At 41.7% G+C, this 72089-nt stretch overlaps 1 pseudogene; it reads left to right on the top strand.

The window, feature by feature from the left end:
- Window positions 1–60257: 60257 nt before the first annotated feature.
- Window positions 60258–70428, top strand: LOC147437219 (7-deoxyloganetin glucosyltransferase-like; annotated as a pseudogene).
- The last annotated feature ends 1661 nt before the right edge of the window (window positions 70429–72089 follow it).

Here is a 72089-nt window from a genome sequence, read left to right as displayed (position 1 = left end):
GATCCACGCGGATTCCATCTGCAGTGACCAAGAAGCCCAAGAATTCCACTTCCTGTACTGCGAAGACGCACTTTTCCAATTTTGCATACCACTTGCATTCTCTGAGTCTGCGGAGCACCTGGCGCACATGCTCTACGTGCTCTTCATAAGTTTTGCTGTAGATTAGTAGGTCATCCAGATACACAATGAGGAATTCATCCAACATGTCACCGAAATCTGTATCCATTCCAGCTGAGAAAGTAGCCACTCCATTGGTGAGGCCAAAAGGGAGCAGTAGCCATTCGTGAGCTCCATATCGTGACCTGAAAGCTGTTTTGTGCACATCCTCGTCCACGATCCGGATCTGGTGGTATCCTGATCGCAGATCGACCTTAGTGAAGTATTTTGCCCCTGCCAACCTGTCTGTTAGATCGTCCATGTGCGGCAGAGGGTACCTGTTCCGGATAGTTATTTTATTCAGGGCTCTGTAGTCGACGCAGAGCCTGGATGAGCCGTCCTTCTTTGTGACAAAAAGCACCGGGGCCCCATAAGGGGACTTGCTGGGCCTGATAAAACCTGCTTCAAGTAGTTCTCCTAGTTGCTTCTTCAGTTCTTGTAGCTGTGTGGCATCCATTCGGTAGGGTGGACGGGCTGGCGGCGAATGGTCAGGCACTAGTTCGATTTTGTGGTCCACTGCTCGCTTAGGTGGGAGCCTAGCTGGAAGCTGCGGCGGTACCACGTCCTTGAATTCTTCAATCACCTTGATGATGCGACTATCCCCGATAGTGCACTCTTCGTCTGAATCTGCTAGTGTTACTTTCATCACACAGCAGTGAACCTGGGCCCCTTGTTTGAGAGCCTTCTCTGCTTGCTTCGGTGAGATCCACATTGAGTCTGGGACTAGGTCATCCCAGCTAACTCGAGTCTTCCCTTTTTCTGTTTTTGTCAGCGTCGGTGTCTTAGTTTGAGCTGCGTTCACCTGCCCCCGGGCTTGAGGTGGTACGTAAGGTTGTGGCTGAGGCGGAGCTTTTTCTTGAGTGGTCTTGTGGGCAGGAGGCGTGTCCATAGGTCGGATGATCGGGACAATCACCCCCTTACCATTCATGTCCAGCATCAGTTCATTCATGCCCTTGGCGTACAACCCCATCACATAGGAGTCATACCAGGCTAGGCCAAACATCATGTCGTAGGAATCCATGGGTACACGATGAAGTCCACTTTGGCTCGCCATTCACCTACTTGGACCGCCACGTCGTATGCCATCGCGGTGTTCGAGTCTTCGCCTTGTACGAAGCCTACTGAGATGCTTCGTCCTCCTCCGGGCTTGCAGGTCTTTACTCCCAAGCGTTTGGCACATGATGGTGAGATGAAGTTGTGACTCGCTCCCGAGTCGAGCATCGCCAATTGTGATTGCCCGTTGATCACCGTCTTGACATACATATTTGGGATTGGTTTGATACGAGCTGCCAGGCAGTGTAGGGAAGCTTTGATGGCTCCTACACGGACCGTCCCTTCGGTAGACTCTTTGTTTCCGCTTTCAGGCTCTTGCTCCGTGATTTCAATGATCTGCACTTGTGACGTTCCTGTCCTGTCAGCGTTGGTCTCATTGGCCCAAGCGGAGTGAGCTCGAGACTGAGAGCTAGCTTTATGACAATCATTATCCCAGTGAGGACCCCCACAGTTACGGCATGGGCGGGGCGGGTTCGCCCTCCAAGGCAGCGTCCGTTGAGGAGCCCCTCCAGGCTGGTTCACTGAGAAGTTCCTACTACTCGACGAGACGCTGTAGCTGCTTGGCGCATTATTGCGAAAGTTCCCGTACATTCGGGGCTGGTTTGACAAGCTGCCTGCAGGCTCACTTCTTTGAGGCCCGGCTGAAGACAGACTTCCACTGGCCATTGTTTCGGATCGCGATGGGCGATTCTTAAGCGACATGTGGCGGGAGTTATTCAAGCTCCTAGGTACGCAGCTCAGGTTCTCTTCGGCCTATCACCCCCAAACAGATGGGCAGACTGAGCGAATCAATCAAGGCATCGAAGATTACATCCGTTGCTATGTCCAAGCAGATCAAAAAGATTGGGCAGATTTTCTGGAAGTCCTTGAGTTTCAGTACAATAGCAGTGTGCACTCGGGGACAAGTTACACACCATTTGAACTAGCGACAGGAAAAGAGGTGATTACGCCCATGGCACTTGCTTCGGGCACTATGCATGCAGAAGATCAGGATGCTGAGCAGTTTCTGATGGCTTGGCACAAACGTTTGGATGTAGCCAGAAAGCACTTGATGAAGTACAAAGATAAGTATGTAGCCCGACATAACGAAAAAGCACGAACAGAGTTCTTTCAGAAGGGTGACTTGGTACTGGTGAGTGCCCAGAACATCAACCTTCCCGAGAACTTGACACCCAAATTCAACCACCGCTTCTACGGTCCATACCGGGTACTACAAGACTTCAACAACGTCTCCTACAAACTGGAGCTACCTTCCAACGTCAAGATCCACAATGTTTTTCACATCAGCTTACTCAAACGATTTCAGGTTGATGGGAAATACGGCCGCCATGTGCCTCTTCTAGACAAAGGAGTAAACCCTTTTGAGCCAGAAATTATCATCAAACACCGCTTCAGGCGCAACAACCTAGAGTTCTATGTAAAGTGGAGAGGGCGGCCAATGTCAGATTGCACTTGGGTGCCAGAAGATAGAGTCATTGCAATGGATAAGCAGTTGTTGCTTCGGTACTACAGGCTTCCGGACCTCAAACACATGCCTAGGGCATAGAAGACCACAACCATGTACAGCAGTAGTATAGGATGCATTAGTTTCAGCACAGCTATGCTCAGTTTTTTCAGCAGAATAAAGATGCGTTATGCGACAATTATGCGATGTATGCACTATGTGGTCAGATGCTTTACAGTCTTGACGAGGACGTCAAGTTCCTTGAGGGGGGGGAGAATGTTGGGATCCTCGTGAGAGGGAACTTTTTCGCGCACGCCGGCGGTCCCTCCTTGCCCCTAGCGCCCCCACACGGGCTGTCCCTCATGCGGCCCGGCGGTCCACATTCCCATTTCTAACCTAACTCCCGCTAACCTAACTTCCCACCGTGGACGGCACTTGAGGGGGACCGAGGCCCCGTTTGGTGAATTGCCCCTCTCCGCGGCCATGCTCCCCGCGGGCCAACATGACGACTCGTGGACCCGTCGCTCCCGTGGACAAAACACGACTCCGGGAGCCCCCGAAAGACTTTATGCAAGTGAGAGCCCCGCTTGGGCCGTGGCCGGGTCCCCGGGGGTCCCGTGGTCCAAAACGGCCCGGGACGCACCCGCGGGGCCGTTTCGGCATTTTGATCAGTTTTTGGAACCGCGGCTCCTTGACGGGACCGATGGTGATTACTTGAGAGGGATTTCTACCTCAAGGCCATGGGGCTTGGGTGGTATGCCTGAGCGCCCCGAATTAAAGAACTTATATGGGAGTAGTACTCCACTCTTGGTGAACCGTGCGCATCCTGCCGGGTAGCTAAGAGGGGGCCGGTTGTTCAACCGGAGCCGGGGTGGCAGTCCTCACGTCCATAAAACCATCTACCCTTTCTAGGTTGGAGTTAGGTTAACCCAGTCTTCAGAGGCGCCGGAGGGGCCTCCGTCCCTTTTTGTAATCAACTTTTTGAATCAATACAAAGCGCCCGTCACGGGCTTGTTTCTACAAATCTTGTCTCACGCGTCCCTTTGAAATACTTGCTCAACTTGTTGTGAAGTCGACTAACTTGTGTTCAGGTGAAGGATCGGCGAACGCGCGCGGCCCCTAAGTCCCATTTACGGGCCGCTCTCCAGGGTCCCGTAACAGCCATCTGCTCCAAGGAAATAGGCAGGTTGATTATCGTATTGGTGCATTGCATCTATGTTTGTCCAGCTTGTGAGAGGCCATCTGCAATGAAATTGTGAATGCCTTTACAATAATGCAGTGAGAAGTGGTATTCCTATAGAGCCAGTGCCCATCATAGTAGCCTCCTAGGTGGATGGTTCTTTTGCAGAAAAGGGATGAGATGTTGGTGGTTAGTTTCAGCTAAAATTTGTGTGCCATGAAGGTATGGGTGGAATTTGCCGAATGCCCAAACGATGGCAAGGAGTTCCTTTTTAATCCCTCCTAACACTACAGGACTTCTATCTCCTATCTTGGTCCATTAACCATTCGGGCTGATAGGATGGGATTTGTTGGGACCATTCCCACATTATGTCACAGGCAACAGGTATATCTTGATAATCACAAAATACTTAACACGCTAATATGAGGCAGCAACCATACCAAATAACATGGCTTCTACAGTTTCCCGCACTCTTTTATGTAAAGCTAATCTTCAGTCATGGTTGTCCACAACAGGTGATTGTCTGAACATGGCACACAATTCAAAGCTCAAGTCATGGCTATTATCACCAAATCACTTCTGGTTTTTCAATTCAGAGGCAAAGACATCTTAAGGTTGTCACGCCAGAGAGCAAACACTCACTAGAATGTTCATTCTATTCATCACTGTGCTGATGATAATGGGGATGCAATCTGAATGTGTAACAATGCCGTTGCAAACAGGCTTCTTGTGTAGTTCCGCCTGAATCATGTCAGGCATACTTCTTTCTTTAAGAAATTTAGAAACTGAAGTATTCCGTCAGAGGCTTTTTATGGGTTTTTTGAGAGACCCTTATCTTTACACTGTCTTCTTCACAGACTGCTAATTTGAGATTTTAGGTTGCTGCTTAGACACAGATTTTGGTAAAGTATCCAATGACTAAGATGTGCTCCACATGTGCTCGAGAGGATCCTCATAAACATCCATGTAGAGTGTTTGATTCAAAGGTTCCTGAGCTTTTTGTGAGACCCCTCTATTCTCCCCAAACCCCAGGTGTGGAATCTGAGGTTCTTTGGACACTGATTTTTGTGTACCTTCAAACGATCGAGGTGTCTTTATAGGATATGAGTGAACGGATCCTTGTGTGAAGATAAATGGCCCATTGAAACATCAGTGCGCATATCCTCAAGAGTATCTTCCTGTACAACCTAAAGAAGTCCTTTCCTGTGCAACTACACATGCGAACACCTGCATCCTCTCGGTGAATCTTGGGTACCCACCTATCTTTTGAAGGGGGGAATTCCTCCTCCAGCTCAAAAGCATCAAATTCCTCAAAATAACTCCTCTCTTCACGTACAAAATTTGCAGGTGCCTCGACTCTTTTCTTCCGATACACCTTCAACAAAGAGAGTTGATTTAGCACTATCAAGGCTATGGTGTGTTTCAAAGAAGCCTAACTGTTTCAGCTGATGCAAGACAGGGCAAAGCAAGGAAGCTTTGGGTTGTTTTTCAGCTCATTCAAAACAAGAGCAAAGCGAGGTTTGGGCTGCTTTTCAGCTGATGTGAAAAGAGGGCATTGCAAGGAAGCTTTGGGTTGTTTTCAGCTGATGCAAAAAGAGGGAATTCCTCCAACATGTCGTCTCTTGGAATGCATTGATTGTAGGATATGCCTTGCATTTTGAAGGCATGTGGTTCTACACAAGATGCTAGTTTCACCATGCTTGGCATTAACTTGATCGACACGTATGTCAACTGTGGGGTACTTCAGAAATCACAAAAAGTGCTTGAGGAGCTTATTGTTTGGAATCATCTCTTGTAGTGCATTGATTACAAGATATCTCTAGCAGTGCCATGGCCACACTTGCAACATGAGGTTCTCGCTCATTTCCAACAAATGCAATCTTTGGGTTGTTTGCTATTTGCTACAAATGCAACAAGAGCACGTCTCTAGGGCCAAGAAGCTATGAGCTGTTTTAAAGTAACGGTCATCTACGCTTTCATTTGAAATTTCCAGAGACAAACAGCTTTAAATTTTTTTTAGGACGTGCAAAGTGAGGGTGTCTCTCCATATGCCATCAGTTATGCTTCCATTTTGATGGCATGTGGTGCTACAAGAGATGCTAATATGGGTGCAATCATTAACAATAATATTGTTAGTCAGGGGTGGTTCAAAAGAAACATGGTGCTTGGCACTACCTTGGTCAACATGCATGTCAACTGTGCAATACTTGAGAAAGCACAAAAGGTGCTTCAGGAGCTTATTGTCCAGAATGACATCTCTTGGAGTGCATTGATTGCAAGATATCTCTACTGCTCCATGGACAAATACCTACACATGGCATTAAATGAAACTAGCTGATGGGACCGATGCCATCAAAGTGCGGCACACATCGCAAGACAATCATCGTCATCCATGCGACGCATGTGGATAGGTGGCTGGGCTTACAAAATTGTAAACTCGTGCAAAAGGCAAGGCCTTGATGGTTGCCAATGTGGCATCATGAAGGTTTGATGATGATGCATACACGTGGGGCATGTGGATTAAAGTACATTGCTCCACTAACGAGGCAAACTAAGGTGGAAGAAGAGAAAAATAGGAATTTCATTTTTGAATTCACTTGCACCCTCCCTCAGCTTTGTCATGCCAAGGGTAGGACCGGGCAAGGCCAAGGGCCAGGACGGACATGCAATCAAGGGGGTCTCTATGTTTAGCAGGCCAAGGGCCTATATAAAGCATGGTTGGGTGGAGATTAGCATGTTCCAATCCCCTCTGTTTTTCATTGATATCAGAGCTTAGAGGAGGGGAGAGCTATGGAGGAGGGGGAAGGACTCTCTCTCTCTCTCTCTCACTCACTCACTCACACACACACACACACATAGCACGAGGCATGGTCTCCATCACTTTAGAGTATTCTCTCTTTCCCTCGTTTTGAGGAGCAGGAAGTGCATGGTCTTGCATGTGCATGCAAGTCGTGGTGTGCAAGGCGGCTGAGTCGAGGCACACCGCGTGCGCAGAGGCTCTTGGCAAGGGGTTGGATCTCAGGCGTGTGCAGCAAACCCTATGTCGGGAACATGGGGGAAGTTGACATGCACAAAAAGGCACTCAGATGGGCTCGTTAAGTTCACGAGGGTAGGGTGAGCATTTTTCGTCACTATGGCGTGGGGAGAAGCCGTTTCGACTGCTCATCTCGACTGTACCCTGCCTTCATCGACGCGATGGGTTTTCTTGGCGTATTCAAATTTGTCCTTGGGTAAAATGGGCATCCCCTTTCAAGGGGGCCTTTCCCACCCGCTTACAGCATGCGAGGCCACCCACAAGCGTCACAAACACATTGCAAGGAGGTGTCATGACCTGGTTAAATTTGGCATGGTGCCATACATAGCCAAAATCGGCATAGCATTAGATTTGGCAAAGGATGGACTGTCGGGGACTACGCAACATTGGGATCTCAATTTAGTGATGAAAAGTAGTTTTTGGATAATGGAATTGTTTTACAAATCTATGATACGACAACTTGCATGCATTACTCCCCATTCAACATGGGTTTGTAAAGTTATGGATGTCCATGGCCCTTTGGTGGGATTCTAAGGATTGCAACAATAGAGGTGACAGTTTTGCATGCAAGGCATGGTGCAGACAGACAATCATGGGGTATGAAGCTTTTCTATGTAAGCCATGGGAATTGCAAGGGCAACGATGAGAGTTTGCCACCAACACACAGTTCAAACAGTGACCAAGGCAACTCGGAAGGAGTACTTCACAAGGTACGTAGTGCCTTTTGTTTTGTTTGACATATTATTCAACTATATGCACAAAATCTTGCTCCAAAGTGGTCACGAATCAAGGTAATATTTTGTAAGTTATCTGGTCGCAGTAAAGCAAGTACATGCCAGCTTTGTGGCTTGTAAAGTAACACTATAGCAGTACTGGCAAGGCCTATTGCTGTTAATGCAACAGTATTTGGCAAGGTAGACTATGCAAGTTGTTTGCCATTGATGCGGTCAGGCAAGGACAAAACCTTGTGTTACCTAGAAAAGAGGGAAAACAAGCCTTTCAGGATCATGACTCTACACATTGGATATATAATCACTTCAAAGGTGTTGTAGCTTGCCAAGGAGCAAGCAACATAAGTATACGAAGCAGTTGTAAACATATTGACATCCACAGCTATGAGTTGAATCCAATTCTAATCTATAGATTCTATCTCTTTCAGTATTGGGCAATCACATGATTCTCAATACGCTACACGATTTGGCAAAGCCGATTCCCTATGCAATTTTGACAAGTTCCATTCTTCTCTACTTGGACACATGTGTGTCAACAACTGTATGTGTTTGCTGTGAGCATTTTGTATCAATATTGTCTCATCTTATTGATAGACTTCTAGGAAGCAAGGCTTCACTCTAAGACATACGGCCTAGTAGTTTTCGACGTTCGAAATATGCTATCAGCATACAAAGTTGGGAGTCTTTGCAACATATCTGCATATTTTCTCACTAAAGATCAGATTAAACCAAGCTCAGAAGGCATGTGCAGGACATCCGACAGCTCTCAAGTTATCACATATGTGGCTATGAGCCGAATTCGGGCGCCAGTACTAGAAACCTACCCACAAGTGGGCGCCAGTGTTAGTCAATTTCAAGTTATGTTTGTTTTTGTCTATGTTCTACTTTTCATTTTGGAAAAGGTCTTTCTGCTGTGCAAAGCAACGTGCCTAGGCGGACTCCATAAGAAGCCACTGCACAAAGTAAAGTGTTTGGCCTGTCTGCATGTGAAGCACGGCTTCTCTTATGTGCGAAGGTACCATCACTTGACTTCAGATCAATGATAATGACACACATATTTGGCACTATGTGGATATAAGCTCACAATCTACGCAACGGCACATTGTGATGTATGCATGCTATTGTAATCGTGTAAGGCAAGTATATATGTGGCTCACATGGTTGAGCCTCTCATTGAAGCCAAGGGCTTATCATTCCAAATTTTTGATATATATGCATGGCATAATAGTATGATGGACGTACAACACCCATCATTGCATACGCTTCCGCTATAGCACTAGCTACTGATGGCCAGTTTTTGGAAATCAAGAAAAAACAAAAGGTTTCTCTTTCCTCTGTCGGAAACACGGCAACACCACCGGAGGGCTCTGCAATTCCCAAGTCAATCGATGGGCCACAGATGACACATTTTTAGCCCTTCATCCGCAGATCTCGAGTAGTCCTGCTTACACTTTGACAAGGCGGACCCGCCATGCCAGGCTTGTGGCCCTTCCCTCTCTCTCTCTCTCTCTCTCTCTCTCTCTCTCTCTCTCTCTCTCTCTCTCTCTCTCTCTCTCTCTCTCTCTCTCTCTCTCTCTCTCTCTCTCTCGCCACGGCCCATGCAGCCTAGCTCTAGCGGCACTCCTGGCCATGGCCCGTCACTGTCCATCACTAGCTCGGGCTTTTGAATCCACGACCGAGGGAACTGACCTTATTTGGGGAAGCATGAAAATTTATTAAAAAAATTGTTTGTTTCTAACTCCATTACTCCCGCCCCGCTTTCCCCTTGACCTGGCGGCCACAGGGGCCGCCGCGCCTCTCAGCTTGGCACACTCGCTCCATCCCTCCTCCATTATCACCAAAGGACAGCTTCTCTCTCTCTTGCTTGGCTCCGCCAACCCGCTCTCTCTCTCTCTCTCTCTCTCTCTCTCTCTCTCTCTCTCTCTCTCTCTCTCTCTCTCTCTCTCTCTCTCTCTCTCTCTCTCTCATTTTTGTGTCACCAAGTCCAATGGGCGCATAAAACATGTTTTCTCGCTCTCAAGGGCCGCCATACAAAGGGACAAGAGTCTCCCTCTCTCTCTTTCATTATTCACACACACTCGACTCCCTCACCCTCTTCCTCCCTCATCTCTCCCCTCTTGTCCACACTCTCTCGTCCTCACCAAGCTACTCTCTCTCTCTCTCTCTCTCTCTCTCTCTCTCTCTCTCTCTCTCTCTCTCTCTCTCTCTCTCTCTCCCTCTTGTTTGTCAAACACGGCGGGCCACCTACTTCCCCTCTCTTCCCATTAACCACTCTCCCTGGCCCACTATAGCCTCTTTCTCCCCTCTCTCTCCCCTTTCTCTCCCTGCCCTCCCTTTTTTGCTCCATAGTTGACTCTCTCTCTCTCTCTCTCTCTCTCTCTCTCTCTCTCTCTCTCTCTCTCTCTCTCTCTAAATCTCTCTCTCGTTCTCTGCCCTCGGTAGCTACGGGCCAACAAGAGTATATATATCTCTCTCTAAGCACCCAACTTCCTCTCCCCCCTCATCTCTCTCCCCAACTCCCTCACCCTCTCCCTCACCCTCTCCCTCCCTCTCTTCCCCTCTCCCTCGCTCACGCTCACTCCCTCTCTCTCCTTTCTGTGTCGCTGGCCAACGAGGGCGCCCCTCTCTCTCATAACCCCCACCACACAGACCACTCACAGCCCTCACCCCCTCCCTCTCCCTCTCTCTCTCTCTCTCTCCCCCCCCCCTCGATCACTCTCTCACACTCTCTCCCTCGTTCTCAGTGTCGGCACACGTAGCCCATGCGGGTGCAAATAGTTCTCGCTCTATCTCTCACCTACACACACACACACACACACACACACACACACACACACACACACACACATCTACCCCAACACGCACACATGTGCATACCCCACACACTCACCTCAACTCCCTCAGCCTCTCGCCATCACCCTCTCGCTCCTCACTCACGCCCTCTCTCCCTCGTTCTCTGGTCGGCCAAGCTAACGTGAAAAACGTTAAAAAATATATAAATAAATTAATATCCCTCTTATACCCCCATTCCCACACACACACACACACACATTCCCCCCCTCATTCCATCTTTCACTCATGTCTATCTCACCCATCTCCTGCTCTCTTTCCATACACACATGCACACACATACTCACATAACACACACACGCACATGCATACAATCAAACACACAGTACACGCACGCCATACAAACACACAAAAAGTTTTAAAAAAGGAACTCGACGTCGACGCCCAACACAAAAGAAGGATGGCCGAATCACGCGATAGAGATGCCAAATCAAGAAGTGACGCTAAAGGCATGCCCCGGCCGGTTGGTCCCGAAACTGGTGAACGTGCTACACTGACGCACCAACGAGGCTCGCCATTCATTGACATCTCGTCGATGACGCATCTCCACAGTAACATCCATAGGGTATTATTATTTTCTGGTTTCAAGCCAAAAATCTTGTATAAAAACCACTTGTATATTGCCACCTCTCTCTAGGTGATGGTCACAAAGACCCACATAGGAGATATCATTTTAAAAATTCTCCGAAGACAAATCAAGGGTCAACCATCTGGGACCCAATTCCATGCTTTGTCTCTCCTGATTAGGACCCTAACCTAATCAGATTATCCTAAACTAATGCAGTTTGTACCTATAAAAGGGCACTGAGAGGTCACTATTAAAGGGGAAGCAATTTTGGGAAGAACACTCTGAGAGAGTGGTGTAGCATGTTGGGGTGGCACTTAAGCACTGGAGCTTGGGAAGTTAGCACTACGAGAAGGAAGCTATGCACACACCCTCACTCCAAGGGTCACCACACAAAAGAGTAGAATCTCCATGTATATGAAATTTTCTCTAGAGAACACACTATAGGCCCTCTTATCTCTCATTATCTCTCATTATTTCTCTCTATCACCAGAGTCGCCATCTCGTCGTAGCTAAGGTTTTTATAAATATCGCTTTTAATCAAGTTTCCCTCACATCCCGAGGGGTTTTCATCACCTATGTCTCTCTCTCTCTCTCTCTCTCTCTCTCTCTCTCTCTCTCTCTCTCTCTCGGTGTGCAATATTTGTGCTATTTTAAATTATCATTGTCCATGTCCTAGTCGCTCAAAGCTAGGTGGTGCCTCCTTTTCATTTCCCATGACAAGATCGGTGTGCACGGTCTTGGTGTTGAGGCCGTCAGGGTCCGTGTTGCGCTTTGCGCTCGTCATTTGGTGCCCCCACTAAGGAAGGTTTCTCGAAAACCTTGAGTTTACAATGCTGAAAACAATACAGGTCGTCGACCATGGATGAATGGCTGCAAGAATTCTCCAATTGGAGAACGGAGGAGGAGGAGACTGAAGAAGCACTGACCGCTCTCATCGAAGTGTTACTGTTAGGTTGTAGCGTCATCAATATCCAAGAGGTAAGCTCCGCATCTTGCATTGCTTGTGCTAATCGCAAATTAAGAGCATCAAGTGGGAGGGCTATAAAATGTCATCACTTTTGTCAACCAAAGCATTCTGTCAATGAGTGCCGATAGAGGAAGTGAAGAAAGAATGGCGAGCTTTGCTTTTGAAAACCGCAACACTCTCACATCAATCAGATTTTGTGTAGCACCAAGTGTTTTCTCTCCAACGGTCAAAGAAGACTCGTCAGCTACATCAACCACAAAGTCCAAGCCACAAAGCCTAAAGCATTTGGTGGACACAAGTGGGCTTGTGCTCTCTCTAGGCCTAGAGAGTTCAAGTGAAGTGCGACCACCCAAGCGCCGCTGCCACATGTAGAATGGAAAGCAGATTGAGGTAGACTCTTCTCGCCCAGTCTATTTTGAACCTAATGTGGAGGATCGTGCGAACTTCAACAGGAAGTAGAGGCATGTGGTGAAGGTGTCACCTTGTCAACACTTAAGGTATGCAATTCTAGTAATCAGTTCCCTACACTCGACATGGATAATAGCAATAGGTCAGAAGTGTTTCCTTTCCGTTTCTTGAAACACATGCATGTGAACATATATATTGATAGGAAGATATTCTACCAACAAAGATTGTTTTCCTATTCGGAGCAAAAATGCTTGATGAAATCCTGAGATCTCCATGTCCCATCATCTTACCCCTTCTTGATCATTACCACTCTTTTTATGTAAGCATATTGAAGGAGTACGAGCGGAAGTGCGAAGCGAGAGAGAGTGCGAGAAGAAGAGCACGACGATATGGTGAACTCGCTCTACTGTAATGTGTAGAGCATAGTGAGTTCTTATTAGGTTTTTACAAAAGAATATGTGTACATACCTGGCGGCCCGCCCACTTACCTGGGCGACCACATTGGGCTTTATACCCCAACAACCTCCCACTTAAAGTCCAATGTGGTACTTTAAGTGTGAGAGAAGCTACTATACAAGCTAATATACAAGAGATGTAGAGAAGTGATGTACTACCCTACACCTAACTGCTTGCGAAAATGCGCAAAGCTCTCTGAGCGAAGTCCTTTTGTAAGTAGATCAGCAGGATTTTCTGTGGTGTGAACTTTGACAAGCTGAAGTTGCTTATCCTCGAGCATTTCCCTGATGAAATGATACTTCACATCCACATGCTTTGTCTTTGAGTGATAAACTGGATTGCGAGCCAATTGTATAGCACTTTGACTATCACAATATAACACAGGCATCTCTTCTTTGATTCCCAAATCTGTTTCTAGTCGATTAAGCCAAATTGATTCTTTGCATGCCTCTGATGCTGCAACATATTCAGCCTCTGTAGTAGACTGAGTAACACAATCTTGTAATCTAGAACGCCATGATACTGCTCCACCAGCCAATGTAAAGACATACCCTGACGTAGACCTTCGGTTGTCTAAGTCCCCTGCATAATTTGAGTCTATAAAACCCTTTACACTTAGCTCCTGACTCCCATAGCATATACGCATACTCTTTGTAGCTTTCAGGTATCTCAATATTCCTTTCACTGCCTCCCAATGTTTCTTGCCTGGGTTTGACATGTATCGACTTACTACTCCCACTGCAAATGCAATGTCTGGGCGAGAAGCAATCATTGCATACATCAAACTACCCACTGCAGACGCATATGAAATCTTATCCATTTCAGCCTGTTCTTCCTCAGACACAGGACAATCTTGTTTGCTAAGTTTCACATATGATGGCAATGGAACACTCAGTGCCTTTCCCTTCTCCATATTGAAATGTTGCAAAACCTTGTCAATATACTCTGTTTGAGATAACCAAATCAACTTCTTTGATCTGTCTCTCTCAATGCGCATACCAAGTATATGACTTGCCTCACCCATGTCTTTCATGTCAAACGATTTTGCCATCTTTGACTTCAACGCTGAAATTTCTTCCAAGTGCTTGCCAGCAATCAACATGTCATCCACATACAAAATAAGGATCAACCAACTACCATCCTTAGCCTTCTTTGTATATAGACAGTGATCGAACTCACTACGTTTGTAGCCTTGAGAAAGCATAAAATTGTGGAATTTATGGTACCATGCCCTCGGTGATTTTTTAAAGCCATAAAGACTCTTTAACAACTGGCACACCCAATCTTCCTTGCCTTTCTCAACAAACCCTTCTGGCTGCTGCATGTAAATTTCCACATCTAAATCACCATGCAAGAACGCTGTCTTGACATCCATTTGGTGCAACACCAAATCTAATATGGCATCCAATGCAAGAAAGCATCTCAATGTAGTAATCTTGACCACCGGAGAGAAGACTTCCTCAAAGTCAATGCCTTGTTCTTGCTTAAAGCCCTTGGCACCCTTGCTTTGTACTTTGGCTGACTATCATGAGCGGTGATCTTATACCTGTAAATCCATTTACAAGGTAGAGCCTTTTTGCCCTGTGGTAATTTAACTAGCTTCCATGTCTTGTTTTTATGTAGAGCTATCATCTCTGACTGCATGGACAATTGCCAATTCTCGGAGTCCTTCATTTGCACCACTTTCTTGTAACATGAAGGTTCATTGCAATCAGTCAACATGACATAGTTCATAGATGGAACAAACCTATCAGGAGGTCGCGTGACACGTCCAGATCTACGCACAATAGGTGGCTCAGGCTCAGCCACAACCTGTGGTTCCACTCTATCCTGTCCTTGCTCCTCTTGAGCCCTGACATTTTGTCTTGCACGTGCAGGTCCATCTTCTTGGAAGACAACTCTTCTAATCTCCTCAACCCTCTCTGGTTTAGAATGATATTTGGATTCATTAAAGTGAACATCATTGCTGCGGACAACCTTTCTAAATTCGGGATCCCAAAGTCTGTACCCCATCTCACCAGAATTACCATAGCCTAGAAAGATGCACTTTCTACTCTTTGGCTCAAGTTTGTTCCTAAATTCCTTTGGAACGTGAGTATATGCCTCATAGCCAAAGACTCTGAGATGCTTGTATGAGGGCATTTTGCCTGACCATACCATCTCTGGCACTGAATCCTTCTGCAAAACCGTGCTAGGAGATCTATTTACAAGATGAACAGCTATTGATACAGCTTCAGCCCAAAACCCATTTGGCAGCTGTGCATTAGACAACATACTTTTGACCTTCTCTTGTATGGTCCTATTCATCCTCTCAACAACACCATTTTGAGGAGGATTGTAAGGAGCAGTAAGTTCATGTTTTATACCTTTTGACTCACAAAAGTCCTAAAAGGCCTTTGAAACATACTCTCCACCATTGTCAGTGCGTAAGCATTTAAGCTTCTTGCCACTCTGATTCTCCACAAGTGTCACAAACGTTTTGAAAACACTCAACGCGTCATCCTTGTGCTTGAGAAAGTAAACCCATATTTTCCTCGAGTAATCATCTATAAATGTCATAAAGTAAGAAGTCCCCCCTAGAGATAGGTTAGGCATAGGTCCACACAAATCACTATGAACAAGTGCCAACTGTGTATCTCTTCTACTGCTTCTATGCTTATGTGGATGCTGTGTTTGCTTACCATACAGACAATGTTCACAGAATTCAAAATCATTAAATGAAAAGCCAAGAAAATAACTAGAACGAGACAAGATTTCCATTCCCTTCTTGGACATATGTCCTAACTGGCTATGCCACAAAGAAACATTCGGCTGCTCGGTTACATTGATTACATTTTTAGAGACATTTGATACATAAATCATGTAATGTCCTCCAGACTTTACTCCATGTGCTACTGTCATAGAACCCTTGGATATCTTCCACATGTTCTGTCCAAAAGTGGTGATGTAGCCAGCATCATCAAGTAAACCTGTGCTGATCAAGCTCTTTGTAATTGCAAGAACATGTCTCACATTCTTCAGCGTGAAAGAAGAGCCATTCTGAAACTTCAATTGTACATCTCCAACACCTAAGATCTCACATGTCTGCCCATTGCCTAGCCGAACATGATCTTTAGTGGTCACATAAGAGGTAAACCACTCTTTGTTTGGAGTCACATGAAGTGATGCCCCTGAGTCTATAATCCAGTCACTCAGTGCATTTCCATCAGATGCTGTAAGAAGAGCTGAGTCCATTGTATTCTTCAAGAAGTAGATGTCTCCTGACACTAGACTGTCATCCTCTGCAACAGTGTTTGTCACATTTATTTCTTGAATCTTCAATGAGGACTTGTTCTTCTCACCCTAGTCTTCAGCTTTCTCTTTGCCTTTTTCTGCTTTCCATTCTCTGCAGTCTCTTTTCATGTGACCCTTCTTGCCACAATGGTAGCATTCTATGTCACTCTTTCCTTTAGCACTGCGGGACTTGCTACGAGACTGATTCCTCTTTCCACCTTTGTACTTTTCTTTGGTCCTTCCCCTGACAACTAAGGCTGTTCCTTTGCCTTTGTCCATTGTCTTTCTATTGGTTTCTTCAGTAAGCAGACTTCCTTCTACACCTGCTATGTTCAAATCATCTGGAGGTGCAGAATTACTCAAATTTGTGCGAAAAGTGTCCCAACTTTCCGGAAATGTGATCAACAGGAACATAGCTCTAACAGGTTCATCAAACTTGACACCTTGAGCTGACAACAGACTATAGATTGTGTTGAATTCATTCAGATGATTGGACATAGGTGTCTCTTCTTTCATCTTCAAGTCAACAAGCTTCTTAAGCCAGTATACCTGTGAAGCTGCACTCTGCTTTTCATAAAGATCACTCAGCTTTAACCATGCTTGATAAGCCGACATCTCGTCTGCTACATTGAAGTAAACGCTTTCTGCCAAAGTCAGCATAATGGTAGAAAGTGCCAATTCATCCATTTCGCTCCATTCATCTTCGTCCATATCTTCTGGTTTTATCCCCTTGAGCTTTATAGGTTTTATCTGCTTCTTTTGTACCAACACGTGCCAAATCTACTTCTTCCACAATGGGAAATTGGTTCCATCCAGCTTCTTGATATTGTAAAGAGCAGTGTCCTGTGATCCAGCCATAGCTACGCTTCACAGTAGTTTACTTTCCTGGGAAAAATTCGGCAGAGTTTCCCCTGTAAACTGACCTCCGAACCAATATCAACCTGTCAAATGAACCAAGAAAGCTTCAGATTCTGCATAAATTTTGGCAGAATCTCCTTTGTAAAATGGCTCTGGTGTACTCAAAAAACCGACCAAAAAACAGCTCAAAAAACACTGTCTCTCTGACACTGTAAGCTGTGGGTAAACCTGTCTTGCACCTGTCCTGTCTCTGACTGTCCTGTCACTGTCCTGTAAGCATAGACTACGACAATGCCTCAACGGCAGTAAAGCAAAGATGCAATCCCAACTGTCTAACTCACAGTCAATACATCCTAGCTGCCTATTTAAGGGTGCTTGAGGGATCGCTCCAAGACTTGTATTACCGAAAGGATCTCAACATTCGAGGATCCCCCAGCTCAATAAAACCTCACTCGACCCTCAACAAAGGCTGCAGTAAATCTGACAGTACATAGACTCAACTAAGATTGAAGAGTATCTAGGTCCATAATACTAAAAACGAGGTTAAAAACTTCAATTTGTTGCAATTATGACAACAATTTTTAGCACGATATCACTCTATTCAAAAAGTTGATATCCTTTTTCAAAGTCAGCAAAGACTTTCATGGTAGATAGTGCATGATACACGATGAGCAAAACATTAGGCGAACAATATTAGAGCTACAATCTAGATTTCAAATTTTTTCAGCCTTAGGAAGACAAAATCTCAGCATAGTAGAAACTACTTTCAAGATCAATGGAGCAGATCCAAGTTAGCATATTAGAAAGGCTGGATCATACCACACAAGCCAGGTGGAACAAGTCAATAATATCGTAAACCAGAGAGTCCGAGCATCAACCACATTAGGTCATCATTTATAGCAAAAAAAATCAAAAAAACCAACTTTGAAGAGGCCGCCTTCCCTATTTAATCACTCATGCAAGTGATACAATCAATCAACAATTTGAAGCCCACAAAGTCATACATCCACAAATTTCCCACTGTATGCTGTAACCGCTACGGCGGTTGTTTGCTACGTGACTCACAGCCAACAAACCCTCAACAAACATACATCATCTCTGACACTACATCCCATGTGGAAGTACCTGCAATGTCAGGATGAAATCTGGAATATCAAGCAACAAACACAAGCTACCTGATGAACTAGTGGATGTCGCCTACAGTCTGTGTGTAGATGCGCCCGTGTCGTATGTGACACGCCTCCAAGAACTGTGAGCCATCCTTCGATGTGTAGACAGCCACAAATCAACACTCTGGGAGTGTCGATATCCTCAGCACCTGCAGTCGTAGGCCGAAAACCCCAAATTTGTAGAGTCGGATCTGCACCCGTCGAGACCACGTAGTCGAAAATGGCCTGCGCAGATTTATGTCGAAGCAGAACGGTGACCGAGATGACCTCAGAATGAAATTCTGAGCACACCAAGCCCTACGGGCTTACCCACAAGATTTGGGGACATGTCTTTGCGTGTCGAATTTCACTCCAATCTGAGCTGGTGACTCTAGCCTCCTGCAGTGCTGCCCCGAACCTCGATCTGAGCTCTGATACCAGTTGAAGGAGTACGAGCGGAAGTGCAACGCGAGAGAGAGTGCGAGAAGAAGAGCACGACGATATGGTGAACTCGCTCTACTGTAATGTGTAGAGCATAGTGAGTTCTTATTAGGTTTTTACAAAAGAATATGTGTACATACCTGGCGGCCCGCCCACTTACCTGGGCGACCACATTGGGCTTTATACCCCAACACATATTTAATTTGTTCTAGATTTGCGATCCTCTTAGCTCTTGTTTAAATCTATCCACCCACCAACTCTGCAAGAAAGTCACTATAAGCCACTGAGTCATTTGTGTTATAAGAAAAAAAGGGGTTTGTAATTTCCTGCTCACTGATTTACCACCATGGCAAGTGTCTCTTTTCCCACATTCAATGGAAAAAAGGGAGAAGACATCACCACTGACTTTCTAGATAACTTTGACATTGACTTTCCAAAAGAGTCTGCCCTCAAACTTGTGAGTAAATAGCTACAAAGATACATGCAATAACTAACATTTCTCTGTATCAATTTCTTGTTTTGTGATTATAGTTCATTTGTTGAGGGATGAAAGCTATGAAGAGTTTGTATAGATGCAAATTTTCACAGAGAACCTAACACAACTTTATAACCATGTTTTTTGAGTAATTTAGATGGGTCAAAATTGGACGAGTAGCTATTGTGTAGACTAAATGGGCACATAGTTTGAAAGTCAAATTAAGACACATCGAGGGTATATCTAGTTATCAACCAAAGTGGTTCCTTAGTATATTTCCAGTCACTATCCTACATGCTCTTTGACTATTTTTACTCAATTAGATCATGTGAGACCTAAATTTTATATATAAGATAGGGGTATGATATTTTTCTGCATTGATTGTCATATAAGCGTAGAAAGGGGGGTCATATTCCCTAATATGAGTCGTATACAGGGGTTTTATCAAAGTTGTTTGCTCGCAGGTGGCGTCCCATTTTGTATATAGAGTGAATCCCCCGGGGTGGAGGCACAACCTCAAAAAAGTTATGGCAATTACTGACAAAGTTAAAATAGGGAGGTCTTCTAGAGTATGCCACTTACGAATCCAAGTTCATGTATTTGTGGGATCGATAGGTTGCCTCACTGGAGGAAGGTGAAGGAGCGCCTAATTTCTTGAAGAAGGACCGTTTCATTACTAGCCTATGTTTGCCGCTTAGAGAGAAGGTGAAGGTGAGATTCCTTGCAATGTATGAGCTGGCAGTGAAAGTAGCCTACCTTAAAGACAAGAAGCTGCACATGCAAGCAAAATTCAATGAGTCAGAGGAATCAAGCTCAGTCCAACTAACCCAAGTGATTGCATCAGTCGCTCAGAGAACCCAACCACAAGAGGCATCAGAAGAGCAACAAGACCTATTGAGTCACATAACTACTTAGCTTGAAAGTTTATCTGTGCATCTGGTGCAGCAAGGGCATGCACCTGTCAAAAATCTAGATCAAGGGAGAGGACAACAAAGGCAAAATCAAGAATACCACTTCTACAATTGGGGGGAGGACGGCCATGGCATGTACTCTTGTCCTCATCCTAGAAGGAAAAACTTCAATAGAAGAGGAAGGCAGAACCAAATTTCGCCACCAAGGGCGAGACCACCGCCGTCCAGGCAACCAATCCCACCTGTTCAAATCCTACCAGTAGCCGTGCAACCATAGACAGCCTCGCCAGTTCAAGTACTACAGCCACCAATGCAACCACCACCACAATCACCACTTACGCTCATCCTACGCCCGCCACCAATTGGAAGCCACACACCGAGCTTCATTGGTCTTGCAAAAGATGTCAAGCTGAAGATAACAGAAGAAGAGTCAAGCAAGAGTTTTCTCAAAGGACTGAAGTAGTGGAACAAGAGTTAAAGAATCAAAAGATGCTACCCCAGTGAAGGAGGTAAGTCAAGGAAATCGTGTTACAAATGTTAGTACATCTCTAACCTTGGATGAAATAGACACCAAATCGATCAATCAACAACATTGTGCAATAAGTTTAAGAAGGTTTAAATTGTTGATCAAGCCTCGTCACAGTAAGAGGAATCCAAAGAGCATGGAAGATACAAGAGAAGAGGAAGACAAGCCTACTAGCAAGACTTTGCAGAAGAAGGACAATGTATCAAGCGAAGGGGAGGGATTTGAAAATAAAAGCTTTTGCACCAGAATGGACCAAGAACAGTGTAGCAAGATGAAGGCATCATGTATCAAGGAAGTTTCACCAAAGAACCATAACAAAGAGGTAAGTATGAATAAAGTTCTCGAGCTGGATATTGTTCCAAAGGCTTGGCAGTCGAGTACTACTTTATTGTGTAGTATCATAGACTTGGAGATGGGTAATGCCTCTAGTCTACTAAAAGGTGTTATAAACTTGGAGATGGGTAATGCCTCCAGTTTATGTGAGGGTGTTCATAGTAATTTAGATGATCAACATGTTGCCGACCTTATAAGGATGTTCCAAACTCCTCCACAATGCAGCATTGTGTTTGCATGGGAGGCATCAGACCTATGGCTATGGCTAACCACTCAAACATATAGAGGTAAGATCAGCATGGAGATTAAAGTTAAGGAGCTATGGATAGACAAAAGACTGATAGAATGTAAAAATGAAGGCCTCACTCCCAATTTGGTGAAAAATTTTACAAATAGTGTATCCTCTCTTTGGAGAGAGGTGAGTGGATTACGCTTGTATTTAAGCTGCAAGGTATGTGGCTTACTATCAACATTAGAAAAGACAACTATCATGTTTGAGCACACCCAAGAGGATTATGATATGCTTGTTGGCTTTTCCAGTCGTGGCAGTAAACAAAATTTTGAAGACAACTGGAGCTCACCACACCAACAAGGCGGCCATATATGGTGGATTCTTGGCACACTCTTGGGAATCATAATATTCATATCTATCTTTGTAGGAGCCAAAATACTCATTTTTCCTCTCGCTACTAGTGGTTACAAATTTAGTCCTATTTGGCATGCTGATTTTATTGTTCAAAAATTGCAGATAATGATCCTATTATTTACTTGGGATCCAGGAGGACATTGGCATAAAGTTCTGGAGGCCATGGGCTTCTCATTTAGTTAGCCCGCACTATTCCAAGGAACAAGCTATCATCCGGACTTGTTACAATTTCATGGATATCCCAGAAATCTCACCAATGGCCAAACGGAATGGCTAGTTTAGAAGGCAACTCAATATCGGCTCCTACACATCTGCTCAAGAAGAATCAAAGGTAGGGCTCGAGACATGAATGCCTCTAGCCAAAAGGGGAGGGCTAATGATAGCCGGTTTTTGGAAATCAAGCAAAAAAAAAAAAAGGTTTCTCTTTCCTCTTCCTGAAGCACGGTAATACCATCGGAGGGATCGGCAATTTCCCGGTCAATCGATGGGCCACGAATGGTGCATTTTAAGCCCTTCATTCGTAGATCTCTAGTAGTCTTGCTTACACTTTAACAAGGTGAACCCGCCATGCCAAGCTTGTGGCCCTTCCCTCTCTCTCTCTCTCTCTCTCTCTCTCTCTCTCTCTCTCTCTCTCTCTCTCTCTCTCTCTCTCTCTCTCTCTCTCTCTCTCTCTCTCTCTTCCACCCACCACGACCCGTGCTGCCTAGCTTTGGCAAAACCATTGGCTATGGCCTACCACTCTCCATCATTAGCCTTGGATTTCGGAGCCGCGGCTGCAAGAACTGACCTTATTTGGGGAAGATTTAAAAAAAAATTCTTTCTGGCTCCATTGCTGTCGCCTTGCTTTCCCCTTGACCTAGCGGCCACAGGGGCCGCCCCACCTCTCATCTTGGCCACACTCGCTCCATCCCTCGTCCATTATCACCAAAGGACAGCCTCTCTCTCTCTCTCTTGGCTCCGCAGACCCACTATCTCTCTCTCTCTCTCTCTCTCTCTCTCTCTCTCTCTCTCTCTCTCTCTCTCTCTCTCTCTCCCCCCCCCCTTGTTCCTATGTCACCAAGCCCAATGGGCACATAAAACAAGTTTTCTCCCTCTCAAAGGCTGCCATACAATGGGACAAGAGTCTCCCTCTCTCTCTTTCATTATTCACACAGACTCAACTCCCTCACCCTCTTCCTCACTTATCTCTCCCCTCTCGTCCACATTCTCTCTCTCTCTCTCTCTCTCTCTCTCTCTCTCTCTCTCTCTCTCTCTCTCTCTCTCTCTCTCTCTCTCTCTCTCCCTCTTGTTTTTCAAACACGGTGGGCCACCCACTTCCCCTCTCTTCCCATTAACCAGTCTCCATGGCAGGCTACAGCCTCTCTCTCCCCTCTTGTCCACACTCTCCCTCTCTCTCCCCTCGTTCAACCCCCCCTTTTTTCGCTCCATAGTTGACTCTCTCTCACTCTAAATCTCTCCCTCTCCCCCCCCTCGCTCACTCTCTCACACTCTCTCCCTCGTTATCGGTGTCAGCACATGTAGACCATGTAGGCGCAGACAGTTCTTGCTCTCTCTCTCACCTACACACACACACATACATCTACCCCTACACACACACAAGAGCACAAACACACACATACTCACCTAGAATTCCTCAGCCTCTCGCCATCATCCTCTCGCTCGTCACTCACACGCTCTCTCCCTTGTTCTCTAGTCGGCCAAGCTGACACACAAAAAGTAAAAAACAAAAGAACTCGACGTCGACGCCCAACACAAAAGGAGGAGGATGTATGAATCATGCAATAGCGATGCCAAATCAAGAAGTGACAATGAAGGAATGCCCCGGCCGACCCCGTAACTGGTGAACGTGCTACATTGACGCATCAACGAGGCCCGCCATTCACTGACTTCTCGTCCACGACGCATCTCCGCAGTAGCATCTGTAGGGTATTAAGTTTTTCGGATTTCAAGCCAAAAATATTGTATAAAAACAACTTGTATATGGCCACATCTCTCTACGTGATGGTCACAAAGGCCCACCTAGGACATATCATTTTAAAAATTCTTCTAAGACAAAGCAAGGGTCAACCATCTGGGACCCAACTCCATGATTTGTCTCTCTTGATTAGGCCGCTAACCTAATCAGATTATTCTAAACTAATGAAGCCTGCACCTATAAAAGGGCACTAAGAGGTCATTATCAAAGGAGGAGCAATTTTGGGAAGAACACTTTGGGAGAGTGGTGTGGCATTTTGGGGTAGCACTTGAGAATTGGGCTTGGGAAGTTATCACTCTGATAAGGAAGCTATGCACACAACCTCACTCTAAGGGTCACCACACAAAAGAGTAGAATCTCCGTGTACATGGAATTTTCTCTAGAGAACACACTATAGGCCCTCTATCACCACGATCGCCATCTTGCCGTAGCTAAGGTTTCTATAGATATCGCTTTGAATCAAGTTCCCTCAAATCTCAAGGGGTTTTCAACACCTCTGTGTGTGTGTGTGTGTACACGCGTGCACGTGTGTGCAGTATTTGTGCTATTTTAAATTACCGTTGTCCACACCCTAGTCGCTCAAAGATAGGTGGTGTCCCCTTTTCATTTCTCGTGACAGGCTCGACATGCACGGTCTTGGCGTTGAGGCCATCAGCGTCCGTGCTGCGCTTTGAGCTCGTCACTACTTTATCAAGGACGAGCTCAATTGTTGATGTTTCAAACATTTTGTTTTTATGTTTATTCACAGGAAAAGTACCATACATATGCACCCTAATATAGTCACGATCACATACACGATAACTGGGTCAAGAAGTGACTTGTGTTCCCTCTCTCGAGAGTTGTACTAGCACATTGTTGTACGCTTATAGAACAAGCTATGACATAGACATGGTCTTCATCTTCAAGGGGCATACAACACATTAGAATAAGGGTTTTTCCTCAACCCAACACTTTTTCTCTCTCCCATTCCAAATTCTCTACGAGAACGGAGAAACTCGGCATGATTCTACTAACGTCTTTTGTAAGAGGAAGGGCTAAGAGCCATCTATTGCCACCTATTTTGAAGTGGCTAAGAGCCATCTGTTTGTAGTCCATCAATGATGGATCTCTAGATCGAACAATTCTATCTAGTTGAGTTCCCATGGATTATAATGGACAAGCAAGAGTCTTGCCATTAGTAATTTTTTAGGGAATATTTTAGCACTACACACTTTAAGTGTGAAAGTCTAGTTCAGTTTTTGAACGTCCTAAACTCATAAGGGATTATCTATACCAAGGTGTATAGATGAAAACATTTCAGACAACAGGACTGTCCACAAAAACCCAAGATTATGGATTTTTGGGTGTGAAAAAGATCTAGTTGTGAATACGACTCCAACTTGAGTGGAGCTCCTATTAGCACTAAGAGTGCCTATTTGAGTATAGTTTTTGGGTAGGACCCAGCTCGTGATTATGAAATCACTTAGTAAGGGTTGGTGGTCAATTCTTGGAACCTTCACACTTGCATTTTCAAGGAAATAAGTCCACAAAGTACCAAATGGTAGTGGTAAAATTTCCACTTCAAAAGTAATGTAATGCCATGGGCAAACCCAAGGGGAATCACGGACATAGGCAAAGGGCCGACTGCTAGTTGACCAGTTTTCCTACAAAGTTTACCCAAGGCATTTGACAATGTTGATTTTAACCGAGGGGTCTGGATTGCAAAGGCAACACCTAAGGTTACATGTGCAATACTACTTGCATTTCACTAATTTTCAATTAGTGGTCCTAGGCTTTGCAGACGGGAAATTTGGGCTGGTGTCTTTCACTACTACAAATAAGTGAACACAATATCCAACATCCAGCAAGATGACAAGGTCAGGTAAGATTTGGGCTGTAGTGTCCAAAATAAATTTATGCATTATGCAGTTACAGACCCACTTGTAGGGTTTATTTGGCACAAGTTGTCACATAGGATACAACATGGTCTAGGAACTAAGAAGTTTCATTTAGCCAGTGTGAAGCAAGTCTAATGAGGTTCCATCATAGAGTGTTTGGAGTTACCTCCACACATAAGTACATCTTATACTTGAAGGATGTTCTTTTTTCAGACATCCTTACATGGGACATATTCCACATGTGGAGAATATGAGTCTCTGGAACTGACACTGGCATCCACTGTTTCAAGTAAGTGTCAGGACAAAGTCCCTAGGTGCTGCTCAAATCCATTTTATAGACCATTTTCAGCTTGACGCGTCAGGAACAATTTCAGTGGCCATAAATTATCGGATACTCAGAGTGACTTTTTCAGGTACAAGTGTTGCTAAACAACATTAACGGATGGTTGTTTATGCATATAGCAAGTATATATGCATAGTAAGTCTATGAGTTGTTAATAAAAAGGGTTCATTGTTTGTACCTAGAAGTGATTAATGCTTCACCTTCTATTATGGTTCAAACATTTCAGGAAGGCTTGCGAACGATAGCCACAAAAAGTCTTTAGTTTCTTTCAAAACTATTTACATTCCTTTTTAATGTGTGCTAGGAGCATCACATTCTCCAGCATTATTGGCAAGGATGATCCTGGATATACAGGTTTGGATTTTTTCTTGCTAAATGCATTCACAATAGGTGGTATGGGCCCTAGTATTTAGCAAACGCTGATTTGGAGTGCCATGCATATTTATCACATTAGTGCTATGAAGCAATTTACACTCTATGTGCAATATCTCTATGAGATTATGTTTGGATCTACCAATCACCAATAGAGGTGATGGCTCTGTTTGGGTTCTTGTAGATCTTTCAGGTTAACCAAGATGGTTATGAATGTCATTGTTGAATCCTCACTAATATTGTACAACATTGTGATCCCTGTTTACTTGTCATCTGGGAAGACTCTGTGTAAACTATAGGGAAACACATCTCAATATTGTTTGTATCCAAGGGGATAGACACATTACAAAGTGTAATCGCGTGCTAAAGGATATGTGAAGTGCGTACATTGGTACCAAGCAATCCAATTAGAAAGCCTTTATGACTCTACTTGAAGTTTTCTTATCATAAATTAAAGCATGTTTGTAACTAGGTTTAGTCTCTTCATATTTAAGTCAAGCTCTCAAACTTGAACATTAGCTATGGTGGGGTCGTTTACTGATTGAAATTTGAGAACAAGTCAAGGACTTCAACATGGATGATGAGCTATGTAAGCAAGTTACTTTCATGGAAAGTGAAAAGAGGTGCTCTTTCTGGTATATCTTTGTTGTGATAACTCGTTTAGCATTCTCGTGTGCATTGTAAATGGAGTCTACACAATATGATTGGATAAGAAATCGGTAACACAAGATGGTTGCAAATGGAAAACAATGTGGAAAATCAAGATGTTACTCTTGGTTTCATTGAACCTCCTACTGAATCATATTCCGGTCAAGCCACCGTAGAAAACATTGGTGTATCACCACTCTTGTTTTTGAGGACAAAAATGCTTCTCCAAGGAGGGAGTAATGTCATGCCAAGGGTAGGACCGGGCGGGGCCAAGGGACAAAACGGACATGCAGTCAAGGGGGTCTCTATGTTTAGTAGGCTAAGGGCCAATATAGAGCATGGCTGGGTGGATATTAGCATGTTCCAGTCCCCTCTACCTTTCAAGCTCCCTCATGGCTATGGCTTCACAAGTAAACCCGGGTTCTCTACGCAAGTGTGTGGGCTACCCCTTGAGTTCCCTTATTGCTTCTTCTTCAGAGCCCCTTTTCCCTCTTGGTTTCCACCTACAAGATTATTCTTCCTTCATCCCCTGCTTATTTGTAGGCGTCTCTTGGTGGTATTTTGTGTGCCTAGCTAACCCTAAGCGTAGTTGTTCTCCTCCTCTCTTCATTGTAGATTTAACTCCACCTTTGGCCTGCTCCGATTCATCCCTTGTGGCTTCTCACACAATTCTAGTGTATCCACTTCCTTTTCACCTATGATTTGGGCACCCTAGCACAATACATTCGGTTATCATTGTGTGAAACCACCTCAACTCTCCATACATGCATGGTAATTGCAAGAACCTAGATGTGATGATTTGTGAGTGTGTATGCATGTGCGTAGGCCATGGGGCTCAAACTATGAGGTTTGCACATTCACAAAAAATAATATGCCCAGGTTTACATGTGTGGCCACTCGTGTGTGTGCGTGTGTGAAGGCCACGGGAGCAACATTCTCAAAAAAGCATTTTCCCAAACATATAAAATTCCTTTCCTTCAACTTGCCAAGATGAAATTTTTGAAATTTGATTATATTTTTAGATCTCTACGCTATTTTTCTTTGTTTTGAAGTGGAATTTCTCCTTTTCCTCTTGCTCTCTATTGGTATTTTTGGAATTCAGAACAACATCATATTAAGCTGAGAAAGATTTTTCTTGAACACTACATGGGAGTTCATATCCACACAAAAAACAGTATAAACTGGTTTACATGTGTGGCTACTAGTGAAAAACCTCAATTTGTCTCTCTCTTTCTCTCTCTCTCTCTCTCTCTCTCTCTCTCTCTCTCTCTCTCTCTCTCTCCATTAGAAAGAGAATGGGGTCTAGGAGGGCCCCTTTATTTGGCAGTTTAAGGAAGTCAAAGCTTTAGTATTAAGAAAGCAACCAAAGGACAACTTTTGAATTTAAATAGGCAAAACGGCTAGTTTATTTGAATTCAAATTTCCCCCCCAAAATGAAAACTAAAATATAGCAAGCAAAACCATATCATGTAACATATCTATGGAAAGAGATTGGCATCTAGATTACAGATCTACAACCTCCGCTCAAATCAAAGATCATATGTAGAAGTTATGGAGGGCCAAAAATCATTAAGTTGTCTACCGCCTTTTTGGGACGGAAAAGTGCATCCTTTGACCACTCTTACACCTCTCTTACCCACCCACTATTCTTGCACACATGGAATGCACCTATTTGTCAAAATGTTAATCACCTCCATAATCCCATGGAAAATAAAGAGGCCCTTCTAGACCCCATCCTCTTCCTAATGTCTTGGGGTGGGAAGATCATTTATACACATATTTCATGAGATCCTCCAGTGTGTGTCACACTAGCACGTTCCTCATAATAAAAATAGCTTTGTCTCTAAAGTCCTTGCTAGCTAAGGAGAGGGAATCTTCCATTAATTTATCCCTTATGAGAGTCATGGGAACTATATGATGTGTCATTTGAGCCTTGTCAAAGGTAATGTAGTATCTCATAGACTAAATAAACCACAAGAACAAGTTGAGCAGTATATGCTATCACTGCATATGCCGAATGAGGATAGCAAGATGCAAAATTTTCCTTTCGTGATGTGAGGTAAAGCTAAAGTCTGGTATGAATCTTTAGACGGTGACCCGAGGCATGTTTCGTCGGTTCTATGGGCACAATGTTTGCAATGAGGCATCCCCAATCAAGATTGATGCAAAGCTAAAGGTTCTCAAACAAGATGTAAGTGAAGATTTCAATCTATTTCTGGATTTTTTCAATGCATGTTGGGTAGAGTTCGCAGTAGCCATGCAGTTGGCTAATGAGGACTATTTCCAAGCTAGATAAACTCATGGCATGTCTGCATCCTAAAGTGAGGGAAAAGTTTGATTTTTAAACTGCAGAGAATTACAACCAGATAGTAGCAATTAGTGTTGACTTTGAAGACTAAGGAGAGCAATTTTCACCCTATGGCAATAAAAGATGAAGACAACACGAAGACAAGCTAGGAGTACAAGACCAAGATGGCCCGTGTGATGAAGTCTACACTGATATAGAGGAGGAGGAGATCAAGGATGACATGTTGAAGATAGATGTTGATGTGTTTGGGGTCACCGTAGAGGAATCTCATGAGAAAGAAGGTAGGCAGCCTCAAGTTCATGGTTTAGGTGTAGAAGAGGTAGCTAGCACGTATGGTGTAGATATGACCAAGCAAGAGAGGGAGAGTTATGTTCAATTGTGTGCCTCTTATCCAAATGTGACGGAGAACAAAGATTTTTGAGAAGCAAAAAGAGTAGAGCAAAAGATTGTACTCAAGGAGGGATACAAACCAACAGCGCAGAAGATGCGAAGGCTAGGGGAGATTCAAAAGGAAGCCCTTTGGTAGAAGCTCAACAAGCTATTGGTGGATGCAAGAATTATATACTTGATGAAAGAGTTAAGAGTATATTTCATCAATGGCTATAACCCTAAAGAATAATGGGAAATGGAGAGTGTAAGGTAACTACAATCCATGAAATACGGTGACCAAGAGAAACCACTATCCTTTGCCATTTCAGGATGAGATCTTAAACCAAGTAGCCGGCTATGAAAGGTACTCAATTATAGATGGGTTTCTAGGGTACTTTCAAATAGGAATCACGCTTGAAGACCAGCTAAAAACTACATTTATTTGTCCATGGGGTTGTTTTGCCTACCATAGTATGCCATTCAGGTTGATAAATGCCTATGGTACCTTTTAGGGTTGGATGAACAGGGTGTTTCGTTGCTACTTGGTCAGGTTTATGAGGGTGTTCATGGATGATATTGGGTGCTATAGCTCTAGGTCAGAGCACCTATCAAAGTTGCAATTATATTTCTAGAGGCTTGATGAGGAAGGTTGTTAGTTGAATCCTAAAAGGTGTAACTTTAGCACAACCTCGAGCGCAGTTGTTGGGTCATGTGGTGTCAAAAAATGGAATAGAAGAGGATCTAAAGAAGGTGAAAGCTCTGATGTTGATGAAGCTACCATCAAATACTCAAGGTTTGGCTTCATTTGTGCATAAGTTGAAGTACTTGTCACATTTTTTTGGGATGCTATCACAATATGTATATCCTCTTCAAAAGAGGGATCAACAAGTTCATGGTTTTGAATGGATGAAGAAGAATAAGAAGCTTTTGACAGGGTGGAAATTTTGTGTTATTTGCCAATGGTGTGTCCTCCCAGTTGAGAGAAAAATTTCTACATTGCTATGGCAATGGGTATTGTTGCTATTGGAGCGGTGTTGCTGCAAAAGGTAGGGAGGAGCTACAAGCCTATCTACTTTGAGAGTAGGGCGATAAGTCTAGGAGAGATGACCTATACCACAACAGAGCAGTGGGTGATGGATTTAGTTTTTGCTTGCAGGAAGTTCCAAATACATCTCATTGTGTGTAAGTTCTATGTGTTGACATGTAACATTCTATTTCCAAAAAGGGCAATGTATTTAAAGCTAGGGAAGCAAATCATGAAGTGGGTGTTAGAGTTGTAGGAATTCCAAATTGACTTCAAGGTCGACCACACTAGTTGATCTCACTTGGTAGATATTTTTGTCCATAGGGGTGTCGATCTCCCAGTTTATCCGAGGGTGCACGTGCAGGAGGAAGCTAAAGAGGAATCTGACTTGGATAATGCCTTCACCATGTGGCTCGATGGAGCATATAGAAGGATGGTGCAGAGGGCATGAGGTACTATGGTGATATAAGACCCTTATGAGAAAATTATTTTCTCAAAGGATTATTGTTGAACCATGGGGCAACAGTACAGCATAACTCAATTTTTGTACCAAAGTCTTATTTTTTGAGAGTTATGAAATGATACAGATTATGGTTGAGAACATTCTCTATTTTTGGTTTAACCTATGGTCGCCTTAGTATATAAGGTAGCTAGGTCATTTTGTAAGAAACTTTAATCTTAATCAAGGTTTTGTGTTGATGTCGACTGGTGTGAGTGACCTCCACTCACACCATGTGACATGTTCATTTGGTCCCATAGGTCATATTTGACCTCCGAGGGTGATAATATCTCTCTCTCTCTCTCTCTCTCTCTCTCTCTCTCTCTCTCTCTCTCTCTCTCTCTCTCTCTCTCTCTCTCTCTCTCTCTCTCTCTCTGTGTGTGGGAACATGCCTCAAAATAGTTGGTATGACAAGGAATGCAGAGAGACGAGAACCCAGGTCCAGAAAGAGCTTGCACTTGGGATCATCACATATAAGCAATCTCGGATTGCTCTTCGGTGTATAGTACGTCGCAAGAAAAGGGCATTTTTAGCCAAACATGAGAGAAGGATTTATATCAGCTCTTCTTGAGTCAGGACTCACATGAGGCCTGGCGTTTATTTCACGAGCACTCATCACCTCTGACAATTACTTCTCCTGAGATTTGGGGTCAATATGTAACATCATTATATACGGTATCTAGACAGCCTCCATTACCAGATCCGCTAGAGCCATGCCCTGCTACTAGTACTTTCTTTACTACGGAAATGGTGGAAAAATCCATTGATAAGATGAAGACAAGAAGAGCATATGATCATGAGCGTTTAGTAGCAGAACATCTGATCCATGCAAGGGATCTACTTTCAGAAGTCCTTGCTCGTCTGTTTAATCGGGTCATGTGTGAAGGATTACCTGAATCTTGGAAATTATCTACTATCGTACCTATTTTCAAGTCAGGGGATCCTATGATACCCGAGAACTACCGTACCATTATGGTAGGTCACACATTGGCCCGACTGTACACATCCATTCTTGAACAAAAATTGAGTAGATGGGCAGAGAATGAGGGCATAAGGGCAACAGGACAAGCTGGATTCAGGAGGGGTTATTCCACTTTAGATCATATTCTTACGCTCAGAGCCATTATTGAGGAAGGAAGAGCAAGCAGGAGAAGGATGTATTGTTGCTTTGTGGATTTTCGGAAAGCTTTTGATACAGTACCAAGGGCCAGATTGATGCACAGGATGCAAAAGTTAGGGGTCCCCAAAGAGATTATTTGGGGGATCATGGCCTTATACGGGTCAGTAACTGGTTATGTACGTACTCCAGAAGGGGATTCCGACACTGTTCATTCCACCGTTGGAGTAAAGCAGGGATGCCCACTATCCCCTACTTTATTTGGTATGTACATAGATGAGGTATCAGATTACATTGATAGAGAGGGTGACAGAGGTGCTCAACTTGCAGGGTCATGGATCCCTTTTTTGTTGTATGCAGATGATATTATATTGATAGCAGAATCACCAGATGGAATGCAGAGGCAGCTAGATGCATTACATAAATTCGCGGAGGACAGTGGACTGTCGGTAAACTTGGGTAAAACCAAAGTTATGGTGTTTAATGCCACACCGCAGTGGGTTAGGAGATCGGCACCTACATTTGCATATGGCCAGGTTACAGTAGAGTACACAGATGCATACACATACCTTGGTGTGGTATTTGTAGGACCGAAGTTTACTCTTAAGAAAGCAGCGGATGCTAGATTGTCCAGAGCCTCTACGGCCTTGGGAGGGTTGGAGAGGATGTGTTCACAAGTGCAGTTTCAAGAACCACGAACAAAACTTTGGCTCTTTGATACTGTGGTGGCTTCGGCTATGCTTTATGGGGTCCAGATTTGGGGACCATCTGTGGATCAGGATAATTGGAAGTCAATGGAGAGACCTTTGGTATCTATGATTTCCCGAATGATTAGAGCCAAGGCCTCCGTACCACACGCGATTACCCGATCGGAACTAGCTGCCCCTCCGATAGAAATTGAAGCTCTTACCAGATCAATGTCCTTTATACATGGTTTGTGGGATACAAATAATTGCCTATATACTAGGCTGGCCCTCGAATCCTCTCGACAATTATCAATGCAAAGGGATACATCATGCTGGTATGCGCAACTGTCCTCGTGGTTTGAGAGACACGGGTTCAGTATGGAAAGATTACCCCCCTTCCAATACTCTCTTGCGGCTCCATCACTGGAAATTACACAAACGGAGTTTAATAAAATCATCCGTCAGGATCTTATACAGTTGGATACTAAGAGGACATGGGTAGACCCTACACAAGAATTGGGCACGAAGATGGCCGACTACAAAGAAAACTTCCTACAGCTATCTGAAGATGGATTTGTGATTCGCCCGAGCTATATGGATACCCACCTATCTCATGGTTTGAGATGTGCTATTGGTCATATTCATACATCCTCACACCAGCTGGAAATTGAATTTGGCAGATTTAGGGGAATCCCACCTGAGAGCAGAATTTGCAAGTTATGCGGAATGGAGCCGGAGACATAATTACACTACATATGCCATTGCACCGTATACTATGAGATACGTGGGCGTTTCCATTGCCTATTTAAAGAAGTCTTTGGACCTCTAGATATATTCATGCAATACCAAGATCAAAGATGCTTAGGCTTGTACCTACTAGAACTACATCGGCACATGGATAATCTAATGAGAAGACAAAGAGCACTACAGCCTCAGAGGCAGATCACAGATTTCTTCGGATCGAGAGAAGCAGAAGTGGAAGGAGAAGCAAGAGTCCAGTAGCCAGCACAAAGGAGTACCCACATTCATACCAAAGGCACCCTCATTGACAGGGCGATTGAGCTTAGGAAATCGAGACGACCATGACCGAGATGCAGAAGCACACTTCACCAGAGGAGACTACAACAAAGGATTAGAAGCATTCTAGCCAGACACCCAGAATCCTCCTAAGAAGTTTATTTAATACTTTGTATTTATTTTTTCACATTTATTTTCACACTTTTCACACTTAGTACTTTGGTACTAAGGTACCCAGACAATGTAACAGATTCACTCTTAAGTATGGAACCTGATTTACCCTTGTAATTTTCTATGGTAAAAGCGCACATTTGTAAGGCCCCCATTATGAGGAGAAGCCATCGTGCGTGAAGGAAAATCATTCACCGGAAACCAAAATTTTCACGGACAAGAATTAGGGGCAACTTTAAAGGCCTCGGGGGCGGAGGCCCCCGAGACTTTTTTTCGCCGGAATATTATGGCCGGCCGGCAGCCGGAAAGTGGTCGGAAAACAACCGGTCGGTTGGCCGGTGGTCAGAAGTCAATGGCCGGTGGCCGAATTCAAAAGCGGACTTGTCTTCTCAAGGGCGGCCACACATGGGCGGATTGGAGGGTCCGATTTGGACTTATTCGCACAAGGGCGGCTACACATGGCTGTCTCTCATAAGAGAGGGCAGCCCTTTTGGCCTATAAAAGGAGGCCATTTCTACACACATTATATAGTGTGAAGTTGATGCAACAAGGTGAGTGTGAGGTGGTGAGAGTGAAGCAAGGCGGGAGATCCATTAAGGGTATAATCCCTTTGTAAACTACTTCTTGTTTTGAAGTACTAAAGCCATTGAGTGGCTGCTTTCCCGTGGACGTAGCCCACATTGGGTGAACCACGTATATTGTGTGTACTCTCTCTCTCTCTCTCTCTCTACTCTATAATCTCGTGTATATAAATCTGTCTCTCTCCATTAAGTAATCTACTCAATTATCTATTTAGCTATGTCTTATTTCCTAACATTCACCACTTTTGTATCAGTTTGGTCTCATAGGTCATTCTGGCCTTTTGAAGACGTTAATATAACATTTCATTTCATTTCATTTCTCTCTCTCTCTCTCTCCCCCCCCCCCCCCACTTAAAACTCTAATTTCACCATCAATAATGCTCTCTCTTGAGCCCACATTTATGACTCAAGCAAACAGATTGCCCGTAATGTTTTGATATTAAAAAAAAATCATAATCTTGATTTGATTAGCTTGTAAACCAAGGTTAACAATAACCTTAATGAGGAGTCTCCAACCTATAAATAGACCCCTCTCCTTCTTTTAAATCACCTCTCATTTTGGAGCTGTTATCTCCATTATCTCATGTAGCACCCCAACACTATATGTGTGAGAAGAGTCTTAGGTGTAGCAACCACTTTGTGGTCTTTGATGCTACACATTGCAAAATTGAGAGAGTGTGAGGTCCATTTTGCAAAACCTATATTGTACATGCTTTTCCATCATCAATAAAATTGAGATTTGGTGTTGCAAAGGCATGCTTGGATTTAGAATCTACATCCTTCCACTTGCGCAATGTGGTTTGGTGGATGGCGATGTTTGGAAATCACTAAGCGTTGGTCTAGTTCTTTGCAAGCTCTCTGATAGCCTGACAACAAATATTCTCATGGTGTAAGGTGTAAAGCGAGTATTGCACAAGATCCATTCCTCTTTTCTCTACATCTCTCTTGCTCCACTTGGTGCGTGTCTTTGTGTGAGATTGTTGGTGTGTGTTTTGTTGCACCTCTTCTTGTTTGTGGAAAAATCTCTCTTGCTTCCTAGTTTGCATCCCATAATTAGGTGGTGCCCCTTCTTTTGTTTGGCTATGGGTTTGGCGTTGTTATTTTCTTGCTTGTAGTTGTCCTACCCCCAATTGAGCAACAAAAGATCCTTGATGAGTGTTTAGAGTTCACTTATATTGTTGCCCGCCTCAGACCACCTCACCATATACACCTTGATAGATGCCTTTTCCAAAATGGCTTTGAAAGAGCCAAACTATGGAGGTTTGAAAGGACCATTAGGAAGAGAATGGGGTCTAGGAGGGACTCCTTATTTGGCATTTTAAGGTAGTCAAACCTTTAGTATTGAGAAAGCAATCGAAGGACAACTTTTAAAATTCAAGCATGTAAAACAGCTAGTTTATTTGAATTCAAAATTCCCCCCCAAAAAATGAAATTTAAAATCTAGCGGGCAAAACCATATCATGTAGCATATCTACAGAAAGATCTTGGCATGTAGATTACAAATCTATAATCTCCGCTCAAATCATAAATTGTATGTAAGAGTTATGGAAAGCAGAAAATCATAAAGTTATCCTCTCCATTTTTTAGGAGGAAAATAGATTCCTTGACCACTCTTACATCTCTCTTAGACACCCACCATTCTTGCACACATGTCATGCATCTATCCATCAAAATATTAATCATATCCATAATCTCATGGCAATAAAGAGGCCCTCCTAGACCCCATCCTCTTCCCAATGCTTACCTAAGCAGATGTTAAACTTGAACCTATGTCTTTGACCCAAAAGAAATATGAACAAGGGTAAAAGTTGGTGGGCCCTAGTACCTCTATTGAGGACCAAGTGTCCCTAATTTTGGTGTCATAGTGTGGGAAGGAAGATGAGCCAACCCACACACACCGTGGATACCCTCTCTTGGATAAAAGACACACCACCCCTACCTCCTTAAAACTGAACAAATTCTTTTTTACCTTAAGGTTAAAAATTGCCCTTTGGATACGTGGCATGATTATTATATTAGAAATATCTTAAGAGGATAGATTTTCCTTATGATACATATGGGAGAGCACGCACCTACCACCACCCCATATCTCTTCATAAGGACTCCCCCCCCCCCTCCCCCCCGGGGCTGCCGCGCCCCCCAACCTCACCTTGGCATTTGTAAATTGTCCTTCACCCCATAAGCTTTATGTTTCAAGAAAGAGCTAGTGAAGGTGTCATGGGATCCATGGCACCAAAGGAGATCATTTTTAAGCCTAAAGAGCGACTCTAACATACAAAGGGAGTACTCAGCAGAGATAAGTCCTAGCGGCCGCCTAAAATATTGACTGGTCCTTTTCTATACCACCCACCCTCTTCCTCCATGGAGCATCAAATGTAGGTACCGACATTTAGTTTTTTGTTAAAACATGCATTTTTATTGCTATAGGGTGCAACAATAACAAGTGGGTTTTTATGTTGACACATGTCTTTCACAAAATGCTTACTTACTCTTGTTATGGCTTTTGTGATGGTGATAGGTAACTAAAAAATCCCTTTCCTATTTATTATAAAATTGCTCTCACTCATTACTTTTGTGTAAAATGAGAAAAACAAGTTCATGGTGTATTTACCTGGCTTATTCTTGGCATTATCAATAAGAGGATTGGTATGGTTTTCTATGCCTATGAATCCACCCCCAATGTTTTCTATATTTCTAGTGCTTGGTCTTTATTTTTGAACCTCACATTGGTCTTGTTTACTTGATTATGAGAACTTGAAAGCATGGTTAGAATCTCCTTTTTTTTGTCATTAATGGCTAGCCCCCCCCCCCCCCCACAACCCCACCCCCCACAAAACAAAAAAACACACACACACACACAGGCATAAAATTTTGGTTCAATAAAAGAGTTGATTTATTTTTGTAGAATTACAAAAAATATAGATACATAAGAAGATTTATATTTGAAATAGTCAGAACTTTGATACATAAGGATTCTTTTACTATAAGATAAGTGCTGTTTTTAAAGAGAACTTAAGAATTCGATTGCAAGATAGGTTAGGTTATTAGATAAGTTCATCTAGTTAGGGTTACTATTTGCAAAGAATTGAGGTTGTTGGCTGGCCCTTTACATGCACCAAAGGTGTGTGTAGGGTGCATATTGCTCATTAGCTCCCATTGAAGGTGTGCTACACTTTTGCATCTATAGTGAGTAACGAGGTTAGGGAGATTGCACTTGGCTTGCCCATGGAGCTCACTCTTTGTTCTCTCAGGTCTTACGATGAGGTGATCTCTTAGCCCGATCGTGTATGGCTTGCTTCAATATCATGCCCTCTAGCTCCCATGGATCGTAATCCATCCTAAATAGTAGTCGCTCCTTGCTGATATTTTTTTCATCGATCGCGATCCACCTACGGATTGCGATCCATCCCAAAGTAAAAGATTAAAGAATAATAATGTAATAATCCCCTTTTGAATCTCATATTTAGGGTTGGTTCTCATTGACCCTTTTTGCTTAATATTTGGTGATGGATCACATAATTAGAGTAGACTTATCTTAGGACTTAAAATTGGATACAGAGTACAATAGAGTGTATTTGCAAAATGATAGAGCTACTTTTACTCAGTATTATGTGCCTTTATATAGGCATATACAAAGAGACAGCCTTTTGACGCATGGGTGTAAAATGTGGATGCCTATGCACAAACAAGACCTATGCACAAATACTAGTGGTTGTGCTTTATACAAGGATGGTAAGATGTTCTTCACATGGGTTATTGACATATGACTTCTCTCAGTGGAAGAGGTTGTCCACACAAGAGATGCAATAAAAGGCCGCATCCCAACAACCCTCCCCTTGCACACAAATCAGCCTCCCCTAGACACAAAGGGTGGGCACACAAAATATCAAGGTGTAGACACACACATAACCCTCCCCTAGCACAAACAGAGGGTAAGGTACAATTGAGAGAATTCTCACAGTATATCATCATATACCAAGACAACATTGTTGCCGTTCTCTTCGTCAGAATCTTTAGTGGTGGCAAGGTTGATTTTTGCTTTTGATTTATCTTTGAAATGCTCTTTGTTATTGGTAGCATGTGAAGATTTATCTTTGAGTCTGCAATACTTTGTAGCATGGTTGTTCTTGCCACAAATGCGACAAGGGTTGATTTCATAGAAATCCTTTGAAAGATGATTCATTTTGCCACGGTGTGTACACTTTAAGTTCTTTTTGTGATTCTGATTGTAGAAATTGGATGATACAACAAAAGTGCCATTTGTTGGTTTTTGATTTCCTTTCAGTTTCTCTTGTGCTCTTGAAGAGAATTTATTACATCTTAAATTTTAGGGATTGGTTCTTTCTCTTTAAGCAGTGTTACAATTAAATTGGCCTTAATCTGCATCTTGTACTGCTTTGAGAAGCACAACGTCTTCATTATCTACATGGCATTTTATATAGGTCAATTGTGTGCAGATACCTTTTAGCCTATTGTGACGAGAGATGACACGTCTTATCCAAGTGCCATAAGCAATCTATAAAATTGCATTTTTAATGCAATTTTAGAATGCTTGGCAATGGAACCAAAATGCTTCTCTAAGATTATCCTACGGCATGTGCAGTGGTCCAATCATCTAAATAATGCATAGAGTTGCCTTCAAGGGATGCGAGCAAAATGCCAAATTGCATGAATCTTTTTCACGTTTCTATTCTATTATCTTCTGTTAGCGGGTTAATGATAGACCATAATTTCTCTTGCATTAAATAGTCCTTGACTTTTGCTTGTCACGTGTGAAAACCATGGTCGTTAAATTTGTCGATGTTTTTCTCGCCCATTGTGGTGCACTTTCGGTGATGTGAAGGAAGGTCTTACTGTAAGAGCAGTGTCTAGTCCTCGTGTTAGGCATACACTGATTGCTAAAAAAATTATAGTCGTTGTTTTTCAAGTGTGGACTTTTAGCTTATGCAGCAGCTAAAAAAGAAAAACTTGGTCATGCCATGGGACGATTTGTAGGCTGAGATGAGAGATTTTAACTCCAAGTCGTTTTGAAGCTAGGTGGGCCATAAAAAAATAAAAAATTTAAAAAATTGTTCTTAATGCTAGAAAATAAATGTCGAATAATCACTAACTACAGATGCCGACGAGGAAGATGACGATAAGGTGACGAGGGAGTTGGGGTGTGCGGGCCAGCCGACAACTAAGGACAATGAGCTTGTGAGCTTTAAGGAGGCACCAAGGAGGTGTGACCAAGACTATACAGGGCACGGATGGTGGTAGGCTGAGAGGCTCCAAACAGCTGGCAATACTACGAGTGATAAAAAATAGTTGAGCTTGAGGTTGTTGTGCGACTGTGTCTATAGCATTGTAGAATTTGAGATTGATAGAGGTCAGTAGCACTAGAGTCCAGCATGCTTTAATGATGCAAAATGGCCACTCACAGCTACGCAGGTAGATGATGCCAAGGGCTAGCAAATGATAGTGTTGACCTTGAACATATAAGGCAGCGCAGAGATTGCATCATTGGCAATTTTGATAATGAGCATGAGAAATAAATGTATGAATCTCATCAATTTTGTGTCAAGGGTGTTGCAGCAAACATCAAGTGGTGGGGCGTCCGAGAATAATGTACATGGATGGGCTCACGCCGCGGCAGGGTGTGGGGCCTTTGGCCTTTCTAGTAATTCCTTTTCCCACGAACTTCCAAGGGTTCCTTGAGGTCCTTTTAAAATTTTGAGGTGGTTCCCACAAAAGGCTTTGTCCTTATGGCCAGCCACACACATACACAAAATTATCACCCTAATCAAGTGAGCTCCAAAACTAGAAATCAAGGGCTTTGATTAAAGTTTGTGTCAAAAACTGTAAAATGCCCACACATGACAAACTTGAAATGGGTTTTTTCTTTTAGCAATAAATCAAACCAAAATGCACACAAAAATGCCAAAATTAGTTTAATTGATAGGAGAAAAGAGTACATACTAATAAAAATTCCTATTAGGAGGAGTATTTGGGAGAAGATTAGAGCCAATGCAATGTAGCATAGAGAGAGAGAATGCCTAGGATCTAATAGATTAGGAAATGCTAATGTAGATAAGAGCTTTGATAGTGGTTGTTGGGTTAAGGTGGATGTACTAGTGTTCCATTCATGGCATAAACATGATTACAATAGAGTTAGCTTGGAACTTGACATTGGATACACAATACAATAAAGCACCATATTAGTGAATTTGGAAACTTTCCAATTCCCACTTTCAAAATGTGCTTAAGATTTGACCACATGGCCAAATCTTAGCCAAAGTTTTGAGAGCATGGCTTAAAAGAGCTTTTCAAGTACTACATTGTGGAAGGAGTTGAACTTAAATTATAGTTTGATATTTCTCCACATGGCCAAATCTTTTAGAAATTGGTGATTCCCAAATTGGCTCTAAAGTCTAAAAATCTCTACTATGGTGTTATAAAGTGTATTTGCAAAATGATAGACTTACTTTTATTCAACATAATATGCCAATGTAGCTCCCTATGCACAAACAAGATGTGGCTACCTATTTAAAAATACAAGTAGTTGTGCTTTATACAAGGATTGTAAGAGGTTCTTCACATGGGTTATTGACACATGACTTTTCTAGGTGGAAGAGAGTGTTCACACAAGAGGTGCAATAAAATCCTGCATCCCCACACCTGTGTGTGTGTGTTTGGGGGGGGGGGCAAAGGCCTAGGAATGGCTAGAGCCTAGAATAATGGGGGCAGTCAGGGTGGCACCTTGGTGCTAATCAAGGAGGAACTTAAAAGTTGCAAGATACAGATCAAGAAACAGTTGGCCAAGATATTTTACGCATTTTCCTTGAATAAAAGGTCATTGGAGGAAGGTGAGTCTCCCTCCATCACTAGATATTGTTAAGGGAGAGAGCATTTTAAATTCTTAAAAAATCACTCCCATGGAGAGTCAAAGTAGTGGCGGTCCCTTCTATGATCAAGAGACAACCCACCAAGCTTGCTAAATCCACACTAGTATTTGGCTTCATGGATAGGGTGTTGGCCAAATCAGAGCTTTTCAATTGGTTATAGGGTGCTAAGTTCCTAAATCAAGGTGGTTTTTTATCCAATGCTCAATATCTTGAGAAAGATTTTTCTTAGTGCAATTTGACGACGACAAAGAAACAATAGCCACAGTTTTGGCCACAATCCCATTGTTTCTTAATCGTTTATCAATGTGTGTGCTCCCCTAGGATCCTTCATTTAAATCCCTAGAATCATTCCATGATATGTGCTCGGACTGGGTGGAGTTCGTTGACCTTCCTTTATGGCTAAGAACCCACCTTAAAGACCTAGCAGCAGCCTTGGGTACCCCATTGTTTGTACATTCAATCAAAGAAGTTGGTATTGCCACCAATAAGGTGTATATTTGGTGGGATATTAGAAAGCCTCACCCCAAGAATCTAGTTTCTAATGTGGGGTCCGATCTTAAGGTCATTCCTCTAAGATTTGGCACCTTATTCAAGGTTTACTTTAAGCATAACAAAGTTGGGCACTTTTCTAGGTTGTGTCCAGTTGACTTATACTCGAACCATGGTGTGATAAGTGGTGAAAAGTTCATGCATGTAACACTTCAGAATATATCTAAATCAACGACTCCTTCATTGGATGTCAATGATAAGGCATGAGAGTATGAACTACCTAATGCAAGAAAGAAAATCCCAAAATTTTTTAAGAAGTCCCCGCAAAGTCCACCATGACAACAGAGTGGACACCTCTAAATTTCATTTCACGGCGGCCACCCAAAAAAACAACTTCCCCAATGTTTCAGAAGATTTTTTTATCACACACTTTTGGTAAGAAAGATGAAGGCCAAATTGGTTTGTTCCTTTCAAGTTTGCATTGGTGTTGTCCCAAAACTTGCCTAGTCCATGCAGTCCTTTGTTATTGATCTTTCTAGCTACCTCCCTCTAGAATGGGCTCAAAAGGATGCTTCCTGCCTTAGATAGACAAGGGGAGTAATCAGATATAGAGTTTTGAAAGTATCTTTTTATTTCTACCCATTCCAAGGCCTCTTTTGCTCTGTTTCCCTCAAGTTTCAAGTTGGACCACCGAGGGCCAAGCAGCTTGTCGTGTTTTACAAGCCCTTTCCACTGCCCACCTTGCAAGCATAGTTTGGCATTACCCATTATGGCCAAGGGCATAACAGCCCAAGTTGATCTTGTTTTGTGATTGATACCACAATCTAATCGGCACATTGGGCCTCCATATCAATACTAGGGCTGAGGATCCCAATACCATCTTGCTCAATAGGTCTTGCAATTGAATCCCATCCTACCCACTACCACGGCATTGAGTCTTTAGTTTTGTTCTTTGATAAGCATATTTTCACTGGTTTCAAGAACTCTTTCTAGATGCATTTGGCTAACTTTAGTAGTGAGCCATTGAGGTCTATGCAAGGGAGAATAAATGAATTGACCACTTCCACTCTACTAGGAAAAGGAAGAAGAAATCACCTTTGCATCTTTCACCTTACCATATCCAAGACCCATAGGCATATTTTTTTGTGGGTTATGGCCAGCTTCAAAGGGGCCCCTAGGTGCTCGAATACCTGCCTTTTGATATTATCTCCCCATACCATAATGACAAATCAAACGAGTCATTTTTGGAGAGAGAGATCAATCGTCAATTTTCAATATTGCACTTTTAACCCTGATGAAGTGGTATAAGTTTTCACAATCACTTTTAGGAAAGCCTTGAGGAAGAGGAGGGAATCATCTGCAAATAGATTCACAAGGATTTGGTCATTGTTAGGAAGAAACAACCCTTGAATCTCTTGTCTAGTAGCATTGACCTAAAGAAATGTCATTAAGGGATGAGAGTCAATGGAAAACATTAGGGGGTCTAGAGGGCAGCCCTATTTTATTGATCTTTTGACCTCAAAAGCACCCACAATTATTTCATTGAACAAGAGCTAAGATTGAATACTAGTGCCAAGAGCTAAGATTGAATACTAGTGCCAAGGGTGTTGACCAACTGACACATCCACGGTCCAAAGCCCAATGCATTCATAACATCTTTGATGAACAACCAAGTGATCCTATCATAAGCTCTATCTAAATATTACTATAGTACAATACACTCTTATTTAGTGGATGTTGCATACTTTGTGCCAACCATTGTTGCTAGAATGTTATCATAGATAGACCTTCCCTTAATGAAACATTGTTGATGGGTAGTGATTACTTTTTCCAAGAGGGAATAGAGACTAGGGCTTTGGTTTGGAAAAAAATTGTAAGCCACTAACATCTTAGTGATTAGGCACCAATGTTTAAGCTGGGAGTAGGTTTGGGATAGGTTTTATGAAGCCCCTTTTGATGCTTAAGTCAATAAAACCAATGATAAGGGCTTTGCTAGCCATTTTTGTGATCGAGGTCTTAAGATCATCCCAAAGTTCTTTGAAAAACTCAGTAGGCAAACCATCCTACCTAGGGGACTTCTCTTTGCCTAGGGCTTGCAATGTGTGAAAGCATTCCTCCTTAGTGAATACCCTGTCTAGTAGGTTGGCATCTGTGTTGGAGACCATTTTTGGACACTTCCTAGGATAATAGTTGTGGCTTCATCCACTTTTGGGGAGTGGGCCTAAAAGTGATCAAACATTAGCTGAGCCATCTCATTAGGGAGCTTCCCCACATTTCCTCCCCCATCAATAAGAGAATGGACAAGGCCCCAATTTACCTTGACTTTAAGGGTCCTCAAGAAGTGAGATGGGTTGGTCTCCTCCGGCTAGACCAAAGTTTCCTCAATATTTTGGTCGTTCTCATCTCCTCAAGTTGTTTTCCAATCAATCCACAATTAGCTTCAAGCCACCTTTTATGCTCATCTTCAAAGGTTAACCCTTCATGATTTTTAGCAATTAGAATCTCCACTGCTTCATCAATGAGCTACTTCAAGTGCTCCTTGCAATATTTCTTTCTTCTAGGTTCAGTAACCTTGATTCATTTTTAATATTTCCAGTGAATATATTCCAAGCCCTAGGGCTTGACAGAGCATTATCTTTATAGATCTTTCTCATAGCTTTCAAGGCCATGCTTTTGAAGAGAGGGTCCTTAAAAATATGAGCCCATGTTATTATTAACTTCTTAGAACCTTGGGGGAAATGACCCTCTTATTTTTTTAATAAATTTCAAGCTTAATGGCAGGTGATCTGATAGGCACTATGAGGTCACCACCTTCATTTCAAACAATGAGGGTAGCCAATCGGCTTGATGAGAGTAGTAGCAGTGATCTATCAGACATTTCATTCTGGCATACTTCAGGCTAGCGTACATGAACCTTGGTGTGCTATTCAAAGGGAACATCTCGCACATGTCCATGAATGCCCATTTCTCACACAGACATAGCTATTTGGATATTTCAGATCCAGACAACATGTTCAAGGATCCTATTCTATCCTTTCTCTTTTCCACCATATTGAAGTCTACCACCAAGAACCATTTCCCTTTGACTTGTATACCTTTCAGGAGCTATAATTGAAAACATTAGTAGCATCTTATGATGGGTAAAATGTTGATAATGTTTTAAATGACATCTCCTCAATATCGCATTCTTCTCTCTCTTCTCTTCCATCTTGGCTACTTCTTTCTCACCAAAACAAGAAAATGTTTCTAGTCACTCAAAATAACCATTAATGCAATACAATAATGTGTTTTTAGATGATTTTTCACCATGATTATCATCAACATGTGCTATGCAACATGGCATAGACGTGGTTGCAGGAAATAAATTCAATCCTAAGTTATAGACGATGTCCTTCTCCGACAAATTTGTAAGAGCTTTAGATTTTCTATGATTGGTAAGTTTTTATTGATGGCTCGTTTAAAACTATGCTCATCTTCCTGTTTTGATGATGGACCAACTAAAAACAGTTTTGACACTCTCAAGGCTACATTAGATGCAGTTCCTAACTTAGCTATTGTGGACCCTATGAAATTGCTTGTGTTAGAAAGTAATGCTAGTAATCGTGCTATTGGAGCAATCCTTCTACAAGAGGAAAGGCCAATTACATTTGAAAGAAAGAAATTTGATTGTGCATAGTAGGATTATTTTGCTTACAAAAGAGAACTCTATGCACTAATGTCTACTTTGAAAATCTGGTGATATTTTTTGTACGAGAGTCAGTTTGAGATTGTGTTTGACTATGACTATATGGTTTACACAACAAACCAATTTGACGAATCAAAATGCTAGGTGGTTGAGATTCTTCACGAGTAAGCTGTAAAGCTTCAGTATCGTAAAAAATGATACAATGTGGTAGATGGTTCTCTTAGCCGTATGCATGAGAAAAACTATCTTCTCTTGATAGAGCTTTGAAGTGAGTTTTTGGAATCTTTAAAGGGAAAATATGAGAATATGAGCATGCTGAAACGTACTCCAAAGTGTGGAGCCATGTAAAAATAAGGGATCCTTGTAACTCAAATGCTAGCAATGTTTCTTTTTTCTTCACAGCTAGTTCTCCTCTTTTGCGTGTGGAGACATGTGAAAATAAGGGATCTCTCTCACTTGAATGCTAGAAATGTTTCTTTTTTCTCCACAACTACTCCGCGTTCGAGTGATGAGCCGTAGATATGGAAGAATGTTTCCATAGATGATGGATACCTATTCCACAAGGGGAAACTTTTGTCTCGATGGACGCAGACACTTGTTGCCAGATTCTTTATGAATGTCGTGATAATCCCAATAAAGGGCACCCAATCATAAAGACAAATTATGAAGTTATACATTAATAGTTTTATTAGCCATGTTTATACGGGTATGTTCAAGACTATGTCTTACATTGCCAAAAATGTTAAGTTAATAAAATGGAGCACCTAAAAGTAGGAGGGCGCTTGCATCTTTTGGAGATTCCCAATGGTAAATAGAAAAGTATCTCTATGAATTTCATTGTGGGTTTACCAACCACTATACAAGTACACGACTCAGTATGGGTGGTAGTAGATCGGTTGACTAACTTTGCAAATTAATTCCAACCAAGTCCACAATTAAACTCCAAAGCTAGCAAAGCTATTTGTTAACAATTTGTACAGACTATATGAGATGTCCAAAAATTGTGAGTGATCATGATCCCAAGTTTAATAGTCATTTCTAGAGTGTTGTTTTTAAATGATTTACACACAACTCAATATCAATACTACAGATCATCCAAAAATGGATAGTCAAAGAGAACATGTTAATCAAGTGCTAGAGGATATTCTGAGCGTAAAATTTAGTAGAAAAAAAATCAAATTGGGAAGATTATCTCTGCAATATAAAAAATGTGGATGGTGTACAAAAATGACAAAAGATAACAAGACAGACAATAAAATCACCAAATTTGCATACTTGGCATACTACACACGCATAATTGAAGCTAGACTCAATTTGAAAGAGACAAATAGAGAAAGAAAAAGGAGCACGTGCAAGTACACCTCATGGAGCAGAGTGCTACACTAGCACGACAAGAGAGGAGAGAAGAATCACATGGACACTTGGTGCAATCTCTCCACGTGCAAGATTGAGCATTTTCCTCTTGCACGTATTTATTTATTTATGGATTTCTTCAATTCTCAAAATGATTACATACTAATCGTCCAGACATAAATAGCCAGAGCTCATCAAGAGCACTTAGGTAATGAAATGTCCATGAATGTGATATTATTTCACATATCCCTTTAAAGATTTTGCCACTTGTCATCTGCAATAAATAAGTGATTTTCAATTTCCATCTCATACCTCTCCGTCAAAAAGCAATTTTTCTCAATTTCAAGAAGAAGAATTTGCAAATCATACTAATTAAAAATGGTTAAAATTTTGTGTGAAAAATATAAAACTCTCATAAAAGTAAACAAACACATTTGCTTATGACTGTCGTGATCCACATATTTCAAATTTTCATGTCCCATACTGTAAAGAATGAGGATGCAAGAGAGCTACACAAGACAAGCACAAAGCACACAGAGATGGAAAGCTTCTTCTTCTTCTTCACATAAAAGAGAGTACAAAATGACTAAGTGCTAAAGCTGAAAAGCAGCACATATGTACATGCGGTCACTAAGTGTGAACTCGCTAGAAGCGTACTAGGCTGGCACTATAAGTGTAGTCCAGCTGTAGAATCACTGGCAGAGATCCTCCGTGTCGGTCACCTAACGCGCCAGTGAGTAAATGCCGTAAGCGGCCAAGACCCGTAGTGGATGCTAGCTCAAGGTGTAGAGCTCGACATCTCAACACTCCCCCTCGAGCTCTGCATGTCGCAGAGTCCAAGCATAGTCCGGAAACGTCGAAGCTTCTCAGCTCCGAGGGCCTTGGTAAAGATATCCGCTATGTGCTCCTCTGTGCTGACGTAGACCAAGTCGATGTCGCCCGCCAACACTCGCTCTCGAACGTAGTGGTAATGGACCTCTATGTGTTTGGTCCTGGCATGGAACACTGGGTTCCTAGCCAATTGCATGCTGCTGAGGTTGTCACAATGGATGAAAATCTGCTGGTCCACCTGCACTCCCAAGTCCTCAAGTAATGTGCGTAGCCAAGCTACCTCGCACGCCGCAACTGCTACACCTCTGTACTCGGCCTTTGTGCTCGATAAAGCAACCGTAGGCTGCTTTTTGCTGCTCCAAGTAACAACAACACTCCCAAAAGAGAACATGAAGCCACTCCTAGATCTCCTATCAACAATGCTACCTGCCCACTCTGCATCTGTATACCCATACAATGCTAATGGTGCATCTGCTGCATAGAACAATGCGTAGTCAAGAGTACCTTGCACATACCTAAGTGTGCGTCGTACTCCATCCAAATGTGGCTTCCTCGGAAGCTGCATGAACTGACTCTCCAAGCCTACTGTGTAGCTCAAGTCTGGCCTCGTGATAGTCAAGTAGATTAGACTACCCACAATCTTCCTGTACATGTTGACATCCTCAACAACATCACCCTTCTCTGCACTCAGCTTTGCATTCACATCCAAGGGAATAGAAATTGGCTTACAATCAGCCATACCATACTTTGACAACATGTCCAAAGCATACTGTCTCTGTGATAGCCATACACCCTCTGGAGTCCTGATCACCTCAATGCCAAGAAAGTAGCGCAACTCGCCTAAATCTTTCATTTCAAACTCCTGTTTGAGAAGACCCTTCACATGGTCAATCTCCATAGCATTGTCACCAACAATAATAAGGTCATCTACATATATGGTAATGACCACAATCCCCACATCACTCTCACGTACATAGAGTGAATGATCAGCATGAGCTCTCCTAAAACCAATACTGACAAGATACTTGGCAATCCTGTCATACCATGCTCTATAGCCCTGCTTCAAACCATACAAAGCTTTGAGAAGTCTGCATACATAATCTGGGTAACCTGGATCGACATAACCAGGTGGCTGATCCATATACACTTCCTCTTGCAACTCACCATTCAAGAAGGCATTCTTTACATCCATTTGATGCATAATCCATCCTCTAGATGCAGCCACTGCTATGACAGCTCTCACTGTCGTCATCTTTCCCACTGGAGCAAAGGTCTCCTCATAGTCTATGCCATACGTCTGTGCATAACCCTTTGCGACCAGCCTTGCCTTGTGACGCTCAATGTTACCATCAGCCTTATGCTTGGTTTTATACACCCATTTACAGCCAATAGCTTTCTTGCCACTTGGCAATGGCACCAACTCCCATGTGTCCTTTGCTTCCAATGTAGCCATCTCTTCATTCATTGCATCATCCCAATGCACATTTCCAACTGCATCCTCAAAACATGTGGGCTCCACATCCTGTATCACCTTAGCCATGTAGGCTTGGTGATGCGCTAGATACCCATCACAAGTCAATTTCTGAACTGGATTTCTGACTCTATTAGATCTGCGCGGTCCTGGGTCACTCCTTTGCCCTCTAACATCTTCTTGTACTTTCCTTACACCAGGTGTCCTGACAGTCGGAATTCCAAATTCCTCATCAAGACTTTGTTCAGAACCATCTGAATCCATGTCTACATGTGTAAAACCTGATGATGCATCAACCATAAAGGGAGGTTCATCAACCTTTTCCTTTCCTTTTCGTGATACATTCCCTGTACCTGTTGGGGGAGTAACCTGCATACGTAGTCTACCATTCCATGGTTTCTCAACAGAGCCACGAGAAGAGGACTCTTGTGGTCCACTCAAAACCTGTGACTATGGCCTCACATTTTGTACAACCACATCATCTTTTACATCAGCCCCAATAGTGCCATGTGCATTACTGTACCAGCTGCTCATCTCATCAAAGACTACATCTCTGCTCACTCGTAATTCTCGTATAGTAGGATTGTAGCATTTTTACCCCTTTTGTTCAAGGGAATATCCCACAAGAATACATTTCTCTGATTTAGGATCCAATTTCCTACGCAACTCATCTGGTACATGCACGTAAGCTATGCAGCCAAACACTTTCAAGTGTGCCAAATCAGGCTTTGTACCTGTAAACTTTTTCTCAGGTGTTACATCATGCACCGCAGCTGTAGGTGTCCTGTTCATAATGTACACAGCTGTATTTACAGCTTCAGCCCAGAAATGATGAGGCATGTTCTTCTCATTCATCAATGCACGTGCAACCTCTGCAATGTGCCTGTTTTTCCTTTCTGCGACATCATTCTACTGTGGAGTATATCTGCATGTAAACTGCTTGTGTATACCATGCATTCGTAGAAAATCTGAAAAATCATTGGAGAAGTACTCTCCCCCTCCATCTGACCTCAATGTCTTGATTTGCATATCTGTCTCCTTCTCAATCATGACTTTGAAGTCTTGAAAGTGACCAAACACCTCACTTTTGTTACGCATGAAGTAGACCCATACTTTCCTTGTATGGTCATCAATGAAAGAGACATAATACCTGCAACCATGTATACTTGCAGTATCGGTTGGACCCCAAACATCTGTGTGCACCACCTCAAGTGGCTTTTTACATACATTGCGCTCATGTGGAAATGAGCCCTTTGATTGTTTTCCAAACTGGCATGCTGCACACACTTTATGCATACCATCCACCTTGAATTTAGGCAAACCTTTTACAATCTGTTTTGATTGCATGCTGCGCAATCTCTGCTCATTGACATGGCCAATGAGTTTGTGCCAAATGTCAACATCAGCCACAACACCTGTGCCCTGTGCAAATAATGCAGCTTTTACCTCAGGCATGTCTACATTCAGTGTAAACATTCTGCCCACACATTTTCCCTCTGTGATCAGCTTACAGCCATTCTGGAAATCTTCTACATAACAGCCATTTGGATTGAAGCGAACTTGCAAACCTTGCTCAACCATTTGTCCAGCAGAAACAAGATTCTTTGTAATGTTTGGGACATGAAGTACATCTGCTAAGTACTTTGATTTCCCACTCTTCGTATTTAGAGGTATGTCCCCTACATGAGCAATGGGGTGAGCTGTGTCATCTCCTGTCTGCACATAGCCTGACACATCTGGTTTGCACATATCTCTAAACCACTCTCCATGAGACGTCATGTGATTAGAGGCACCTGAATCCACATACCAAACATCATCTTGGGTGGAATTCTCTGCAGTCATTGTATTCATTACATGTTGCATAACAAACATGCGCTCGTTTTTGCTATCATCTGCATCTCTGCTAGTAGATGCATAGTTGCCCTGTTCTCTCTTTCTACTTGCTTTTCCCTTTGGACAGTCACGTGACATGTGACCTCTTTCACCACAAGTCCAACATTCTCTACTATCTGGAGTATGTTGCTGCCTGCTTGATCCTGCACCACGACCTCTTTGACTCCCCCTGCCTTGAGACTGGTTTCCCCTGCCACCTGTATTGTTTTGATTTGATTGACCTTCCAGAAATTGGCCCCTGCAACCCCTTGGGCCTCGGCCACGACCTCTACCTCTACCTCTGTTGGAGTTAGAATAGAAGGCCTGTTCAGAATTATTTCTGCCATGAGAAGAAGATGTGTCAAGGTTCTTCTCCTCAAGAATAAGCATAGAAATCAAATTTTGGAACACGGGGATGTCGTCTCTTGTATTCATGGAAGACCTAAAATGTACATACTCATCTCCTAGACCATCCAAGCATGCACGGACAATGTCATCGTCTTCCACTGAGACTTTAATAGATCCAAGAGCCTCAATGATACTCTTGATCTTCAAAGCATAATCATTGATGGAGAGGTTGTTCCTCTTAACCTGATTTAGCTCTGACTTTAGTTGAAGCTTCCTGGCCTTGGTGTTCACCTCGAACACTCTACCTAAGTTTTTCCATGCAATGGCGGGGGTTTCAGCATCCTGTAGATAGCCCATCATGCCATCTGTGATGCTCATAGAAAGCCAATACATCACTTTGCTCTGGCCTTGTTGCCAGTCCCTCAAAGCTTTCCTTTGTTCTGCTGTAGCATTTGCCTCAGGAATCTCTGGTTCCTTTTCATTGTCTCCTTCTACATAGTCCCAATAACCTTTTCCTTTTAGGAAATTTGTTATTCTGAACTTCCATGCAGGGTAGTTATTTTTCTCAAGCTTCTCAGTAACAATCTGACTGAAACCGTCAGACATCTTGAAGCACCAAGACAAAATAGCTGCAATCTGCAAAAACCTGCAAATCTGCTGAACCTGCTATCGTGGTTCCTGTAACGCTTTCTACACTCAACGAGTGTCCACAATCAAGCGTACATACAACCACTGTACTTGTACAGTAAATCTCTGTATACTGCACTTTGGAGACCTGTTCAGAAACTTGTGAGAAACTTGTTCAGAAACTTGGATTGCGAACGAAGGGATTGTGATGCTCTTGCTCTCTTAGCCTCTCTTGCCTGCACCAAGCTCTGATACCATGTAAAGAATGAGGATGCAAGAGAGCTACACAAGACAAGCACAAAGCACACAGAGATGGAAAGCTTCTTCTTCTTCTTCACAGAAAAGAGAGTACAAAATGACTAAGTGCTAAAGCTGAAAAGCAGCACATATGTACATGCGGTCACTAAGTGTGAACTCGCTAGAAGCGTACTAGGCTGGCACTATAAGTGTAGTCCAGCTGTAGAATCACTGGCAGAGATCCTCCGTGTCGGTCACCTAACGCGCCAGTGAGTAAATGCCGTAAGCGGCCAAGACCCGTAGTGGATACCAGCTCAAGGTGTAGAGCTCGACATCTCAACACATACCACAAGAATAAGCTAGATATCTCATACCTTGATGTATTAGGAAATCATTGATCACACTCATCATTTAGTATTTAGTATTTATAAATTCTAAATCCAATACCATAAACATTGTCGCGACAAAAAATCATCATATACAAAATTAAAATCCAAATCCATATACGACTCCAAATCCAAATATGTTCTATTTTATACGAGTGACAAAATCATATTAAGGATAGTGGCGGCTAGCCATTGCAGCATCATTTTGTGATCGGGTTGCCTAAATCGGTGATTAGACACCAATGCATCCTTCTACCTAAATCAGTGAATTTGCACTTCTGCTGCCTAAACCGATGAATCTGAACTTTAAATTTTTGTTTCTTATAGGAACAAATTTGGACTCGTGTTGCCTAAACTGGAAACATGGATAGCTAATGTTGCCTAAATAGAAAAATCTACACTAGAATAGTAGATTCTCCACTCAAGAATATGATATCATATGTTAAATCCATTTCAAGAGGGAAAGGGTTTAAAGGCCCTCTACACAAAACATATATAACATACAAACCAAAATCCCTCATAGAGTACCTGAGCCAAGAATTCAAAAAGAAAAAAACTACATTATTTTAGGAATCAGCCACAAATGTACGGCATGTACAAATTCTAAAACATCCTACAATGAAGAGAATTGTAACTTCCTAACCATGACATTGCATGTATACCTTCATCTATTAACTCCAAACCTATGCCATAAAAGTTTAAGGCCACTACCCAAAGTTGAGAACATTCAAGCCATGGTCATGCAAGAATGGACTACCATCAGATTCAACAGGCCTCCAGTATAAGGTAGAAAAAATGGAGTGTGTTTCGTAGGTGAGGCTAGATCACTCATCTCAAGGTCTTTGTTGCTTATAATGGACTCATAAAAATTTTCAACCTGTTGTGCATATCTTCAAGAACAAAGCAAATATAAGATTTCCCTAGTAGAATAACAACTTCCGTGAGAAAACTAGGCAAAAGGCACTATCAAAGCTCTTACTTGTTCTTGGATTCAAGATCCCTATTGAGATCAATTGAAGCCTCACAATCTAGTATGAGAACAGGGACCTAGCAACAACAAAAATAGAATCTCAAAAATCTTGTTACAAACTTGCTGCCAAGTCCCTGCCCTCATATTGGAATTAGAAGTTTCAAGTTATTCATAAGGCAACGAACTATGTTTCGTATTATTTGTATTAGCTAGATACTAAAACATCCCCACTATGTATCAGTATCTACTGTCACACACACATGCACGCACACCCTAACATAATCACATGCACATATACTAGAGTTCACTATTAAAACAAAGGTCCATGCATTGATTTCCTCTCATGGTTGTAGAGATGTCAAGGCAGACCCACCCATAATCACACGCATATATACTAGAGCACACTATTAAAACAAATGTCCATGCATTGAGTTCCTCTCATGGCTGTAGAGGTGCTAAGGTAGATACACTCATAATTAAGCCTACCATGCTATGACCTACTATATCCCAAAACCTATGCTTCACCTCAATTGTTTCTACAAAATTGTCTAAGACATCTCTTCAGATGACTTCCTAGTTCATATGGTGGTTTTTCAAACTTTAGCCAACAACTATTGAAGACATGGCCGAAATATAGCTAGTTTCTTCTAAAGCTTCTACAAGATATAAAATTACCTTCCAAAGGAAGGGTCACATTTTGAGATAATCTTAAGTCTCGCTTGTCTTTCGTGACTACCACCTTCAAAACCGTCCTTTGGCTGTGTATTGAAATGCTTATAGCACTTTTAGATGGTTGTTTGGACATACAATTCAAACTAAAATATAGAGTCTCCAGCGGTGGCTAAACCCTTTCTTACTGATCAGTAGCTATTTTGGCCCATAGAATATTTTTGTACACATGATAAAAACTTTCAGCGAGTGGCTTGTGTGTCACTTTCACTACTCCTACAAAATACAAAACTAACAAAATAGGGTGATGTAAATGCTTAGATAGACAAAATCGTCTTATTTTGCAAAATTGACTTGAGAGAAATTCATGTTGTATCAACAACTAAAGAATTGCATGGGCATTGGACTTTTTAATGCAACCATGATCCCATTGTACTTATCATAATTTTCAACTCTTACCACAAGAATGGGAGGTGTGAGGTTAGGCATCTTGCAGATGAAGTATCAAAGTTGATGTGAATAGATAGATGTAAAGTGCTCAATTTGTGGAACATGTTGGTCCTTTGGATCATCGATTGGAGATTGAACGGGAAAGATATCGCTGTATAGAATTTCAAGGGGGCCAGTTGTGTGGTGATTTGATTGCATTGGTATACGTACCATCTTGAAGTCTTTGTCCTCAACTAGGTTCTAGAATGTGACATGCATCATATGGAATCAAAGAAATCATTGATTCGTCAGTTGAAGTCACAATGACCAAGATACTGAAGGCTGAAGTTGGCAACAGTTGCCGACAGTTTGTTGAAAGATGGTTTTTTTCCAATTTTGGTGGGCGTCGTATGAGGGCCCGGCAAAGTCAAAGTGCGGCAAGGATTATACACATTGAATTCAATGAAGTAAAGTTTTGGTATGAAGTTACGGCTCGATTATTGGAATGCAAGGTAGAAAATGGAAAGCCTCTAAGATGGGGGAAAAACGTATGTTTTTGTGATTGTTTTAGGTGAGTTTATCAAGATTTAAGGGGCCAATGGCCTAGTGACTACCATGTGGCAAGAAGGAGAACCCATATGCAAAGGATCGTGCAGCAGATGCACCCTATATATAATGGGCTATAACACCCTCATAAAGTGATGGTATTGTGTCATGATGTGGCATGTCCGGTAGCGGTGGTTCCTACACCCTATGGGGCCGTTTTTGTTGAGGAAAGGGGTGTCTCTCCCTTGTCACGGCACCGTGATCACAACCACAAAGGAGGGGATACTCACATGACTCAAGGCCCAAAGCACATAAAAAGAGAAGTGGGAGGATCACATGCAAAGTGGGATGTTATAAAAGAAAAGAAATTGGAAAAAATAGTAGATGCTACACATGCCCATAAGGGCAACCTTTTTTGCAATTTGGAGCGAGTCTTTTTTAGGAGTAGGAGAGCTGCAAGGAGGGGAGTTTTTTTAATCTTTTGCAACAAGAGCAAGATGAGGAGAGATCTATGACTAGGGAGGCACCAACGAGGGCTATTGGGACAATTTTTTGTGCTAGTCAAGGGCGTGGCAATGAAACAAGATTGTACATGGTTTTTTGAGCAAGGAGAAGACATCATTGTGGCAATTTGAGTCAATTCCCCCTTCTACCTTCTCTTTTCTACTCTTGTACATGTGTTTTTGGGCATGTGTTTGTCGATGTGCCACCTCCCCCCCCCCCCCCCCGAGGGTGTGTTGGGAAGAGAGAGAGAGAGAGAGAGAGAGAGAGAGAGAGAGAGAGAGAGAGAGAGAGAGAGAGAGAGAGAGATTTTATTATCTTCCTTGGAGGTCAAATATGACCTATGGGACCAAAGTTACATGTGATCTAGTATGTGTATGGCTGATGAGTGACTCTCAATGCTCCAAAACTGTGGTGATGAGAGTCGCAATAGAGAGCCCACACTGTGGGTGGGAGAGAAAGTGTGTAGGTCTAAGTCATGGCTGAAAATGTGAGAGAAGCAAGTTGGGATGTGACCAAAAGCTAAGTACTCTAGTAATGTGTGGTACTCATACTCTTGAACTTGCAGTGAGCATAATGTGAACAGTCAATTTGACTCTTCTCCATTGCCCCAACACCCTGTCTCGCATTGAAGGGAATGGGAGCTAAGCTGAATGACTGCGATAGTGCAATTTTTGACAAGGGGATAGGCTCAACCATGTAAGTGTGAGTACAATTTCCTCTTTCAATGAAGAACATGGTTTTGTAGTTGGGGGAAATATGGGTGGTGTAATGTGAGATGTATGACCCACCAAATTTCTCCCAAGCCGTACTACATTGGCGCTGTAGAAAAGCTTCATTTACTTGGGAGTCAATTAAAGCATCATTTAGCAAGTGTAGTGCATCCCATCTCCCAAACCACTTCTTTATGTCTTGCATCCATCACATGCTCAAGATCTTGCTTTTATGCATCTTTTGAACCCTTTCCATGCCTCTTTATCATGTACTCCACAACCCGTTCCATGTCCATCACCTCAATTGGAAGAGATCCTGACTCAAGAAGTAGGAGCATATATGGTGTTTGTGTCTTAACTTGGAGAAAGCTTGTAAGAAAACGCTTTTGAACATTCTCAAACTCTTTTCAAGTAGACTTTGAGATGCTCCCGTCCCACACTTCAACTCCATGAAGAAGAACCGATGTCATCAATGCATCAAAAAGGTACTTCTTGAGAACCCAACCTTTGATGTTTCTCGCATTACACATGTTCTCAAATGCATAATATGCTCTCTTTTCCACTTCCAAATGACACATAGCACATTCTTGCCACTTGTGATTGGGCGGAACCTCAAGGCCAAGGTACTTAAAGCTCTCAACAACTTCAAGTGTCTCATTTTTGTACACAATGCATGGCTTCTCCTTACGCATGGTTTTCACAAGAATAACCTTTGTTTTGGATTCATTCACAATCAGCCCACTATGCAAGAAAAAGTTCTCAAGGACAATCATAAGCTTTTGTGCATCTTCTAAAGTGTGTGCTAGAAGCACTACATATCCGCATACAACAAAAGCATGATTACGGCATTGCAAATAGTGACCTGTTCAATGCCTTCTTCTTGCATAAATTCAAGTACCATTTGTTCCAATGATCAATGCATAGATTTTGTGACAATAGACATCCTTGTTTAACCCCAATAGCTCTTACAGAAATTTCTGAAATTCCTCTTCCCATGCGTAAATGACACATCACATTCTCATAGATTTGAGAAATCACAAGTATAAACTCACTTGGCACTTGGATTCCTTTCATCCTTCTCCACAAATTGCTATATGGAATCATATCAAAGGCTTTCTTAAAGTCCATAAAGAAACAATACAATCGCTTGCCTTTTAACCGAATTTTCTCCATGAGAACACAAAGAGTGACAAGATAATCAATGGTGCTATGGCATCAACAAAAACCCGCTTGTCCTTTTGCACGCTTTTCCTTCTCTTCAATCCAATCACTTAATTTCTTCTCCATTATGCACCCAAACAACTTTTCCATAAGAGATCCAATCATTATAGTCCGGTAGTTATTTACATTCTTCACATTCCCTCCTTTATGCAAAGGCTTAATCCAATTAGTACTCTAATCATAAGGCATACCATATGGAAGTGTAAGGTTCAACACATCACACATCCACTCATGGGTAAAAAATCTCGTCTATTTGATCATCTCCGGCTTGTTACTTTGAAGATCTCTCGCTTTGCAAGTGGCCAACTTTTCAACCCCACTGCATACATCCACAACAGGAAAAAAACAGGGCATACATGGGAGTGAAGCATAAAATGGACTTTTTTTTAGCATTTGGTTGCTCATATAATTTCCTACAATGTGTGTACATATCCACAAGACTCAAGTTACCAAAATTTTCAACCCGATTGTCCCTCAAGTTTCTCCAAAATCTTCCACATGCACGTGCCTTTTCTTGAGCTTGAAAAATTTGTTTCTTTACTTCCCATCTTATTCTCTTCTTTTGAATCAATGCCTTGTATGCATGCAAATGACTTGATAGTTGTCTTTGTCCATAGTTGCATCAAGCTGTATCAAGGACTTTTGAGCATCTTGACATTCTTTATCAAACCATCTTTTTGCGTGATTTATCTTTGTTGATACCATGGAGATACTTTATGGCAAAGAATTCTTTGGCACAAGAACAAATAACTTCTTGAAAGATTCCCATTTAGTTTTCAATGGTGCGTCATATTGAAGCTTTGTCATCTATAACTTTTTCTCAATCATTTCAATGTACATTGGTGCTCGTTTGAAATCCATACATGGTGATAACTTATCTTCCCTTTGGCTGAGATTATCATGCTTTGTTGCATCTCCACATGCAAGGTCAATACATAAGGTCCAATAGTCTAATTTTGGGGTCCATTGGCCAAACATAAAACTCTTTATGCGATACATGATGGCTTTGGAGAGTAGCATATAGTCAATTACACTTATGTTTTCTACATATAAATCCATTGATTCCACTCAACAAAGATACACCATTGGCAATTAGCATACATGCGCTATTACACGTGTGCAAAAGTAACTTTCCATAGTGATCCGACTCTTTCTTATCCATTGAAATATATGGAATATCAAATTGTTGAGTATCATGTTGCAATGTTTTTGTGCGAGCATTCATATCCCAAAATAAAATAACATCAGCTTCATCATTGAAATAAGGAACTTCTTCTTCTAAATCAAAAAATGGGTGATCTCTATCCATGCAAGCATAAAAGGGAGAATCATGATGAGGAATGTAGCAATCGCCTAACAAAATGGGTGCTATCATAATTTTCAGCCATACATAATGTTTGTACTTGTCATCTTTCACAATTGATACAAAATATTACAATCCTTTCTTGACCATACATGCCACCCCTCCTTGCTCTCTTTGTTGCTTGAGATTCTTTGACCACATCAATGAATGTACATTATAATCTTCCAAGCTATTAATCCTTTGTGTATCATGCTCCCAAGTTTCAACAAGAAGTACAATATCGGCTTTTCTTGTTAGTTCATCAATGCCAACCCCCGCATTCCATGGGTATCCATTGCAATTCCAAAAGCATATTTTCCATTGTGACTCGGTCTCATAGGTCGCGCATCCCTATTTTCTCGAGGGACTTGCCTCCTCCTTGGGCACATTTTCTTTGTGAGAGATCTTCTTGTGTTTCTTATACTTTTCTTCGTATGCCTTGCGACACATATTTTGTTGCTTAATAGTGCAATCTTCACATAAAGAATATTTTGTATCCATCAAATAGATTCAACTATTATCAAGGATAATTTTTTGTTTGGTCTCATCCGGCATGGTACATACAATTGGCCATTCTCCCGAGCAAGAATCTCCTTGCTTACCTACTCTATGTGCTCCATAGACCATAAGTCTAGACATGCCAAAGTGGGTGTTGAAGAAATCTTTGATAACAATGGCAAGAGGAGGTGTCTCTAGCTTCTCCTTAGAAATTCCATGAATAAAAATGTTCTTGGAACGTCGCTCTCGTTCCTTCAACTCCTCCATATCCACATTCTCAACATTCTTTGTTTGAGCCATAGCTTGCATAAGTGAGGAATTAGGAACCACATTGTTATCACATACATCAGCCCAAGACTTGTTTGTGCATATGTTTTTCATGTCGCATACATCCTGACTCATGGTGTCAAATTACTCCTCTTTCAATACATGTTAATTCTTTTCTTTCCTCATGCGCTCCTTCAAAGCATTCAAATCCACAAGAGAGCATTTACATTCCTTGAATTCCTCTTCAAGTTGCATCAAACGTGTTGTTTGCATCTCAAGTGTACTCTTGAGATTCTCATTCTCAACCACAAGTACCCATAGCGTGCCATTCTCCATTGCAAGTGTCCATAAGTCTTTGCCTTGTGCCAATAGAGAGAGAGAGAGAGAGAGAGAGAGAGAGAGAGAGAGAGAGAGAGAGAGAGAGAGAGAGAGAGAGAGAGGTGTTGTGTGTGTAGAAGACTATGGAATGAGCAATGCGGAGTAAGTGTGCTCGTTTGTGGTGTTGTAGTGATTGTGTGCATGGACATTCATGTGTGATTGTGAGTGTTCTATTGGGAAAAGCGTGTATCTGAGAGTGTTCTATTGGGAAAAGAGTGATTTCTAGTGGTTAGGGGTGCTATCAAAACCTTGGGCTATAGAGAGGCATTTTCCCATTTCCCTCTTTCCAACATGCCCCCAAACACTCCAAAGGCTCCAACTTGAGGGACTTTATGGACTCCACGATCAACACGGAGGCCTCTTTCATTGACCTCTTGATCTCTTGTGTTGTTTATCATGCCTTCATGACTTGGGGATTTTCCATCATCTACTCTCTCTCTCTCTCTCTCTCTCTCTCTCTCTCTCTGCATTTGATACAACATTCTTTTTAAAGATGGTAATAGTAATACTCCTCTGCTGTGAAACTCTATGAAGGGCATATCTGGTGCACCAGAGTTTCTACTAGAAGAGTTTCCCATGGGTTTAAGCTTTGATGCTACTCATTTCCTCTTTATACTTTTGATGCTACTCATTTTGTCTTTATACTTTTGGAAAACATAGCCAAGAGACAATATGATACGTCGGTCATTAACACCTTCAAAGAGATGGAGTCAAATGTCATTTCTACCTTGAAATTCCACAAGACTATCTTTGAATTTGGTCCTCTCCTCTTGCTCTAGGGTCGCCCATCTTATTTGGGTGTTAATTTTTGGCCAGAAGAGTACCATTTCTTGAATTGGATAAACTCCCAAGCTCCCTCTAGTGTGCTCTATGTCTTCCTTGGTAGTGTCACCTCTCTCCCTCTCCTTCATTTTCGTGCTGCCTCTCTATGTTTTAGGAATTAGGGTTGCAGAGAAACGCGCACAGCTTGGAGAAGATGAAGGAAACTCAATGCACACAACTGAGAGTATGTTACTTAGTGTGAAATGGAAAGATAGATAGCCCTAGAGTGATGGGCATATATACAATGCACGGGAGGAAAAACCTCCTAAAGAGGTAAAAATGCCCCGGTGGTCCTAGTGTGTTCACAGAAATCACTACCACATGTATATGGTAATAAATCCCCCTTGGAGTGATGCGGTGAACGAGAGCTGGCACAGGAGTAAAGGGAAGTGCCATGCCCTGAGGACATGATCACTCCACAAAGGGGAGTAAGCCCAAAGATTTGTGGAAAGCTTTGAGCTTCTCACAAGATAATGCCTTTGTGAAAAGATTTGCAAGGTTGTCTTGTGTTGGTGGAACATAAGCCAAGCTGGTCTCTCTTGTTGAGAGCCTCTCCCTGACATAGTGGTAATGCACCTCAAGGTGCTTTGTGCGAGCATGAAAAACTGCCAGTGCACTCGGACTGTCAGTGCAGAGTGTTGGTAGTGTCCTGTTCAACACCCAAATCAGCCATAAGGCATCTAAGCCATACACACTCAACCATAGCTGTGAAGATTTCCCCGTACTCAGTCTCACAACTAGAAGTGGCCACAATAGGTTGCTTCTTGCTCAACCATGATATACATGAACTCGCGTGTCAAAAAAATCAGTCCCATCTGAGTCCAAAAAAAGCATGTAAGTTTGGTGGCAATGATCCCCCCTTGGGACAAAACAAACCAAGATATGAAGTGCCACTAGTAGCGAAAAATCCTTTTGACATCTTACCAATGCTTAGACCTGGGCTATACATGACCTGTGAGACTGCAAACTGAATATCCGGCCTCATTGCATACATAAATGAGGCATCCAACAACAGTTTGCTAAAGAGTGACATCTGAAGGATCACCAGCATCATGAGAACTCAATTTTAAACATGTTTCCATGGGAGTGGGGGTGCTATCATTTAACGAGCGGACAACGAGCAACCAAAGGTGAGCAAGGGGAAAAATTCATTGGAGTCCCATATTTTTATTGTGTTTTTAAGCTTTGGATGGCTACAAAAAATCAAATTGAGCTAGTCAATTGCAACATTGGATCTAAGCTTGTTATGGAATGCCACTTGCCCCATCTATTTCAAGCCCAAGATATATTATGCATTTTCTCATAAGTGCCATGGTATGTTTTGATTCTCCTCTCAATCAGAAAGACCACTACCAATGTAGAAAAGACTCTTCCAAGAGCCACATGCTTCTTCAATGGTATAAAACCATTTTCGCTTTAGATAAACAATCAAGTACTAGCTTGTATGAACTTTTTTTTTCCATAAGTGATAGTAAAGCTTTTGATTGGATGTTCTGATACAGTCCCCCCCCTCTCCCCCCCTTCCTCTTGAGTATCAAGCTCAGAATATAGTATTTTGAGGTCTCTTGGGATCATTTCTATGACACAAAAATTCTCTTCATTTGTCTCTCTCTCTCTCTCTCTCAATCTTGACAATTTTACCATGTAAGGTACCATTGTTTATGAAGTATACTACATATTAGCTCAACTTGGAGATGGGAATATGGATTTTCCTATTTGTTACACTAATAGATAGCTAAAATATGTGGAAAAGATCAATTCAAAATTACTAAGTGAGAGGGCCTATACATGGTTTATGCTATTAAAAATTTTAGGCACTATTTCATGAAAAACAAGTAGTCAAGCATTGTTGTATTTGGTGATGAAACCACACAACACAAGGAGGATTGTTAGGGGATTTCTCATATTATTTTCTAATTTAGTAGTCCAAAAGGGGTACTATGCAACGAGGAGCTGACCATAATTGTTGGTAAAGCTCATGTATGTATATATGATAATATTCAAGATGTATAACTTTTTAACATTGAATGGATTCCTTGATGGTCGTCTAGGTCATGAATTTTGCTCAAATGAATTTAGAGAAGACCTTGATTGAACAAAGAAGAGTGATTTTAAAGTTGGGAACTTTCAATTACTTGCAAGCTAGTTGTACCATAGGGGAGGATATGGAGCTTACGTTTATGTGTCAATCCTAAAGATTACAATGCTCATGTCAAGATGTCACACAATGCTACAAGAGATACCCATTCCTGATTACATCAAACAATGTAAAAAGTGAAGAGATTAGGGGTCTATTAGTCAAAAATTCAAACATCAATTCATGAATTTATGTAGCAATGCAGTAAGTGCCAAGAAATAACATCTATCATGTATGCAATAGTGTTACCTTTTGTACTCACATTCTATATTGTGCTTGTTATGCCATTTGCAACATCTATAATGTATCTCTCCCCTAGAGGATGATTTTTTAGTTGAGTGACCTCTTTATCATGACCTTTTTCTAAAAGATCAACAATATTAGGGACAAAAAGTGAAAGTAGAAAAATGACAAACAACTCAATGCAGGTGAATGCTACGTTGAAGTTTATTGGAACTACATGGCCCCATCATTAAAATTAAAGGTCTCATCATCGCTATCGGCCTTCGTCTCATTGACCACTGGTCTTCCTCTCACTCCTTGTGTTCCACTATTTGCTATCAACAATCATCAAGTAGCCCCTAGAATATTGCTCTCATGATGTAAGCGCAGCTGGCCATCGACCTGAGATTGTGAATGATGATTATATGATAGTCAAAATATGACATACAATATCCTCAATCCATGCTTGAGCAAAAGAAACTATTTTCTTGAGCGCATCCTAAGATCCAACTAAATGATCGTAATAGTTTTCTTTTCCTCTATCAACTTTATGCCCTATAGGTGTGCTTAGTTTGATAAACTATGAGCAGGTACCACTCCAGGATGTGGTCAGTGACGATTATAAGAGGAACTCAAAGCTTATTCTTTTAGCTTTGTAGCACACAAAAGTGTTAGAATTGTGTGCCATACAAAAGGGTAAAAAATGTGCCGCTCATGATGCCAAGATGCTCATGATGCAATTTATTTATGTAGTTGTCCCATCATCTATAGATTCTTTTACAAGTAAGAAAAAAATCACTTAGCTCCATAGAGTTAACTTCTCTTCATGGATAACACCATTTCTCCATTACAAGCTCATGATCAATAAATGAAATCGTCAGTTCTTAGATATGAAAACCATCTAGACTTCAACCTTTTTTTGCTCTCAATGCACTCATTAAGTGGTGTAGTAGTCTCATAATTCCCCTCATCATTACATTGAGTAATGCCTCCCCACCCAATTTTCCAGCGTTAATCATGTAATGTAGGAGACTATTTTAATACATAGCATCATGCACCCTTTTGACAAGATTTTCATAACATCATTCATAATGTGGTGGAAAGATAACAACAATAACTATGCATACACACCAAATAGCCTTTTGGAATGCCAACACACCAAGTTATCATGTCTATCATAGGGCTATCATGTGACTCAAGAAGCCTTGGAAATCATTTAGGATTTTCTTAGAGCTAATATAATATGCATGAAGACTTATCATCCAATACATTCACTCTATATACATCTGTATTAAATGAAAAGTGATGAGTCTCTTAAGATTTACAGAGGGCTTGGTAGCATTGTTAGTCAAAATGGTTCATCCACTATTTATTTTACATTATTTTTGTACTAGTGAAGCTATGGTATAGATGGTTTTTCGTGTAATTTTCAAATGCTCATCTCTTGTTTAAACTGAGAAAGAATAAGGTCTAGTTAAGACAAAATTTAAAATACTCTAAAGGGAGGCTCCCTTTCAATAGAAACTTGAAAAGGAGAAATTTGAATACATATCATATCTATTATGATCTTTTTTTTCTTTATAAATGTGAAGTGATTTTCTTTTTCCACATGAATACTTCATGTATTCCAAACTTGTTGATTTCTATTCAAATTGACACTACGGAGTTTTCTCAAGAGCCCCGATAAGCTTGAAAAATCATTGTTGAATAGCTTGATCACCAATCCCTTGAAGGAGCTTTGATTAGTGTACTACTTCAATAGGAAAGCTAATACAAGTCAAGTTAGGCTTGTTTAGAAGGATATACCTAAAAGAATGATTTCACATTGATGTCATAAAAAAGTGGATAGCCTTGATCAATGATTGAAGGAGTATAATGGGCACTACTTATTAAGAAGGATATGACTAAAAGAATGAGTTCACATTGTTGTCAAAACAAATTGGATAGCCATAATGGGTACTACCATATAGATACACCAATATGAGAATCACAAGGATACTGTTCCTTGAGAGGGAGTGAAAATACAACAAGGTTGGTCAATTTTTCTATTGTCACCTTTGTAGTGGCACCTTTCCATTGTATTGGTATTACATTTGTCCTTACCTCCTTCAATTTCGTGACTAGCACCTCATTTAGGCATTGCCAAATAATTTACAACTTTAACATTAAACTAACTAGTATAAGTTTTGTTTTACTGTGGGTAGAAATTGAATTTTAAATTATAACATGAGATATATATTCAAAATAGTTTCTTTTAATCCTTTAAGTCTTGTAAGGTAGATAGATATAAATACTAAAATCTAGTGAATGCATAATAATCATGGGAAACATGTATATATTGCTTAGTTCACTAGATAAGATATAAGATAGTACAACATACATGTGAAACTTTATTATGATCTCCAAAAATTCAAAAAAAAGTATGCTTGTATTTTCATAGTATTCTAAGGTGAGAAGTGATTTATACTAAAACTCCATTGATCCAAGAACTTTTTTTTATACATGAGCTGATTTAAGCTTGCACTATAATGGATAATTAAAATAAGCATTCAATATAATGCATATAGGAAGATAAAATGCACAAGGAGAATAGGATTTCAAAAGGGAATCATATGTAAAAAAAAAAAATCCATGGAGGGATGATGTGGTCAATGCACCTCCTGCCTTGCATTTCTTTGCTCGCTTTTTTCCTATCGCTCGCTTTTCATCGCTTGAGAAGTGATACTACCCCCAATACCACCATCACACTGCTTCAACTGTATGCCCAAGTAATGATGCAATAGCCCCAAATCTTTCATCTTGAAAGTAGCATTCAAATCAACCTTAAATTCAGCAATATGTCTCTCATTTGGTCCAATGATCAACAAATCATCTATATAAAGAACCACAATGAGAAGTATATCACCCTCATGCTTTACATACAATGTTCTTTTTGTTGGAATTTTATTACGAAAGCCTCGTTTGACCAAATGATTGTCAGCTTTCTCATACCAAGCACGAGGAGATTGCTTCAACCCATACAAAGCCTTCTTACATCTTCACACTTTGTCCTCTTGTCCTTTCTTGACAAAACCGCGAGGCTGCATAACATAAACTTCCTCAAACATGTCACCATTCAAGAAAGCAATAACAATGTCTGCTTGATGTATATTCCAACCAAAATGAGCTGTCAGCGCACATAGAAAATTCACAATAGTCATACAACAAGTGGGAGAAAAAGTCTCTTCATAATCTATGCCTTTTTGTTGTGCATAACCCTTTGCAACAAGTCGAGCCTTATGGAGATTGATCTCCCCATTCGGCTTGCGTTTCAACTTGTAAACCCACTTCGTACCAATGGCCTTTTTTCCAGGAGGCAAAATCACATAAAGTCCATGTGTCATTTTCTACAAGTGCATCATATTCTAATTGCATGACAGCCATCCAATTTTTTGAATTATGTGCTTCATCAAAAGATAGAGTTTCCTCAACATCATGTAGGATAGACACAGCCAAAGCATAACAATCTGATGCATAAGATGCATGTCTAGAGCCTGAATGAGTATGACTAAACAAAGGTGCATCCAATTTACTGTCACACAATGTATGCACCAGCCATTTTGGCATACCTCTAGCCTACTCATTTTCATCCCTTTCCCCATCAAGTACATCATGTACATCTGCATCAGTATTAGGCTGATCTGTAACATTTTTGGAAGCCCCCATAGGCTGTACATGTGCCTCATTGGAATTTACATTCGAACTTCCACCAGTGAAAAGAGGCAAAAAAGTGTCATAAATGTCGTGTGAGCTTACATTATTGTCTCTAGTACATGACAGCAAGGGCACAATAGAATCTTCCACAAACACTACATCCCGTGAAACCAAAATACGCTTTGTTTGCGGGATGATACAATTTGTAACCTTTGCTTTCAGCACATAACCAACAAAAATACATTTGACAGCTTTATCATCCAATTTTCTGCGTTGTGTTTGTGGCACCAAAGCATATGTCAAACTCGGGGGGTCCACCTCTATGTATGTAAGTATACCATGAGAGTTCAACAAGAGGGGTTTTTTAATTCAAAAATTTTGGGTAAATTTACATAAATATATTTAAATAAGGGGTTTTTTTATTGCACTTTGGAAAAAAACCGGTAAGTTCATAAAGAAAGAGGGATTGTTTTATTAGTTCAAGATGCCAAACAACCAAAAACACATATGTGCTCAATAGAAGGCTTTCTATCATGCCATGCTACATATGGAGTAATAGAGTGCAAAGCTTTTGTAGGACACCTGTTAAGTACATAAGTGGCACACATGATGGCCTCAAGCCAAAAAGAATGCGGCAAAGCTTGACTTTTGACCATACATCGTTCCATTTCCGTAAGTGACTTGTGTTTCCTCTCAGCAACACCATTTTGTTGAGGTGTATAAGGCATTGTACATTGGTGTTTTATCCCACGACTGTCTAGCAATGCATTAAATTCATGAGACATATACTCCCCCCCTCGATCGGAATGGAGGGTGCACATAGTACATTTCGATACATTTTTAGCCATAGCCAAAAATTGTTTGAAGCACATAATAACTTCAATATTCTCTTTAAGTGGAAATACCCATGCATGCCTGGAGTAATCATCAATGAAAGTCGCAAAGTAAAGGTAATTGCCCAAGGACGGAGTTTGCATGGGCCCACAAACATCACTATCCACAAGCTGCAACCTACATGTGGTCCTAACTGAACCATCCTTTGGAAACTTTGAACGCTGCATGTTACCCAAAATACAGCCTTCACAAACATGTTTGGCAGTGCTTCAATAGGCAGCAAAGAAGCAACCATATCAGATTTCTGCAAACGTAGCAAATTGGCAAAATTCAGATGCCCAAAATGTGCATGCCATAGTTTTGCATATGAAACAGCCCTTGAATCTGCAACTACATATGCAAACTTTTGTCCACTCTTGTCATACAAAGTGAGATTATACAACCCATGACACAAAAGGCGAGAAGCAACAATTTCATCACCAAAACCAAGATCATGAACTGTACATCTGGCATTCACAAATCTGACTACAAGTCCAAGTCTATCAAGTGTAGATACAGACAAAAGATTCTTCTTGATCCCAAGTACATAAAGTGTATCAACAAGTATAAAATAATTGCCATTTGCAGTAGTAAGCACAATCTTTCCAACCCCTTGAACCGAATAAGAGGCATTGTTGGCACAAGTGACTGAATTCCCATGAGGGATAGACTCAAGAGAGGTGAACAATTCATGATGTGAGGTAATGTGCTTTGTAGCACCACTGTTGAAATACCACACATGTGAATCTCTAGCAACTGACATGCATGCATCATGGACATCAGGATTGTAAGTGCACTCTGCACTAAAAGCCCATTTTGCATCAACATCAGCATCACAGTCTCCTTTCACAAAAGACTCAACACTGGCTGCATCTGTAGTGGAACCAGCATTTGTAGTTGAACCCCCTCTTTCTTCTTAGCCTCTTTGGCCTTCAACTTAGGACACTGCTTGATCAAGTGATCATTAGCTTTAAAATAATGGACATGCATCTTCTTTTTGCCCTTATCACCAGAATTTCTAGACGAATTGCTAACAGCAGAAGCATTAGGAACAGAAGTTTTGCCACTCGCAGCAGAACCATAAGAAGTGGTTGCATTGTTGTTATCACCCTTTCTTTGATAAGCAATAAAAGCCTATTCAACTGCACGGTTCCTAGTCCTATTTTTTTTGGAAATTGACTCTTGCAGCAGCAATGTGCATAATGCATCAAACTTGACAACTTCAGGATTTCCTTGGGTCATAAGTCTCCAAGTACTAGCAAAAGTCTGGTAAGGCATCAAGAACAGTCTGCACAAGGAAACTGTCTGAAATGACTTCACCTACAAAAATAATTTGTTCATTGATATCCTTGAGACCAGCAAGTAAAGTGTCCATATCATATTCCTCATGCATAATCTTCGATTCCAGCTCTTTACGCAGCAAAGCAATTTTAGCCTCATTGCGGCTTGCATAAAGACCTACTAGAATATCCCAAGCCTGTTTTGCAGATTTTGTTGAACGAATGTGAGGAGTAATGGTGTGCTTCACAGACAATGCAATCAATGCATGAGCATGTGCATCCTTTACATCCCAACGAGCTTGTTCTGTCGTAGGCAAAACAACTCTAATGACAGCAATCCTTGCAACATCCTCAACATCGCCTACAACCTCAAAACTAGGACGTAAGTCAATGCCCTGCACAATATTCTAGATGCCCTTTGACACAATAACATTTTGCATCATATAAGCCCACATAGGGTAATTGTCCCCATCCAATCTGTCCTCAGCAGCAAACATCTTGAACACATATCTGTTGTTGTCAGCCCATGGAAAATGTCTGCACTTGATGTAAAAACTACGCAAAATGAGGAGAGACTGAGTGAAACCAGCACATGCTATATAACACAACTAGCAACAGACTGTATGGGAACTGTTATACAGTAATTGGTGCTGACAAAAACTTTGCACAAAATGACAAAATTGCCTGTGCAGACCTGGTTGTAGTGGAAATGGAGGTCGAAATGAGCCCGAATCAAAAATCTGAGAAGATTGATCTCTTCGAGCTCACCCGAATTTTTTGTCAACGTGCGAACATGTGCCAAAGCTCACAAAAATCGGAGAAAGTGAGCAGGCGTGTGTTGGAGGTCCTGCCGACAAAGCCCGGGAGGATGCAACCTACTCTGATACCAATTGTTGGAATTAGGGTTGCAGAGAAACGCACACAACTTGGAGAAGACGAAGGAAGATCAAGGCACACAACTGAGAGTATGTTAATTTTCAAGAACTTGCATTGGGCTTAGACTCCGATGAACAACCCTTTTTGTGGGTTGTCCATGCAAACTCCGTCAATGCTCCACTTGAAAGTAGTCTTCTAAATGGCTTTAAGAGTGGACAAAAGATAGAGCTTAATCTTCACGTGGTGGCCTTAAATCTTGATACTATCCCACCCCTCCCATAGGCAGTTTCTTCACACATGGTGAACTTCATTACTTAGAACATTTCATTGGGTAGTGTGCCAACAAATCTATGCATTACATAAAACATTTAAAAAAATAATACAAATAATACGATGTTATTCATGAATACTCTAACTATTCATGAATTTACAAACAATACTGGTGTATATCAATGGATAGCTTATTGATCAATACAATTTTCTTGTTAGAAAATGTTTTTTTTTCACAAACTCTATGCACTAAACAAAAATTAATTACAAGCCTACTTACTCCATTAGTGACTCTTCAGTATATTGATGCAAAAAGAGCAAGGATTTTTGAACTTTCCTCAATGAACATATCGGTTGTGATATGCAAGGGCAGTGTTTCATTTGAACTTTGTCGCAAGCTCAGTTTGAGCTATTCCTGGCAAGAAGCAGATCCACTTTTCCCCATTGTGCTGCAAGTAAGATTCACTTCTCTCTCTCTCTCTCTCTCTCTCTCTCTCTCTCTCTCTCTCTCTCTCTCTCTCTCTCTCTCTCTCTCTCTCTCTCTGTGTGTGTGTGTGTGTGTGTGTGTGTGTGTGTGTGTGTGTGTGTGTGTGTGTGTGTGTGTGTGTGTGTGTGTGTGTGTGTGTGTGTGTGTGTGCGCGTGCGTGCGTGCGTGCGTGTGTGTGCGTGCGCACACATGCACACTTAAGGTAAGGTCTGAACACATTCCACATCGTTTCAGTGTAGTAATCAACATTATTTTTACTAAAGGTCATCACACCCTTGGTTCTTACATATAAACCTGTATTAGATCTGCATTTTTTGTTGTCAAGGAAATTCATGTTGAAAGTAGCAAGTTGATGCCCTCAAATTTATTCTTAACGAGGAGAGAGATAACTTTCACCCATTGGTCAAAGGAAATAAGATGGACAAGAGACATACTAGTATCTTTTGAGGCATAAAAAATTAATGATGATGCTTTGCTATCTTGGATACATTCCAGCACATGTAGAGAAGCAAAGGAGAGGGGCTCCATAGGTAGAGTAAGACCTTGGGAAAGGGAGATAACCTACAAAGATTTCAATAACAAAAGTTAGATTAACATATCTCGAACGAGCAGATTAGACCCATAGAGTTTATACAGAATGTAACTTCTATTTGAGTTTATGAAGGTAAGGCCTAATCCTAAGTGAGATATTAGGAAAGACACTTTCTAATTCTCTAGCAAGTCGTAGTTTCTCCAATATTAAAGCTCTTTTTACTTGGTCATAGCAAACCTTCATTCTTGCTGTGAGTTATTGAGTACCCTGGTGGACAGAAATAGTGAAATGACAAGGTAAAAAGAACATTAGAAACAGAGTACGAGAAAAGTTAGAATAATATGGTAGTGCTAGGAACCTTTCACCAATTAGGTCAAAGGGGACCACTGTGACTGTGTGATAGCACCCCTGCCTATTAGAATATAATAAATTATACTATAACAGTTGCTAAGAACTAGAACTAAGGTCCGAGAGAGAAAGACAAGTCAATCTCTCTATTGCGTTTATTGTGTCTGTGTAGCAGTAATAAATAGATACATATACATAAACGAATACTACCTGTTCACAGACCAATAATTCTATACAATTACAATGGGTTTGTATAATAATTTATTTGTTGTTGAGAATAAATTCTATACAAGGTAGTGATGAAAACAAAGTATAACATGGGAGAAAGTAATCCCTAAGTCTGGAATGATGTTGCTTCAAGGTAAAAGATAAGCCTCATGTCCACAA

The sequence above is a fragment of the Adiantum capillus-veneris genome, chromosome 17 (genome assembly GCF_014529385.1).
Source record: "Adiantum capillus-veneris isolate H3 chromosome 17, ASM1452938v2, whole genome shotgun sequence".
Lineage (NCBI taxonomy): Eukaryota > Viridiplantae > Streptophyta > Polypodiopsida > Polypodiales > Pteridaceae > Adiantum > Adiantum capillus-veneris.
Note: the sequence above shows the minus strand (reverse complement) of the source record. Positions and strands in the feature narration are given on the sequence as shown.